This window comes from Stylophora pistillata, chromosome 1 (assembly GCF_964205215.1).
Source record: "Stylophora pistillata chromosome 1, jaStyPist1.2, whole genome shotgun sequence".
Lineage (NCBI taxonomy): Eukaryota > Metazoa > Cnidaria > Anthozoa > Scleractinia > Pocilloporidae > Stylophora > Stylophora pistillata.
Window position 1 is genome coordinate 37579541 of NC_142519.1, and position 71866 is coordinate 37651406.

Sequence of the window (71866 nt, forward strand, 5' to 3'; positions counted from 1 at the left end):
TTAGCCTTTAGGTGAAGCTGGTAGACTTGGTAGACTTTACTTTCTGCCCCGTGGATGCACCTTACTAAAAGAAACGAGTTAATATAGTTTAATTGTGTCTGCGCTGAACTTTTTGATAGCGTGTAATCAATCGTCACTCGGCTTTAAAAGATATAAATTACTGTTGCGTTTGCCTAAAAATGCCTGACATTTTTTTACTTCTGGAATAAAATGCTATCAGTCCGTGGCTTACGATTTGACAACATTCCTTTCTTTGACGACCTGAACTTAGCGCTCGCCCAGCAGCTATTTCTCTCAGCCTACGTTCCCTTGACGGAACGTTTGAAAAACGACATTCTGATTGGATGACAGCTATACAAAATACATCTCTCTGATTGCTCGACCAGCAGCTAAAAAGAAACATTTCTTCCACATGGATTAATTAGATTTGGTTCTTGTAACTGAGCATATCCCAGCCGCACGGGGGACTGCGAGAGCTTCTGGAGGAGTTGAAGATGAACGAAGTTTTACTTTTGAGTTGTCTTGTGCTATGTGCAGCCGGAACATTTGAACACTCTGACGAAGACACTCTTGTCCAAGGTAAAATTCCTAACAATTCATTTAGACTGCCATCTTTAAAAAAAAAAAGATGTAAACACGCACTAATGTAGTAATTTCAGAATTATAGTGCTATTTTTATGCCGTTTCAAAATGTGTGCTATTTGCTTCGTAATATTCGTAACTTTTTTCGTTTTGCATTGGCTTGTTTTTTTCCTAACTTGTTTCCCTGAAAATCTACGCCATTATACACTTTCGACCCGTGTCCATTTTTTTTTTTGCTGCAAATGAGCGAGTGCGAAGCAAAGATGACAAAGGCTGATAAAAAACGATGGAAGATTTTCTCTAGCACGTGTAAGACTTATATCTTATTAACCAAGCGCGAGGGCCGTACTGGGAGAATATCGGCCCGAGGTCTTGACAGTACGGACCGAGCGCAGCGAGGTCCGTACAATAAAGACCGAGGGTCGATATTCTTCCAGTACGGTCCCGAGCAAGCTTGGTGAATAAAAGATTTATTATACGACTGAAGTTCAAAGGGACACAAATGTGGTATCATTCGGGACCATTCGGGACAGTGCCCGGTCCAATACTTAGAGAATATTGGACCGGCAATAGAGCATTTTGATTGGTTGATTTTAGTTATTGGCCCTCTGACTGCCCGAGTCGTGTAATAATATTCTGTAAGGTGTTGTTTCTTGAGTGTAAAATACAAAGGGTTTTGAAATTGCGCCCTGCAAAGATTTTCACAGCTATTCATCTGAACAACAAAGGGTGTTTAAGCAAGACTAACAAATTTTCCCGCATCAAATCATTTATTTTACACTCGTGCTTTTTACTGTACTTAAAACAAAAGCTCGGCGTGAAAACCCAATCATTCGAATTATCACTGAAGATTCTTTACGGCTATATCTTATATATTTCAGCTTCTATTCGCAATCGCCTCGATATTTTTAAGACGTAAAATATGTATAAAAAGGTTAATACCTTTAGTTATAAATTTGCTTGGACGATACAGGGTTGAAATTTGTGTAAAACTCCGAAACTGTCTGCGATTTTCTTCAAAGGGGTCGAAGTTCTGCTTTTTGGGCTAATTCTAGAGTGCTACAGGATCAATTCTGCGTCAATTTACAAAAGAAAGGTTTTCAGAAAATGTAAACGATAAATGTGGAAGCACCCTACCCCTCGAAGAAAAAAGGCGCTACGCTTACTACCGTATACTGTTCTTGTGTTTTGATCATATTCCTTTGAGCTTCAACTTTACTGATCTTCACATAATATGACAATGAGGAAAACAAATTTTATAAGCTTTTTCAAACTTGAATATTACTGCATTTGCTTTTTGAGTCTATTGTTCGAATAAACGCTGCATTATGATGCGGCGTTTTCTTCGAGAGCGGCATTTATAAGTATTCTGCTCTAAAATCCGGCGTTTAATTGAGTCAATACTGTACGCACTTTGATGTCATGCAAGAAAAAATTCGAACATCCCTCGTTCGCTTGTCATTAATGACCTAAGATAACTTGGCAGGACAAGAATTTTAGTTTCTCGCCTGCTTCCTGAGATCAGTTGCTCGACTGGTACAGTTTCATTTGTTGCAAAACGTCGCGTCTTGCGTCTAACTGTTCCTTTGAATATAATTAGGTTTCATAGAAGATTCTGGGGGAGATACCAACAAATGGCTTAGAGGTTCAACGATTGCAGTCGATAACCAACCTGTTGGGAACGAAGGAAATCTTCTGGAACAGGACGAGAAGAGTAAAGAGGATAACCAGGAGACGAAACAGTCTGTGATACATGGAGAGGGGTTTGATCCAAAAGATTTGGCGATCGATTTCGATGAAGATACATCTAAAGTGGCCACTGATGGAGTAAAAGGTGCAGAAAATGAACCAGAGGGAGATCCAGCGTTGCAAGGTATGGAATACAATTACTTCTTAAGGAGGGTATTGAAGCCTTTGTGTGATCACGAAAGGTACGAAAAATTTCTATGAAAGTCCGAATAGATAACGCGGAAAGCCGAAAATACTTCGGGAAAATAATTTTCTCCTTTTACTCCCACGTTCAATTAGATTTGCAAACTCGGCTACATTAAGACTTAAAAACAAGAAAACAAAAACAAGAAAACAAACAAAAAAAAAACTGTTAACTCTTTACACCCTGTTTCACCAATGTTGATTGTTTCTTTTTTTGTTGTTGTTTTTTTTTTGTTTTTGTTATTTTGTTTTGTTTGGATCCATACCGTGATCGATTGAAAATGTCACATTTCTTGCCTGAATCTGGCCCTGATCCTGTGAAATGCCAAGAATTGTGATTACAACTTTAAATAAACAGAGGCTGATAGTTTCGAAAGAAACTGTTTGGAGCTGCGTCGGTGGGAGTAACGAAATAATTTAGATATATCAACAAAGTTGAAGTGGTAAATTGGCCATCGTAACGATTACAAAAGCTGACGTTTCGAGCGTTAGCCCTTCGTCGGAGCGAATGACGAAGGGCTAACGCGCTCGAAACGTCAGCTTTTGTAATCGCTACGGTGGCCAATTTACCACTTCAACTTTGTTGATATATCCAAATTATTTAAATGAACAGGTTGTAATGAACGCATCGGTAATTTAATAATGGCTACCCGGACAATAAATTTTATTCTTGACCAGTAGTTCCTGTAAGAAAATTAGATTACACTAAATCTAACTACTGACAATAAATGACAACAAACGAAATAAACCCGGCGAAATGAAAGCTTAAAACATACCTGACGGTTTGGATCTAAAGGGACACGAGACGAACATACAACGATAACTATGTAACAGTAAGGAAACTTTTCGCGCGAAAACTAAAATACATACTGACTCGAGGGGACTGAACCCTGTAACTGCAGTAATCGTAACCTTACAACACCACGATGATAATGACGATTTATTCGGTACGAATGATGTTGACGGTATGTGGGTTGAAACTTAAAACAATAAATGAATACGAAATTACAACAATTGACTAGTAAAAGGAACAGGAAAGAAATACACTGAACGAACTTCAAATGACAATGCTTACATTGTTACGATTTCTACGAAACTGCTGGACGAATATAAACTGCCCAAAGGCGAAATAAAGATAAACTGGAGTAACTGCTCAAAGCGAGCTACTGTATGACTAACGGAAGACTAAACTCTGAACTGAGAAAACTAATTTATATATGCGAAAACGACTAGCTAACTTAAAGTGCAATTAGCGCCTATATTACGAAAGAAACTAATGAACGAAGATACGTGACATAGAAACAACAGAAGCTAACAAACCAGCGAAAAAATACTAACGAACGACGAGAAACAGTGACAACGCAAAAAGACACCCTAATGATTGATTGAATGAGAAAAACAAAAAAAAACATTCCGCACGTTAAGACCCTACAAACCCTATTATGTGGATGGAACGCTGGCCCTCAAAGTTTGTTGTAACATAGGTGATAAAGAAAACAATGACTGGGCTTCAGAGAATTTTAACGAGAATTCCATTGTGGAAGTCGATGGCCAACCAGCTGGAGGCGAAGGAGAGCTTTTGGAACAAAAAAAGAAAAGCAAACAGGACCACCAGGCGGTTGGAAAGTCTGTGGTCAACGGTGAAGAGTTTGGTCCAGGCCATGTGGAGTTTGACTCTTCAGAAGATCCAACAATAGCAAGCACTGATGAAGTGAAAGATGGACTCGATGAACCAGAGGAAGATCCGACACATTTTGGTATGGACGTATATTTTATAACTGGATTGAAATTTTTATAAACTTTCAAACTGGTGAATCGTAATAGAACTGATTTTACTTTGAAACAACTCGACCTCAGCCAGTCAAACACCATTTACTGTCTGTCTGCTCTAAAAGGGGTTAATCTTTGAAGAAGTTGATCCTCTGATTGATCCATTTAAAAAATCTTCCCTTACCCCTGAAGTTTCCGTTGAAAAACATTTGGATTTTTAATAACCTACAATAGGTGATAAAGAAGACACTGAAGTATCTTGGCAGAGATTTTTCAAACATCCCATTGAAGGAAACAATAACCAGCCCGCTGAAAACAAAGATCTTCCGGAGAAAGACGAGAACGGTAAAAAGGATGACCAGCCGGGTGAAAATTCTATGATCAATGGCGAAGAGTTTAGTCTGGAAGATGCGGGGTGTGATCCTGTTGAAATTTCAACTGACACAACCATTCATGGAGATGAAGGAGGACTGGAACCTAAGGAGGATCCAGCAAACCTGGGTATGAATCAGGAGGGCTTCGTTTAGATAGGACTAACGAGAAACTAAAAACAGGAAAAAAAAACAACAAAAAACAGAAATACCCTTCATTTCAAATTCGAAATAACGTTACCAAAACGTAACAGTAAGATCTATTAAAAAAAACTTCGTCATGTTGGTGAAAAGAAATTTGCATCCTTTATACCAGTGTCTATTCATTTGAAGTTAAAAATATTTACACGATGATAGGCTCTCATTGTTTCCTTAATTAAAAATAAATTTCCCATTTTAAGACCGTAATAGTTGAAGAATACATCATAATACACGTTTCCAGACCAACATGATTGATAAACCATGTCCCCTAGGACAGCAAATACTTTTATTGGCCCACTTAGAAATGCTGGTCTTACTTATACGCTAGGGGGGTTCAACATTAGATGCAAGGATGCTTTTCCTTAAGTTCCTTTGATATTGGATTACAATTTGACATTGATTCCCAGAGTTAAACCCGTGTGAACCTGCCAATTACAAGCTCCTCCACACAAAATAGAGCATTTTGATTGGTTGATTTTAGTTATTGGCCCTCTGACTGCCCGAGTCGTGTAATAAAATTTGATATTGATTGATTCCCAGAGTTAAACCCGTGTGAACCTGCCAATTACAAGCTCCTCAACACAAAAGACCGTCTTGTAGAAAACAAGGATCAAAGCTCAGTGAAATGTGATCAGCGAGATCTCGCTCTTCCCGACTGGTTTCGCTTCACTGATGCGGAAGGTGACCACATTCCAGAAAGTTGCGTTCCCATGAGACGCTGCGGAGCTCATTCTCCAGGCTGGCTCAATGGCAAACATCCAAGTGTCCAGGAAGGCGTGGTAGTTCGTCAAGTATGTTATCATTGGACGGATGAGTGCTGCCAATGGAAAAACAATGTGAAAATTCGAAACTGGGGCAACTTCTACGTGTACGAGTTACAGAGACCACAAGTATGCGCGTTACGTTATTGTGGAGACAAAGTAGGTACGAATTTCTCGTTTTATCTTCTTTATAAACATTACAGAGGCTTGAATTAGCCAAGCTGATCGTTTATGTAGGTTGATTAATTTTCTTCCTAAATATGAAAAAAGACGCCCTATCGGATAAAGCGAAAAAAGAAAACAGTCTCGGTATGGTGTCTGTTCTGCCTCTGCGTAACAAATAGACTCGAGTAGTTGCCGTGCGTCTGCTCTGTAATGGTTCACGGATAATATTAACATGTTGGAAGAAAACTGAGGAACAACACGAATGCTTCACTAGTGTTCTTACCCCATTTCCGACTTCTGCGATCTATAATTACTAGACAGACCCATGCCAAGTGCGAACCTACTTGTTAAAAGTAATCAAAAAGCAAACCTCTGCAAATGGTGGAGTCATCGATGCGTTTATCCTCTGACAGATAATGGTGAGATACCAATTATAACTGAGGTTATTATACAATCTTTGCAAAATGATAGGCAACAACTAATCACAGCGAGCTTTGTGCACATTTCATTGTGCAACCTAACATGAGTAACGGCCTTACTAGTATGCCTACAAAAAACATTCTTCATAATAGCGAAGAAATTCCAAAATTATTGCTGATGTTAGCCGGTCAAATCATGCTTGCGCCTGTGTTTGTTTCATCGTCTCTTTCTTTCCATCACTTCTTTTTTGGGTCAAAGTCGCGGAACCAAAAAGAAGCTTCCAAGAAATGAAAATGAACGAAAATCTCAAAGATAGCAATACCGAAAATTTCAAGGTGACTAGATCATTTACTTTCGATTAGTCGTTACTTGATAATCACTGACCATTCTTTTATAACCTTAAGCATTCAATCCATGTTTTCCTGGCAAATACAAGCTCCTCAACACATACGACCGTCTTGTGGGAAACAAAGATCAAAGCTCAGTCAAACGTGATAAGCGAGATATCGCTCTCCCAGGCTGGTTTCGCTTCGTTGGTGCAGCTGGTGACAGAATGCCAACCAAATGTCCAGAAACAAATCGCTGCGGTACACGTGCGCCAGGTTGGCTGAATGGAAAGCATCCTTCTGCCGCAGACGGTATGGTAAGCCGTGAAATTTGTTATCACTGGTCAAAAAACTGCTGTCGATGGAAAAACAAGATAAATGTGAAGAATTGTGGAGTATTTTACGTGTATGAGCTGCAAATACCCCCCTGCGTGCTCACTTCGATACTGCGGTGAGGGTTGTCTCGCTTGGTTTAACATTTAATGAGAAATTGGGTAATATATTCCTAATTACCGTCACGAATATAGAACAAGGTTTTACACTATTAAAGCGGGAAAACCAACGCTTGTTCTATAATACAAGTTTAGTAGGTGTAGTACGGTGTAGTGAGGTGTAGTGAGGTGTAGTACGATGTAGTACGGTGTAGTGAGGTGTAGTTTGGTGTAGTACGGTGTAGTGCAGAGTAGTTCGGTGCAGTACGGTAGTAGGTGTAACTTGGTGTAGTTTTAATGTTACAGACTTCATTCAAATGATTTGCCTTGTTTCGAGGTTGAGCAGATTTTCATTGGATTTTACCTTTTTTTCTGTTAGTTATTATTTTGTGCGCTATTTCGCTCCTCGTTCGGCTGCATGATTCTTATTAGTCACAATTGTAACGCGCTGTTAAACTTGATTCATCAGCTGGTTTGAATTCTCAACACAATTTGGCTATCATTCTTCGTTTATTATTTTTCTTTTTTGGCCTTTATCTGATTTTTAAATCAAAATTTCTCCTAAGACTTGATCTAGTGTTTGTTGTTATTACACGTATGGTTTACTTTATGTGCTCCTTCTTACGCTTCTAAAGTTCATAATCTACCGGTCGTTATCTAACTAAATCATTAATACATACCACGAGGTAGCTCTAAGGAGCCTTTGATTACACCTGTTAGTTAGAACATAACTCTTCTTTGATTAAAAACAGAATAAGTTTCTAATTAAAACAGAGGCCATTTCCTTCTTATTACAGGAGAGACCACAGTATGTTCAGATCGCGGCTACCAAGTTCTTAACCAAACCGATCGTGCAATGGCTAACTCTGATCAAAGTAGGTTGAAATGCGATGGAAGAGCTCCAGATAACATTCTTGTACCAAAGTGGTATCGTATGACGGGAGATAGTGGTGACCAGATTCCAGAGAGTTGTGTTCCCATGAGACGCTGCGGAACTCACGCTCCAGGCTGGCTTAATGGTTCACATCCAAGTTTGCAAGAAGGTGTAGTAGCTCGTCAAGTCTGCTATCATGGGACGGGAGGATGTTGTCAATGGAAGAATGACATTCAAATCCGAAACTGCGGGGACTTCTATGTGTACGAGCTGCAAAAACCACCGACATGTTCATTACGTTACTGTGGAAACAAAGAAGGTAAGAGTTCGCTACCTTAACTTCTCTCCAAAGGCATTATTGAGGTTTGATTTCGCTTCGGGGGTAATTTTGAAGTTGACTTACAACTAAAACTAGTTTGCGATATTTTTTTGTCCGTTTTAAGGTCATGTGCACCTTTTTGCTAACACTCCTAATTAATTGTCTAAAATAGTGGTACATACATGCATTCATGCATACATACATACATGTGTTAAAATACTTCATGTTTTGGTGTGTACAGCGGCAATCGTAATTACCTCGGGTATGATTACTTTTGCCTTAAGAAACGCGGTAGAGTAAAACCTAGCCTGATGGACTAAAAGTTAAAAGACTTGAGGTGGAGGCCAAGCTTCGTTTTCATGTTGTGTTCTTTGGTAATATGATATTCTCTTACACTACCTCTCTCTACGTTTGATTGCAAATTGATGTTGGTTACTGAACAAACTTTAGAAGTGGAGGGAAATTACCTGCGAAGGAGTAGCATGTCATCCAAAAGAGGGGGGTAGGGATAGCAATACTCTTAATGTTTCTCTTTAGCTGGTTAGTTTTGTTTTCCCAGTGAAGGTTGTAAGAGAACTCCCAACTTTTCTTTTTGTTAATCATGCGTACATATGCATGTGAATAAGAGGAAAATTGAAAGAAACAGTTCTCCAGTGTATCATCACGTCACCAACACTGGAAAAACAAAACATTGCAAGCTGAATAGGAATATGGGTTTTCACTTTATTTGAAAAGCAATTTAGAGTCATGAGTCCGAGGGATTACTTATCTTTGAGTCTTTTACCTTAATAGCAATAGATAGCTTCAGCATAGTTTATGGAATTTTTTGCAGAGCTTATTACCCAGCCACCACCGATTACCGCGCCAAAGCCAAAGTCAGGTAACTCAAACAGACAATACTGAGCCATTTTGCTCACAACCTCAATTTCTTTGTTGCAATGATGATGGACATGGTTCTCACTTACTTGATCTAAAGTGCCTCCCTCAACTGAGCGTCGCTCTCCTAAACACAGCCCTAATCATTGAATACAAGTTAACCAGAAATAGGGGACGAATTGTTTGAAACAGCCTTGAAAACGCATTTTTCTCCTGCAAAAACGTTTTTCCGCTCACTAATTATTGTATTTAAAGTTTTGTCTAGTTTAAGTTGGTCTAAGACATTCAAACATTTCTAATTGTGCAAGTACATCTGTTAGAGGATAGCTTTGTTACGTATTGAGTGATTGTAGATTCAGAAATGCTACGAAAACGGTTTTAGCCTCCAAGCAGCTGACATTAATATCCAAGTTCTTGATTGTTTGTCTTAGTATCCGACCCATGTTCTCCTGGCAAATAAAAGCTCCTCAACACATACGACCGTCTTGTCGGAAACAAAGATCAAAGCTCAGTCAAATGTGATCACAGAGATATCGCTCTCCCAGGCTGGTTTCGCTTCACTGGTGCAGCTGGTGACAGGATGCCAACCAAATGTCCAGAAACAAATCGCTGTGGTACGCATGCGCCAGGTTGGCTGAATGGAAAGCTTCCTTCTGTCGCAGAAGGAATAGTAAGCCGCGAGGTCTGTTATCACTGGTCAAAAAACTGCTGTAAATGGAAAAACAAGATAAATGTGAAGTACTGTGGTCCATTTTACGTGTATGAGCTGCACAAACCACCTGCGTGCTCACTTCGATACTGCGGTGAGTAAAGGGCTTGCTTGCTTAAAGAGACACCTGCCACTTACATAACATTGCTTGATGGGTAGTATAAAAATGGGTATTTTTATCATTAGAAATTGATAAATTATCTTCGTTACAAAATAGGAGAGGCCACGGAATGTTCAAATGACGGCCACCAAGACCTTAACCAAGCTGACTGTGCAATGGCTAACTCTGACCAAAGTAGGATTAAGTGCGATGGAAAAGCTCCAGATAACATTCTTGTACCAAAGTGGTATCGTATGACGGGAGACAGTGGTGACCAGATTCCAGAGATTTGTGTTCCCATGAGACGCTGCGGTACTCACGCTCTAGGCTGGCTCAATGGTCCACATCCAAGTTTTCAAGGAGGTGTAGTAGCTCGTCAAGTCTGTTATCGCTGGACAGGAGGATGTTATCAATGGAAGAATAACATTCAAATTCGAAACTGCGGCGACTTCTATGTATACGAGCTTCAAAAGCCTCCGGCGTGTACATTACGTTATTGTGGGAATATGGAAGGTGAGATTTTTGTTCTTTTAACTTGCCTAAACACAACACCGAAGCTTTACTTTTTCTCGTGTGCGAATTCAAGTGTTTTTATTTATTTATTTATTTATTTTTGCAGCACCTACTACTCAACCACCAATCATAAAACCGACACCGTCACCAGGTAGCGTCTTATCTCGAGCAATTTTCTTTTGACCACAAGTGTTATAAGGTTACTCAGGATTCCTTTGGTTTAGCTTTAATTCGCTCTCTGATTGGTCTATAAACGCGTTCAACTCTCTCAGCCAATCAGATACAACAAAAACAAAAGGAAAAATGTTAATTCCTGATTGCCTTTTTTGAATATTTTGATTTTGGTTTTACGACTTTCATTCGCTTTAGAAAGTACACGTATTAGGTAACCTGCTGTCTTTATCTACACAAATTGAGAAGACGATAAAACTACCTTTAAGATTTCTAGCTGTCTTCCAGTGTAACCGATAAATCAAAAGTTAAATAAGCAACTCTAGTTTTATGATTAACCTTCTGCTTTTGCTGAACCGAACCGAAAACAAAGCTTTTTGGAAAAGCTGACGTCACTGCTGCTTGAGTTTTCTGTCGGGATTACAAAACCCTTCTTTTACGCCTGTTCAGAATTTTCAGAAAGTGTTTCTACCGCCGGTGATTGTCAGTATCTCAAATATATCCAGCATGCTATGGATTTGAGAACATTTGATGCTTTTCTGCGAGCAGAAAATTTTTATATGGAAACGCTGGTTCTAAATTTATCCTGCTTATTGTGAACAGGTCATTGAATAGCAGTAATTGTATCCATTGTTAAATTTAGGTAACGGCCGCCTCGTACCACGTAGTAATGCTTGTTGTTTCTCAAATTTTGAATACCTCTTCTTTCTTCAGGGGTAAATGTCACTTGTGGTAAAGACGGGATGTTCATCAGCATTCCAAAGAACTTTCTTCCGGGCATGAAAATGGATCATCTCCGTCTCAGTGATGTAAACTGTGGAGCCACAGAGACCCAAACTCACTTTATTCTTCCCACAAAACTGAAAGAATGCCACACAACGAGTAGGGACACCAAGAATTCTGTCTGTTTCATGAACAAGGTGTTGGAGATATCTGTCGAACACCAGCCGATTATCACGCGCGTGCGCGAAGTGGAAATACCCTTCAGCTGTTGTTACTCAAACACAGGAGTCGTTTCCTCTGTTGGTCTCCATATCAAAAGCAAAAAGGTCGTTCTGTCCAGGAATGGATTTGGAGAATTTATTTTAGAAATGAAGATCTTCCCCGATAACAGGTTCATTGACCATTACGAAAGCGAAGACTTTCCAGTGAATGTACCTTCGGGTAAAATTGCTGTACGTGGACGTCAGCTTGGATACAGAGGACTTGAAACTCGAGATTTTGGCAGAAACGTGTTTTGCCACACCTGATCCTAATCCTTTTAAACCTGGATTGAAATACTTGTTCATCGATGATGGGTATGAGAAACTCGTTTTAATTCTTGGTTTTTTTTGTTTTGTTGTTGTTGTTGTTTTTTTTTACATCAAATGGCAGTAGTAAGCTCCTTACAAGTGTAAGACACAACGACTCGTCTCAGTAAAACACTGCCACATAAACCTAAAGTTTTCATGTTTTTTTCGTTGTTATGTCTTTTTGTTCTCTATTGACTTATGTCAATTGCTTCTTCTGCAACAAATAAGGGCCGCATCTCTCGACTTGTCTTCGCTTCTTCATAATCGTCATTTAGGCTTGTTACGCAACGTTCAATTAATTCAAGGGAAACGTGTCTCTCGACGAACGTTAAGTCTGTTGCGATTGAAGTTTATCCTTGAATGTAGAGAGACAGTTTTTAAATTTTTGATTTAAAAGTTCCACTTTTCAACTTGGTGTGCCTTTCCTCCATTGTCTCTCTATCCAAAAATTTTATCTCCTTTGCACAAAGTTATTAGGAGTCCAGATGCCCAGGTAGTACCTACCAATTGTGCTATAATCTTTCCCACACTTGATCCTTTGAATGATGATGAACCATTACTCAAGACGATACTGCATTGCTCAAGCAATACTTTTGATAACACATTTCAAACTAGCTCGTATATTTTCATAATTAAACTAGGGTTTTTTGTTGAATGACTTTCCTCAATGAGCAAGTTGAATTTATTTTTGTTATTAACGGTTTCCATAGTCACGTCATTACCGCAAGTATTGTTTTGGTGTCTATTCAGTGCTGTTATGAAAAGTTACAATAACGCCTACGTTTAAAAAGAAAATTTCGAGAAAATTTGTATTTTTTGCCTCGTTACGATTCCTCGTATGTGAACTAGCGATGTGTGCTACGCAATCGCCAGCTGCCGTGACTTCTTTTGCAGGTGTGCTGTAGACGATACCGTGACCTTAGAGTTTATTCCATCCGATGACGAAAGAAGTCAGAGGTTCAGTCTAGCAGCGCTCAAATTCTTGGGTAATCATCACTATGTGTACTTGCATTGCAAGCTCAAAATATGTAACGCAACAGACCCGAAGTCACGCTGTGCACAGGGCTGTCTCCGTGAAGGAAAAAGGAAGAGGTCGCTGTACTCTCAGGAAACAAATGACGAAGAGTATATCTTGGCCCAGGGACCGTTCGTGCATTCAGAAAGTGATGACGATGAAACAGACAACCAGAAGCAAATGGAAATGAACGAAGTTGAAAGTAGGGCTAGGTTTTTTATCCTTCAAAAATAGTGAAACTGAGGCGTTGTGGTACTTAACTTAAATTGCAATCAGATTTTCACGAAAACAACTTATTCAGAACTGTTCTTAATACTCTAAGATATAGCATGCATATATTACATTTTGTACACTGTGTGATATCAAGAATAAGGAAGACGGCAAATTTTGAGCTCAGCGATGAAAATGTAAGAAAGATTAAAGAAAATACATCTTTCTTAGTTTCATTACCAGGACGGAACAACATTAATTATGCCCTTTCGAAGCTTAAAATTCACCATTCCTTTTGTTCTGTTTACTTGCTTGACGCTTTCGATATTGCCGACCCTGGCTGTATGCAGGACGTGTGTCACACTTAACAAATGGTAAACACCACAGCGTACACTATTGAGTTATGGATGCACGCGAGAGGTTGCTAAGCACGAAAGAAGCGTAAGGGTCGCTCGAGGCGATAGCCGAGAGCGACTCTAGCTTCTTGAGTGCTTAGCAAACCTCCCAAGTGCATCCCTAACTCAATAGTGTACGCTGTGGTGTTTACCATTTGTTTTATAACATTACATCGATACATTGTAGCTAAAGAGTTCCCTTTTATTTAACAAATCTTACGCGACCAGAAAAAACAAGCGCGCGCGGAAAAATAGTCTTTGCATTTGCTCCCGTCAGCAGCGTACACCCATGGGCAAATGGGGGACGCTAAATTGACCAATCAGAGCGCGCGCTTTACTTTGGTTATGTTATAATTAAAATTAGAGGTAACCCAACTCATCGTAGAGTCTGCAGTTTAAAAAGGTAGAGAGTCGGAGCGCGGAGTCCCAAAGTCTGGGGCTCGATTACTCATAGGATTCAGATTTACATTTTTGTACCGCGATTTTAAAAGTATTCTTTTACACGTGATATCGTACAAGAAGAAATAGTAAAATTCGTTTAAGTATTACGCAGAGAAAATTTCTAGTTAGCTCAACTCATTATGTCAAAGATATGACGGAGTGATAAATTTGTTATGGTAAATATCAACGAAATGATTGAAGTACTTTCTCCTTAACAGGTCCGTACACCGCTCTCGTTGCCGCCGTAATTGTTGTTTTTGTGGTTGTTGGCGTCACTTGTGGTTCGATCTATGCCTGGAAGAAGAAGCACTAGTGGTAGTCGCGGTTATCAACTCTTCACTCTTCCTTCTGCGGACAACAGCTCGCGTAGACAAGATTCTTCAAGATTCCTTTTACAGTTTTCACGATACGAATGGTATTTGTAGGATGCATGAACTTGAGAAACTTTGAATGAAGCAACAAAAATTATAATAATAATAATGATATAATAACAAACAAATATACAATACATAAGAAGCTAAATTGATACAAATTGATATCTGAATGATTTTATCGGTATCATGTCAGACAAGATACCTTAAAAGTTTGCCACTGTAAACTGCAATATCAAAGAAATAAATATTCTACTCAGAGTGCTCAATATCTTTATGGCCGTCAACCTCATCCCTTCGCCTGCACTCAGGTCATTGACATAACTGCTCCAATTCAAAGAACAGTTATTGCCCCTGAATTAATCGAAGAATGAAACAAGAGACAAAGAAATGACAAAAGGAAGAGGTAAAAAAATTAATATTTGAGTCTTCAATCACACATCTAAACTTCCTGAGAAGTTTCCTCAGACCTTTCCCTTATGTAAGCTATCTCCAAAGTGAACGATGTATAAGCATTTTTCTTTCTTTTTTTTCCCTTTCGATTATCTATACACCTTTCAGCTCGGGGTATTACGAAGCTTTGGGTGTGCTTTAAACTTGGCTTTGAGAAAGTGAATTCAACCATGGCTCAAATTTTTTTATAACATAACCAAAGTAAAGCGCGCGCTCTGATTGGTCAATTTAGCGTCCCCCATTTGCCCATGGGTGTACGCTGCTGACGGGAGCAAATGCAAAGACTATTTTTCCGCGCGCGCTTGTTTTTTCTGGTCACGTAAGATTTGTTAAATAAACGGGAACTCTTTAGCTACAATGTATCAATGTTATGTTATAAAACAAATGGTAAACACCACAGCGTACACTATTGAGTTATGGATGCACTTGGGAGGTTTGCTAAGCACTCAAGAAGCTAGAGTCGCTCGAGGCGATAGCCTCGAGCGACTCTTACGCTTCTTTCGAGCTTAGCAACCTCCCGCGTGCATCCATAACTCAATAGTGTACGCTGTGGTGTTTACCATTTGTTAAATTGATTTCACCCATAAGTAACATTTCTCGTCCGCAGTCCACTTGCGTTCCAAGGACATTCTTAACGCAGATACTCGAGAAAATATAAGAAGGAATAATTCGTGAGCTGATCAATTTCCGGCGAGACCAACTCTTCTTATTTGCTAAAGCCCCGGCAACTTCACGGGCGGGAAGCCTTTAATAATCGTAACTCAACTGAAAAGTACAGTCGGGAAACGATCAGTTAACTGAGGTAGAAACCTTGAACCCACCCAGTCCGTAAAAATTTCGATTATCTTCGATTTTGTTATTTATTAGGTTGGCCTTCTTTGCTTCCAAATGACTCGCAGCAAAATGGGGTACAATAAAATGTTGTCAATACTACTTTTATTAGTCAAATGATTATCAAAACACCGTCCTTAACATGTTTTACAAAAAGTTTCAAATCCAAAATCATCTGAACACTGCCGAATAAATCTGCTCGTAACTGAAGCTCCCATCCATACGTTCCAAACTTGGCCTGTGAAATTCAATTCAAAGCGGTTTGATCGGAACATTGCTGATGTTGGGTAAATTCGTTTCCCTTATGACTTAAAAAACAGATTCTCGCATCTATTATGAACACTTAGACTAAGAGAGCAAATAACTTTGCTGACACATTTTCATTCTGCACTTGACAAAAAGATATCAGAGCTAACAAAAAAATTATTCCCTTCCATTCCTTTTCTCAACACCCGAAGTTTTATTTCATGATGTCATCTAGTTTTTTGCCGAGCCAAATAAGAAAAGGCATAGCAGATACATGTTAACTTGGTGAAAATTGAAGTCTTCATATTAACATTACACTCTTTTATTTTAATCTCTCAAAAAAATCATAAGTTTTATTTTTATCTTCGAAAAAAAGAATTTCCTCTTTATCTAATAATCAGACATAGTTAAGTGCATTGTAAAAAATGTTTGCTCAAAATGGCACTTGTTTGGTGGAGGAAGTGTACACGGTTTACTTAAGTCACACAAAGCTGACAAATTGAAGCGCAGACGAGGGAGGAGTGGGGGAATAATCTAGTAAGTTATGTTCCAGAAACGGATGCAGCAGTCAAATCCAACACTGGCAAGCGTGTTATTATCCAACCACGTGACCCGTGAAATAACACCTTGAGGATGAGCACCTGAAACGGTAACAAAAGAAAAAGCATTTACTACGCATGCTCTATAAATTGCCGCGTCGCCTTTTTTTTATGTGTTATCGTGAGGTGTCGCACATCTTAAAAAGAAACATTCAAAACAGGCAACAAAAAAAAGGACATCAATATGGTTACCGCACAAGTTCATGCTTACGTTTAATTTCAATCTTCGCATTGGGCTTTTCTATGTCGTAAATGTACAAGTTGGTGTCCAGTCCACCACAGGCAAGATGCCGTGAGTCAGGGGCCCACGCCAAACATGTTATGCGAGCTTGGGGTCCAGTAAACTCAAACTTTAACTTCAAAATGATAAAACAAAGTAACGATGTATTAAGTCAGTAACTGTTTTAAGCTTTTGAGAAAACAACGGCTAAATTTAGTTTGCCTTGTAAGAGGTGGGGATGCGAAAATGGAGGGGGGGAGGAAGGGGGAGTTTGGGACTTTCCTGATTTTATAAAACAATGAGCTGTTTTCGTAACCGATGTCCCAGCCGATTTGAATCCCTTAGATTTGGAAACTCGGGTAAACATTTGCTGACCGATTTGTGTTTAACGTAGATTGTGCCCGTCGTGGTATAAATTTTCGTTCGGCATTAACTGTAATACTTTGGTTGATGAAATTTTTCTAGAGACACAAACAGTGAAACAGGAGTCAAGTCAAGGGCCATTAAACTCGGATCGGGTTTCGCAGATGGGAGTTTTTCAACAAAAACGTCGAAGCAGCGAAATCGATCAACAGAGCTCATTTGCTGCTTTTATTTACATCTACCGCGCATAAATTCTCCAGCTTCATAAGCTCAATTCGAAGTGAAACAGAGAACCATTTTTTAGACGTTTTAGGTCCATATCCGATCACAGTCTCACTAACAGGTCAACTTCGTACAACGCTTCCTTTTTGAAGCGGACGTTCATTCGAATTCTTACCGGCAGCAAACCTCAGTAAAATTCTACCAAAAAAAAAATTCGGTTTTCAATGAGAAAGTCTACCCTCGCCTATAGATCCCCCTAAATAAAGGCTGTCAGCCATATGCATTCCATACACTTGCGTCATACCTCATAACCAGTGGAGTCGTATACAGACACTTTGCGATTATCATCACCCGCAGCTAGGTAAGCACCATCTGGTGAGTACTGCACGTCACTCACTACATTAACAGATGCTGACCGTGAACAGCTTGTCTTGGCGACCAGAGTGTTGTTATCCAAAGTGTAACCATGAATTTCTTTCTGGTGAAACAAGTTGAAGAGATATTAATATCATTTTGACAAAGATTAAATAACCAATAGTTAAAAAGATGATAATTCATTTAATTTCGTAAAAAGGTAGTGCTCATTCAACGTGGTAAAGTACAACAATAATAAAGTGTTATCGTTTGTCTCATGAATATGGTCACTTATGATGTGGATCGCTTACTTTTGCCCTCTGGGTTTTAAGCCATTTGTCATTTCGCAGCGCAGTGTATTACACCGTGCGCCTAGACCATATATACGGTAAGGCCTGATTATGCTAGTACGGAAAAAGAGATGGTTTTTTTTTCTTTCAAAGCCCACTCTATGAAAGCAAAACAAATCAATTCCTGTACAGAGTGAGAGAAAATCGCCCCGTATGTGAATAAATAATGGTAAGATGGCGACATGCATTCGGTGGTCATAAAGCAAGCTGCAACGTTTACATTCCTAACTATCGTGTATTTGACCTAAACATTTTGTCTATACTCCGTCAATTTTTCTTTCATCTAAAAATTTTGCTTTTCTCCCTATTTTTGTACGACGTTTAATCCTAAGATATCGGGCGAACCATCGAAAACTATCGACATTGTATGACTTTAGGTCCCCAAAGAACAAGTTTGTAAACTATTGTGTTTGGAACCCGACGGGCGCCGGTTCAGAAAGGTATCGAGGCACGTAACTCCTCGCCTAACCCGTACCGTTTCTCCTCCTACTGCAACCTCTGCCTGCCCTGGGTGGATAGCTACGCAGCGAGCTTCGTAGTCCACAGGATGAGAATGCACAACATTTCCATCTCGTAACACTGCAATCTACGAGAAGAAAACTTGAGAAGGTGAGAGAGAGGACTATGTACTTAATACTTTTGCGAAGGAATGAGCATTGCAGACCTGTTAGCTTGGACCCCCTATAAAACAACCCAACCATCACACGGTTCGTAGACTACGAGCAGTCCCTCCTTCTCGGCGAAGTCCGTTGCGTGAGTAAAAAGCAAATAAACAAAGCAAATAAACAAAACAAATATTTATGTTAGCGCCTCACTCCCAGAGTTCAATACGGCGCGCTAACATCAGATGTTGCAATGACCAATCAGAACAGACGTAAACGTTGTTAGAAACCATTCCCAACTCATCAATTAAGATGACAGCGCACCGACACTAACGCAATCAAGTCACATCAAGTTTTAGTTTCAAATCTGAATGGTTTTAAAATTGAGATGGACAGTAAGAGCGAGGTAAGGTAATGCAACACAAGTACTGTGCAGTCCCGGACAGGCTCCAATGATTCTATTTCAAACTTACTTCTTTCAGACAAGCCACAACAGTGAGACCATCTTTCCCGCAGTCGAGGCCGTGCGGTTGACTTTGCATTCCAGTACTTTCAGACCTAGTGAGAAAAACTCAAATATCATTAAAGAAAATAATTTAAGAGGAAATTGATCGTGGCAAAATGTCTAACTGCAGTTACAATATAAACAATCTAAGCAAGGGAAAATGTCAAAATGAACCACGAGAATTCCAAATAGAAACATTGAAGCAATGTCCCTGTGTCCCTAGGTGCCACCAAGACACAACCGATTTTCATTTTACGTCCGGTTGGCTTAAAGAGTTGAGCTAAAAGCCTCATATAAGCCGCATTATCTTATAACCAACACTTCCTCCCTCCTTTCCCTAAACTAAAGCCCGCTAGCAAAATAGAGGGAAATATAAGAATGCTATGAAAACACCAAGAAAATACTTATAGCGTAGAATTGTTAATCCAACGGATAAATCGCTATCCAGCGTACTTCACTATCCACCGGATGGAGATTTACCCACTGGATAGCGTTATTTAGTGTATACCAAAACAGTGGATAGCGTTGAAGGCGCGCTCTGATTGGCTAGTCAAACTCCGAATATCCTTTGCTATTTACCTCCGAGTAACTCGGGAAAAAATGGCGTCCCGGTTTGCATTCGTGACAAGCGAAGAAATCACTCAAATCAATTTTTGGTGGTGCATATTATCTCACTGTTTTAGTATATACTAAAACAACTATTCACCTCAATGTCGGTGGTTAGTGGTGGATATTCAGCTCGCCGCTTCGCGGCTCGGTAAATATCCACCACTAACCACCTCCACTTCGGTGAATAGTTGTTAACTACACATTGGACAACCGAGGCCTGGACGAACGAGGCCTGGACGACAGGTCAAATGAAAAAACATCGACTCACATTTTGGCTCTCACTAAGGCCCACTCCCCCTTCTCTCTCTCTCTAATAATCTTCTGTTTAGAAGCCGTGGGAATTTTAAAAACTCAGAGGCTTATTAGAGCGTGAACAGTGGGCTTACATTGTAGGATGACGTGTTACTACACTAAGCCACATTCCAGAGTCTTTACGGACGTGAATCTGACAGTGTCGTCCATACTGCAAGTGGCTATCTTATCTCCACAGAACACCATGTCTGAAATTTGATTTGTGTGACCTTTGCCTTTGAATGTCTCAGCATTTCCAGATTTCACATCCCACTGACCTGAAGCGTGTTAAGTTCTGACAATAGAGCTACACCGTAACTTTTAATGAAATAAATGTTATTTGACCTACGGATGAGAATCGTGTGTAAGAGCAAGAAAGCATTCATTAAGGAGAAGGGTAACAAGTTCCACAAAACAGATTTTGTCGACAGCTACATGTACTCCTTAGTATCCTTGTATCTTGCTACACGGAAGCTCATATATGTAAGTGAAGCTTGGAGAATTCCAAGCATTTCAAATGTTTTTGTGAATGCATGGGACACTGCACTTAAAAGGATACAAATTCGTGAATCGAAACTTCCAGTGTAGAGAGTAGAACCATCTTCAGATGACGCAAGGGACAAAATGTTCTTGTTGTGTCCCTAAATGGAAAAACGAAAAACCACGAAGTATCAAGACAAAACTCAAAACATCAAAATGTAAATGATAACTCTGGATTTGACAACTATCGTCTCACACAATTCCACCCATGATCTGATTTGAAATTCTCCCCTCTAGCTGCAACACAATTTCTTGTAAATCAGGTACAAGAATTTAGCGTCAGAACAAGAGAACAACTTCTACCGGAAACATAAACAATAGCCTCTATTTGGCGTGAAAATATCTTTTCCAAAATGCGAACAGTCTTCCGAGGGCGAAGCCTGAGGGAAACTGTGAGCTTCGAGGAACAGATAATGTCCAAGGACAAATGACAAATATATTAGCATGTTTTGGGCCAAGTAGGGGTTACAGCCTATTATTATTATATCTTCAAATGCGCGCGAAAAAGTGCACGAAAACACAACAAAAATGTTTACGAACTTCTCATTGTTTGCTGCGTCGGATGTTTTCCTTTGAATGTTCTCAGGTGCGACTTTGTGAACAAACAAAATTAATATTTCCCTTCTTCTGTAACAACCACAAAACGCTCTTCTATTTTGAATTAAATTTCAAACGGAGACCTATCGTTGTGGACGTAAGGTTCGAAAACTGGGGATTATATCACTTATAAAGTAATACCCCAGTTTTAGCTGCTTTTCACCCTTTAGCTCCCAGAAGTTCTTCACTCGTAACTTCTCATTTTAATTCCAACACACTGCCTTACAAGCAGTTCATGAGAAGAGAAACGCTTATTAGCTAGAAGAGGCAATCTTGATTTTCACACGGAATTCTCCTGTCTAACTCACAGGGAGATGTATAGCAGTAGGCCACGAGAATGACTTATTGGACGTTGGAAGTGAAAAGGCTAAACCATTGCTACACTAATGTGTAACCTTTTTTGAACAAAACAGAACATACGTGTATGTAAAGTGATGGTCGTATGAGTGGTAGCGTATGTACACTGTATGTACACAGATGTATGTACACTGTATGTACACAGCACACTGTATGTACACAGAACACTGTACACTGTATGTACACAGAACATACGTGCATGTAATGTGATGGTCGTATGAGTGGTAGCGTATGTACACTGTGAGTCTACTCTCTACGGTTCGTATTGTACTTGTTAACCCCAGACCTTAATAATCCTGCTTGGAGAAGAAGGATTGTTCTTATCCAAATAGCTGATATTTCCGGAGAGAGCAACAGTAAGAAGGTATTCTCCCTGCCACAAGCAGCCAAGTTGTTGGTGTTCAAGATCTGTGCCAAATGTAAACTCCCTAACAGGAAAAAACCACAAACAAAAATGGTGATTCTATTCTAGACCATTTTTTTCTTGAATAAGAGCGCCACATTAAAGATTTGTAGTTGATAATGCGACAAGTCTAAAGCCAAAAAACAGAATTTGTATCAGTTCTACTGTAATTTAGTTTCCTGGCCGGTTTGTTCAAAGCTGGGTTAAGATAACCCAGGATTTCCGTAAAATTATTTTGATCTCAGATCTGTAAGCTTGAAAAGAAAATCCACAGTAATTTTTTTTTTCTCTCTAAAATGTTGTGATTGGATGCTTCAAAGATAAGAGAGAGAATTATCCCACAGAGGCTTTTAAACAAAGGAATTAAAAAACCTGGATTACAATTTAACCTTGGGTTAGCACTTATTGGCCATCAAACAACTGGGCCCATAGTACTCCTCCCTCTGACAAGGGAATTCCAGCCAAGTTACATTGTATCTGAAAACCAATATTCACCGAATCAAAATATGGCATCCAATTTGAATTACCAATGTTTTTGACTTACTAGCCTCGTCTTCATGTGGAAAACACAAAAGGATTATCACATGTGCATGACGCTAGTAAGTCCAGAACAATGGCAATTCCTATTGGACGCCATATTTCGATTCGGTGTATTGCACTCATCACTCAGTGCTTCGTACAATATCGATTTTCACGTACAAGTTGATGTGAAATTCCCTTGTCAGGTAATGAATTTTCCAATAGAATTTCTGTATACTTACGTGGAAGCACTGTTAGCAGCTATGTCCCATATTTTGGCAGTCTTGTCTGCTGAGGCATTGAGAACAAATTTACTGTCTGGACTCCATGATATCTATGAGAGTCGTGAAAATCTTTTAAGTACGCTATATGTGCACCACCATTTTACATTCTATAATAGACTATAAAAATTACATTAATGAAGAGTTCTTCACAAAACAATCCAAAATAGGTATTAATGAAATGGATGTAGTGGATAAGCCATTCGAGTCAAAAATAATTTTTTTTTTTTTTCGATCCATAAGAGAATAACATATTTCCTTAAGTAAATGTCTGGGGGCTTATTTTAAATTTCAGCTAATAGGGTGGGGGCTTATTGGAAGGGGAGGAGGGGAGGGAGGAGGCACTTATTAAGTTTGCATAGTGATGGAACAAAAATTGAAAGAACGGATAACACATATAAAAGAACTCTGCAGGCAGATGGAGATAAAAAATGTCTGGAAGGGAAAAGAAACTAAATTCTGTTGTACTGATTCCCCTCTAGTGGAAATTTAAAAAGTTATAAATAAAGAGGCAACAGGAACAGCATGCCTACTGAGTGATGGAGAAGGTGGAGGGAGGGGGGGGGGGCAGGGAGGGTAGCAGCAATTTGAAATTAAGGCCAAGGAGAGGGCACTTATTCAGCAGGGGAGGGCCATTATTAGAACATGAATGCTTATCATGAGGAAATACTGTATGCATCTAGTGATACCTCCAGTCAACTTTGAGCAATTACACTGTCAGGGAAAACTCTTATAATTGAAGCTTAACTAGGAAAAGTCTTACACTCTCAGTAAATAAAAATACTTACCCCATACACACCCCCTTTGTGAGCTTTACCTCCACCCAAGGCACAAATTTCCTCTCCGGTCTTACCATTGTAGAGGAAGATCTAAAAAAAAAAAAAAAAAAAAAAAAACAATAACAGCATATCAATTTTGATCAGAATAAAATGTTCAGCATAAACAGAGACCAAATTAATTTTTGTTTACAGATTTATTGCTGCAAAAATTGCCCGAGTCTGTTCATTCTTTCCTTACTCCAAACAAGTTTCAAAACAGTTTCATTCTAATTTTCTTTTGTTTTAGATTATGACAAAGAGATTTAAGACTAGGGGAAATAAATATAAAAAAAATTAATAAGGAGAAGATAGATATTGGATAGATTCCAGATTCTCTTAACGTCTTTCTTGTAAGATACATTACAACCACATGCTCTACATGTAGTTGCACAAGCTAAACAGAACTAATACATATTAGAAATTTGCTTATCATCTTTATTCTGCTGTTTACATCATTCTGTGATTTTCAAGTATTCCCTTAAACACATTCATCCTTCATGGGTGCATATCTCTATATATAATAACACAATCACCATGGACTAATAGCTCAGTTGGCTCAGGAGCACTTTGCTTTTTTCACATAACTAAGTCATGAGTTACAATTCCATTTCAACAATATTTTTTATGATTGTTATGCAGCATGTTTACATGGTCACATGTCTGTATTGAACATTTTCCTATTTCAGAAGCACAAAACAGTCATACCATGCCATCAGCACCCCCAGACACAAAATGTTCCCCATTTGGAGAGTACTTCACACAGTTCACAAAGTTGGTGTGGCTCTGTTTAAATGAGAAAAGGGAAGGAATCAATACGCTTTCCACTGTCCAAGGGAGTGTCATAAAACAAACCTGTTTGAAGTAATGCACCATACCTGAAAAAGCTGTTCCTCAACTGCTGTAAAAATGTTTAGAAAAATGTGTTCTTTTTTTTCAAAAAGAAAAGTTTCCCAAAATTGGGAAACCTAGCTACAAACTAAGGATCTTTGATAAGTCTCTGGGATCAAAATAGGCAATCATTAACAGGGAGGTTAGGTGCCATTAGTAAACCAGTGTAAATAATATGATTTAACTTGATCACTTACAGAGCTACTAGTAGCCAAAATAGTTAGTGCTTTCAATTGAAAAATGTATGTTTGAAGAAACTGTGCTTCTGTGATCCCCCTAAATCCATATACACTCAAAGTTAAAAAGGTAACTGCTGTAATAAGTCTAACAGAAAATTTCCATGGGTCAATCTGGCTCCTCTTGTTAGGGCTACGAATGTATTTCGATAACAGAATGTTGAAAACTAACTCTAGTCCATTAAATGCTCACTCTTTTCCACTGTTATCACTTAAATTTTGGGTTGAGAATAAATACAAATTATTCAAGAATTGGAGATTAAAAAGAAATCCATATTAGTCCACCATTAATTTTTAGATGTCAAGGATCTTTAGAATATCATTCAAATTTTTTAAACACCTTCCAAACCTTGTATTTCAAGCAATCAACTTATTGCTCATCAGATATAGATAGAATTTGGTAAACATATAAATTATATTGTCAGTGTTACCAACCTTGTTTGCATGATGATATTTAAAGGGTGGCCCCTCATAAAAGCCAACATCACTGTCTTCACTCGCAGTACACATGCGGAATGGACGAGTGGGTTTATAATCCACCGCTTTAATATCCTTAGAGTGTCCTGTGATTTGACCAACTGAAGACCCACTATCCCATAGGAACACATTACCAAATCTAAAAGCAAAATAATATTCCAGTAAAATTAATTACACGTACATTATTCAAGGCTCGACACTAACTTTTCAGCTTAATAGCCAAGTGACTAGTGACATCTTAGAATGTTACGACAATTTCAGTTTGTTTACTAGCTAAACTGGCCAGTGGAAATTGAAAAACCACTAGCCAAAACTGAATTTCTACTACTGACTCTACTAGTCTGTGGCTGGTGGGCTACCATTAGTGTCCAGCCCTGATTGTTATTGTTGTTTGGGCCATTTAAGCACAAAACTGACATATCAGTTAATAAGGAATTTATCTGTCATTGGGATAAGGCCAATTGTCTTTCATGATACAAAGCTAAAAGTAAAGATAAATAACAATGTGAATAACTTAGAGACCAACAGACAGACAGATAAACAGAAAGAAAATTATTTGGACAGGGTTTTCATAAAGAAATGAAGATGACAGCTTACTTTTCCCTGCCTGTTCCAACAACAACAATCCTACAACAACAAACATATGAAACATATGTATGAACTGCGGTTATGAGACGTATATGTGAACGATCCTTCGCAGTAAAGCACTATTTGAGCAATAGTGAAAATCAGACCTGAAAAAAATTTCAGGCCTGTACGGGATTCGAACCACTGACCTCTGCGATACTAGTGCAGCGCTCTACCAATTGAGCTAACAAGCCAACTGGGAGCAGGCCATCAAATTAATTCAACATAAACCCGTAGATGATAAATCAAACAACAACAAACATATGAAACATATGTATGAACTGCGGTTATGAGACGTATATGTGAACGATCCTTCGCAGTAAAGCACTATTTGAGCAATAGTGAAAATCAGACCTGAAAAAAATTTCAGGCCTGTTTTTTTTTTTTTTTTTTTTTTTTTTTCAGGTCTGATTTTCACTATTGCTCAAATAGTGCTTTACTGCGAAGGATCGTTCACATATACGTCTCATAACCGCAGTTCATACATATGTTTCATATGTTTGTTGTTGTTTGATTTATCATCTACGGGTTTATGTCGAATTAATTTGATGGCCTGCTCCCAGTTGGCTTGTTAGCTCAATTGGTAGAGCGCTGCACTAGTATCGCAGAGGTCAGTGGTTCGAATCCCGTACAGGCCTGAAATTTTTTTCAGGTCTGATTTTCACTATTGCTCAAATAGTGCTTTACTGCGAAGGATCGTTCACATATACGTACAACAACAATCCTCTTACTGTCCTCAGACCAAGCAATATCTTTAATGGCACCGCTTAAAGGTTGGTATTCATATTTCAATATATGCTCCGCCTGAGTGGTGTCCCAGATTCTAAGCTTTCCAGAAACATCTAAAAAATAATTAATATAAAATGATTTTTAAAGAGACAAGGTCATGACGTTAGTTAATATACACTTGTACACTGTAACTGAACAGATAATTATGTGCCACATATCTGTCGTTTGCCACTGAATTTGGCCAGAAGGAGAAAGTGTGTGGCTACAAAAGAAAACACTGACTGTGATATGCTTTAATGTATGGAACAATATTATGTTTAATCAAAACCATACTATAGCCGAGTCACATGGAATTCATTTAGGTGACTTTCCAGGGAAATTAATGGGTCATGAAAGTTGGCTTTTAAAGAAATTAATGGGTCATGGAATTTATTTAGGTGGATTTCAGGGGAAATTAATGGGTCGTGAAAGTAGACTTTAAAGAAATTCATGGGTCATGAAGTAAGCTTTAAAAGAAATTAATGGGTCATGAAATTCATTCTGGTGACTTTTAAGGGACTTTCATGGGTCATGAAAGTTAGGCTTAAAAGAAAATTCATGAGTCATGAAAAAAATTCCCCCCATTCATGGAAAACTCAGGGCTTAAAATAACCCCATGAATTTTCATTTTGCAGAATTCATGGGCCATGAAATGATCTTAATGGGTTTTTCGCTAGAAATTCATGGAATTGTCATAAAACTACTAGCAGTGATATCTGTGAGTATAGAGATTCCTCATTATTTCTTCTGTGATTTTTTCCACATGATCACCCCGTAAAAATCTCTTAATACCACTTAAAGTTTGAATTTTGATCAAAATGAACCTCACTAATATCTTGCAATAGTCCTTAAAACATACCTGTTCGCATGTCAGGCCATACTGCTGAAACATAGCTTCACAGAGTGATAACAATCCTCCCTGTCCCACAGCGGCACATGCTCTTGGTTCGTATATAAGGCCTTGTCACTGCAAGAACACAGTATTGCTAATGTTGAGTACAGTTCTTAAGTAGGTACTTGTAGGTAATAATGAGGCTCATGATAAAAAAAAAAAAAAACACTGTTCTCAGGGCTCAAAATTGCGACCAATACAGTCGCATTTGTGACTTAATTTTTATGTTTGCGACTAAAAAATTATTCCCGAGGAGTCGCAAAATTGCAAGTAGAATAAAAAAGCCAGCAGTCGCCACTTTGCCACTATTTTTGCCGAAATAAATACAGAAATGAAAAAATGTATTATCGTGTGCCTTGACTATCATAGACATTTGAAGATAGAGGGTAAAATTGTACCTAATTTATCCGAAATGTTGCGGACGCAACGCCATTACCTTGATCGGCCGCCATTGCAGCGATCTCTTATTCACACCTCGTAGTCGGGAAGAACGGCCGCCATCTTGGGCGTCACAGTGTTATGCGCAGAAAAGCTTGCCCGGTGCAAAACCCAGGGAATCACCCTAATAAAATCCGAAACCTGGATTTCGAACTACCAGATTTTGCAATGAAAAGCAAAGATTTCTCTGAACGCACTTTCTTATTTCTGATTGGCCGTGACTTCCTCTCGACTCAGTTTCCTAGCAACCACATTCAAAATGGCGCACGGCCTTGGATTGAGTACCAAAAGTAATTGATGTCGCACTGTATAGTCAGGACGGTTCGTTTCGACAGCTGTGTTACATTTGACAACCTTTTCTGTAAGAAGAGTATTCTCTTCTTCACTTTGTACATCGAATGTGAGAACTTCAAACCCTCCTGGATGAAAATTCGAATTTATACTTCGACAGGTGAGAGGTCTTAAGAAGACTTTTAACTTATTCGATGTCTATGAAATGTATATTATTAGGACCACTGCGTGCTTATCCTTTGACAAATGCTGAAATTCTTCAAAGCCTCCCGTCACATATGTAAATGATGTGGACGGGTATTCTGAAGTTGCTCCGATTATTTTAAACATTCAAAATTCTTCCATCGAAATATAGTGCAAAGTCATTTAACCTCCCTCAATATCGGTCATGAAGTGAGGTGAGAAATCGACAAAATGAGTTAACGTGGTTCCTCACGAGTACAGACATAACGCGATAGTTGTACTCCAGAAATATCCGCGAAATTCGCCCACACTAAAATCACAATTTGGCGTGTTGGATAATAATCTCTTATTAGACGTTTTTTTGCGTAGTATCACTGAGTATTTTTAGTCGTTGTTTGTATTTCGACTCGCCCTATGGGCTCATCAAAATATAGCACAACTCGTAAAAATACTCAGCAATACTACATAAAAAAAAGTCGGATGAGATATATTTATTATGCAATTGTGCTTTGTAGAGTACAAATAACGTGCAGAGATGAGTACAAATATCATGCGATATTTGTACTTCAGAAATATCTGCGAATTAAATTCGTTCGCACTGAAATAAGAATTTGGCGTGTTGGATAATAGCTCTCGTATTAGACGTTTTGTTGTGTAGTATTGTTGAGAATGAATTTTTACTCATTGTTTGTATTTTGACTTGCCCTACAGGCTTGCCAAAATACAGTGCAACTTATCAAAATACTCAGTGATATATACTACACAACAAAACAATATATGTATTGATGTACAGTGTGTACTGGAAACAAAATGTATCAAGAGATTCATTAACTCAAATCCTCATGAATGCAGTTTCTCAAAAAAATGTAAAACATATTTTGATGACTGCTGCTACAGCTTGTATCAAATTGTTTCTGTTCTGGTTATAAATTTAAGCCCCCTCAGATATATACACTGTGTTTGTAAGGCCCTTTGTTTATAAGCCCTCCTAAAACCCCTTACAAAGTTGTATGTGCCCAGACTATTAATTAAACCTGAGTGAGTAGTTTTATAATGTTAGTACGCTGAGTGTTAATGGCATTGTTTTCAGCATAGTTCTTGTAAACAGACATACTTGTTACATTTTGGGGTCCAAAGTCACTATAATGTGAATAAACTGATCTGCAATATAAGTATATCAGCATCAATGTTACCCAGGGAAAAAAAAAGTCACTAATAAAACAACATAGAAGAATGAATTAGGTATCAAAATGGTGACAGATATGCTGTACAGTTGTACATAGGCTCAGACAGACAGCTCTGTTGTCTCATCTTAATTTCTTTCTCCACAATTTTAGATTGCTTTAGCATAATTGGCACCATATCTAATAGTGCTTTGTCTCCTGTACCATTTACAATACATGTTAGTTTTATGGGTTGACTTTCTGATGGAAACTCTTATCACTGTTTAATGTTTCTCACTGTTACAATTCTCATGTGTTGGTGTCATGGCAACCACATATTTATTATAGAACACAAAGATTTTTAGCAATTTGAGTCATATTGGATTTAGCTTTCAGTAGTAATGCTGGGCATCTCTATGATAACCCTTATTGAAAATCTTTCCTTTTTAGCATTGGAGGGCAAATGAGTTCATTGTTCTTAGTTTTTTTTACTGAACCTGGCTTCTTAGCTCAGTTCTCTCTCTTGGTACTACAATGTCCAGTCCATTTGCAAGGGCCATTTCTTTGCTGAATTTTCATCTGCAGCTCAAATTGAATTATTTATTGAAAATTTTGATTTAGATTTGCCTCTAAATTTTGTCCATTAACATGTGGCTTTATAGCTGACAGCTGGTAGTAGACTGTCCAACTAGTATCTTGAAGGCAGGGGTTCAAATCCTTTCAATGCCTGAATTTTTTTTATTTTTTTATTTTTCTTCTAATCATCTGACTTTTATTTTTAGTTTTCCTTTTTTTATTTATTTTTTATTAATTTTTTTTAATAAAATTTTATAGTACTCAACAGTACACTGCAATACAATACATTACTTACAATGCTGCTTTAACTTGCACTAATAACAATATGATATATGAAGTTCATATATTTTGAACTGCGGTTATAGATACGTATGATGCACGATCCTTGCAGTAGAAAGCACTATTTAATATGCAATAGCGAAAATCAGACCGGAAAAAAAAAAAAATCAGGCCTGTACGGGATTTCAACCACTGAACTCTGCAATACTAGTGCAGCGCTCTACCAATTGAGCTAACAAGCCAACTGGGAGCAGGCCGTTAAGTTGATTCGTAATAAACCCGTGATGATAAATTGGATATGATGATTATATGAAGTTCATATATTTTGAACTGTGGTTATAGATACGTATGATGCACGATCCTCACAGTAGAAAGCGCTATATATGCAATAGCGAAAATCAGACCTGAAGAAAATCAGGCCTGTACGGCATTTGAACCACTGACCTCTGCGATACTAGTGCAGCGCTCTACCAATGGAGCTAACAAGCCAACTTAGGGAGCAGGCCATTAAGTTGATTCATAATAAACCCGTGATGATAAATCAGATATGATGAATATATGAAGTTCATATATTTTGAACTGCGGTTATAGATACGTATGATGCACGATCCTTGCAGTAGAAAGTGCTATTTATGCAATAGCGAAAATCAGACCTGAAAAAAATCAGGCCTGTACGGGATGTGAACCACTGACCTCTGCGATACTACTGCAGCGCTCTACCAATTGAGCTAACAAGGCAATTGTTAGAGCGCTGACTAATAACAGTATACTATATCACTTATGGTTAATTATATGTTTACGTTACTTAGTTAAATATGGTATTTACAGTACACCACTGGCAATTACAATTACTTTTCTTGCATTATGCACATCTCTTTTTTTTTTTCATTGTTATTATTATTTTGCAATAACACATGATATGAACAAAAAAGCAAAAAAAAAGGTTTGTTGACAATATTAATTTGTATTTTACTACCTTAGATAAAGTTCTCAATTTTCCTTGTGTAAATTGTAACTTACTAAGATTTTTTCATTATTTTGACCACAGTTTGTATATGTATCTTTTGTTAATAGGATAAGCAAATCCAGTTGGTGTCAGAGGTAATATCACTAATGGCAGGAGGCAGGTAAATCTGAAGTAAAATTTGGTTAACAGATAAATTTATGTGGGTGCTATTAAAGATATTGAACTACTATATGATTTCTGGATAGAATTGAATACTCACAGGGCACTGACCAAGAAGGTGTGTTCTAGTGAATCAGGATTTTTGCATTGAAAGCATTAGTCATCATTTCTGATTTTGAATTGCTTGAGTTCCTTTTTTAGTGACAATATATTCTGGGGAAAACCTTATATATAGCCAAATCCTCTTAGCTTTTTGTCACTTGTTGTTTTGTGAGTTTTAATTGTGTAAGATCTGTTTCCAACCAGAGTCAAAGTTCACCAAATGTCTTGACCATCTTTTAACGGCAGTAGGTTGTGTCCTAATCTTTTCTTGAAGTAATTTGTGGTAATCTTTACATCTACATTTAGTTAGAGATAACTTTGTTTTTAGACTGATAGAAAATATCCCATTCTTCTAATATATTTCTGTGTGTTACAGCAGTTAATGCCTGTGCTTTTTGGGATTGCAGCAATAAGTTGAAAATTTTTAATAGTTTGGTTCAACATTATATTTCCTTTGAAAATTGCCTAGAGTTAAGAACTTACCGTCTCTATTTGATATTAGCACTTTTCCAAACAAATATTTCCAGATTAAATAGATTTGCTCTCTATTGTAATTTCTTTATTGTTCCAAAGAATAAATTCACTATTGTAAACATCAGGATAACCCTTCGTAATTACTTGAAATAGTGTAACATCTCGCTATTAAAAAGAGGCATTTTCTTGTCAAAGTGCTTAGAGTTGTAATTACATTACAATAGGAAAGATAATCCTCCATATTTATTAAAATAACTATTAGGGATAGCTTGCCTGAGGTCTCATTTGTGAAATTTAGAAACCTGCCTAACCAGCTCAAGTGAAGTGATTTTACCACAGTGGACATTTGGGAAGTTCACACCACCATATTTTACTTTATCTTTTTTATTTTTCCACAAGAGTTTGAAAATTCTATCTTGCACTGTTTTAATAACTGTTTCAGGAACACTTAGCATTGAGGCCTGAATGTTTTCTGGTTTCTTTTCTGCAATTACTTATAAGAAATTACAGTCTACGTGTGAGTCTACTCATTTCTTTGCTTGATTCAATTTCATCTGCTGGTCTAATGAAATTTGTGTCATGAGAAATTAGTATTATAATATCTTCTGTAGTGACTGAACCACTAGTTCACCATTTGCTGATTATAGGATATGAAAAATTGAATTCATTTCCCTCGTGTTTTTATTTTATTTTTTTTTAGTTTATTTTAGTTTTGTTTTGTTTTTATAGAGATGACACAATGTCAGCTAATGAAAAATAGATGATTTGGCTGCACTTGTCTGGATTTCTACAAAGAACAACCTTTAGAACCATTTAAAAAGGTTTCAAGAGTCTAAGTTTAACATGATCTTAGGAAAGATCATTTCTTAATTCAATTCCTTTCAAAATTGTGAAAATCCTTAAAATGGTGATGAGCATCAAGCCTCCAATAACTCTTGCTGAAGAGGTGATGAAAGAGTAAACACATAGTCAGCTGTAGAAATGATTTTCAAGAGTAGCAGTGAGAAACAATTTAATAAAAACCATGACATGTGTTATCAACTAACTTACTGACTCACAATGCCTCAGCTGCAACTAAATTAATTGGCAAAATTAGGTCCTCCACTAATTTCTTTCCATTAGCTTACTAATGACAACATCATCTGACTTCTGACAGTATACGTGTTTAGTTTATTACTGTTGTTCATCAACCTGACTGAAAGAAAGATCATGCCTCCTCTAACTTTTTTATTTGACCTTACTAAATGCATCTTTCAAACAGCCTGAGTAAAAACATGTATAACTTCAACATACTTTCTCCCCCATTTTCTAAATGTGAAAATAAAGGTAGTTTCTAAAGAAGCTGTGGTGCTTGTGTCAGTGGGTGTAACATGGTAATTTGGTTTTATCAGCTTACTTGAAATTATAAATTGGCCACTGTAAAAGAGTTAAAAAGCAGGCGTTTGGAGCATTTAAGCCCTTGATGTCAGAGAGGATGGAGGAATTGTGGGTTGTGCGTGTGTTTATATGCAGAAAGTGGAGCTATGCTATTGGTGAGAACATGGTGACAAGAAAAACAAGAATGAATTAATGGAATGAATTAATAGCGGTCGTTGATAACTATCAACAAACAAATATAACTGCGCGGAAAATTAGGAAACAGATACATGAAAAGACACTGCTATTTCAACTGAGGCAATTCAGTACCTTTCCAGTATAGTTTTTCCTACTTAATCAGACCTGACCATGATTTACATTTGTGTGAGAGATTTCAAGTATACTTATACCCTACATCATCAACAAGGAAAATGATTTTCACTCGAACAGTATACTTAAAGTGTACTTCAAAAATGGTACCATTGAAGTATGATTGCAGTACAACTATTATTGATGCAGTATACTTGTACTATACTTAAAGTAAACTTCATGTTTACCTTTTTTGGTAAGAGATGCGGTCGGAATTTTCCTTTTGTGACGTTTGTAGTGCTGACTGTCGATCAATAAGTTGGGCGCGGTGATGACTCACTTGAACGACAAAAACAGGGTAACCACGTTTTTTCGAAAAACTGGCACAGTGACATCTCTACAGAAACGACGAACTCCTAGAAACTGAGAAAAGGGAATGGAATTCTTGACATGAGATGGGTGCGAATATGAATACAGAAAGTAGTGTGAGTCTGTAGGTTTGTGATACACACTAGTGCATATACCATTTTCTTTAATTGAAACTTTGATGTCTGAAAAGGATAAAGAACTGTCGGAAATTTCCTAGGTATATTTTAGGGCTGGACTTGAAAGGAATTGACTGCGGTTGTAAACTGAGTTAGCTCCCCTGTTGATCACGAAATACTTATTAGCAAACTAGAGTCATATGGACTTAAGGACGTTGAGTTAGACTGGTTCCGAAACTATCTGACAGACTGAAAACAACTCGTAAATTTTGGTAAAGAAAACTCTGATCCATGTCTTATTACCTCGGGTGTCCCCCAAGGGTCAATTCTTGGCCCTTTACTCTTTGTCCTGTTTGTCAACGGTCTGCCCAGATTCTGATGTACGCTAATGATACAGTTATTTATTTCACCGCTAGTTAAATGCCCAAGAAATAAGTAGTACACTTACCAGTGAACTTGCCAAGGTTAATGACTGGCTTTTAGACAACAGCCCTTTTATTCACCAAGGCAAAACTGAATGTGATTTATTTGGTACTGGCTCTACTGGTTAGCAAATGCTAATCTCTCAGTGAATATCGATGGCAAGGAGCTAACACGGGTTGCTGAGTATAAATACCTAGGTGTAATCTTGGATGAGTCGCTTTCATGGAACAAACACGTAAATTATGTAGTAAGCAAAGTTAGTAAGAGAATAGGAATTCTTGGCCGCACCAGGCGGAGCATTAGTATGCATACTACTAGTATAATTTATAGATCATTTATTCTTCCTGTTCTTGATTATTGTGATGCCGTTTGGAACTATTGCGGCCGTACGAATGCTGATAGTATAGAAAAATTGCAGAGACGTGCGGCAAGGATTATCATGCAAACTAACAGCAGTGATGAAGCGCTAGCTCACCTTAATTATCATACGCTGGGACTTAGACGGGAGATTCACACGTTAAACCTTGTGAAGAAATGTCTAGATAAGCGCTGGCTGCAATTTTTAATGGACCACTTTTATTTTAAGAGATATCGTACAGAGAAAGACGCGGCAAAGTAATCATCTCCGTCTTCCCTCCATCAAACTAGAATGTACGAAAAAACCTTTTTATCATCATGGATGTGAAGATTTTAATCGTAATTTGTAGTTTTTATGAATAGTTTTTGATAAATTTTTAACCTTTTCTAGGATTTTTCTTCTATTAGCTTAGTTAGGATTAGTTTTGAGTATTTTTATATTTTTTTTATCTGGGGCCTCTCAGGATATCAGTTTTTGTAACTGTAGGAGTTACCCTAGCTAAATAAAAGTATCTACTACTACTACTGACTACTCTCTGCTGGGTAGAGGAGGAAGCACCGATACAGTCGTCAATATAGCGACCGCAGAGTTCAGGTTTGGGGCCATTTATTGGCTGAAAAATTAGCAGTCGACAAAACCTACAAAGAGATTGGCATAGCTGGGTTCCATTTTAGTATCCATGGCTACGCCATTGGTTTGTTTAAAATAATTGTCCCCGAATGAAAAAAAGTTGAGTGTAAGCACTAGTTCGGCTTGGTGAAGTAGTGTTTCAGATCTAGGTTCCTTAACAATGCGTTGATGAAAAAAATGTTTGAGGGTCAGAAGACCTTCGTCATTGGGAATGATAGTATAAAGAGATGTAGTATCCACGGTGAAAAAAAGTTTGCCTTGGCCGAGGAAATTAAAGTCGCGAAAAATTTGAAGAGCGTGTTGGCTGTCTTTGATATATGATAGTAAAGTTTTGACGATGGGAGCCATAATGTTGTCTAAATAGTTGGAAATAAGTTCGGTGGGACAACTGCGAGCCAAGACAATGGGTCGACCTGGGTTGTTAGGTTTGTGAATTTTAGAGAAAAAGTAAATAGAAGAAGTTCTAGGAGTGGTAGTGATGAGATTTTTTGCTGTGGCCGGCAATTCTTGTTTATCTTGTTTAGTTGAGTTCGTTAATCGTATTTTTGACAGTGTTTTGATTAGTGAAAGTGAGATCTTTGTCAACCTTTTGATTAAAAGGTGTCAGAAAGTTGCCGCAAAGCTTCTTTTTGGTAAAGGTCGGTCCTCCAAAACAACTACTGCGCCGCCCTTGTGGGCTGCTTTGATAACAATGTCTCTGCGTTTTTTTAGGTTTGTTTTAGTGGCGACCACTCTTCAAAGGAGAGATTGGAAAATTTGGTGCTACGATTGAATTTAAGTTTGTTAATATCGTGGCGACAGTTTTTGATGAAAAAATCTAGTGATGCGAACCTGGCCCTCTGGAGAAGGCCATTTAGACTTCGCATCTGAAGTGTTTCGAAAGTGTATTTGCGCGAGGTGTTAGAATGAAAGTTTATTTACAATTTGTCACTATTAGCACTGAAAAGCCTCATTGGGGGAGTGGTCAATTATTATTAGGATTTTAACTATTATTATCATGATTAGCATGATTATTATCTTATTATCATTATCATCATTACTTGAACTTCGTGTAAACGGAAACGTGGTCGGAACGTTTTCACAACTTAACCATCTTTCAAAATCACTCGTCTTTAAAACACTTTACTGACGAGGTACTACTTTTCTTGTCTTCTCTATTTATGTGGTCTTGTTGCAGTGGAGTGAGAGAAGGAGATATCCGAAGATAATCGCCAACTTCGGAGAACAAAAAGGGACGTCACCTGGTGAGTCTCGCCTCCATTTCGCACTTTTTCTCGACAAAAAAGAAAATAGGCACTGCTTTGTAGAGGTTTCAACGCTTTGGGTAAACCCAGAACGAAAGATATTAAAACAGCCCGTTAGAAGTGACAAAAAGATATTAAGTTGTCGATGAGGATTCTGTCTACTGATAACCGACGGCATCAATGAGCTCTGTTGCTCTTTTTTTTCCCTTTGCATCTTGTTTGTTAAGAAGGTGTCACAAGTTCTACAGACAAATTATAGAGTGCAGTAAAGCAGTACCCTTGGTATCATTTATTACTCTGGAAAGTTGATCGATTGTGAACACTCTGAGCTTGGGCAACCGAAACAGACAGAACTGCCCCTATGACTGTTTATCGTAATATATTGATAATACTTTCACAGAGGATGAAAAACAGTTGTATTCCCTCTTGGACATGTGTAAATCAGCTCAAGATGTGTTGCTGAAACAGGCAAAGCAGGAAATAGCCATGGGGAAATGTAAGAACCAAGTGCACTGTATGACTGAAGAAATCAAAACGTTACAGAGAATTACTACAGAGGATGCTAGGCCTAAACAGGCGAGTAGCAGGTTGGTGTGAACTAATGAGCCAACTATTAAAGTCAATAACTTTTCTGATTAATTAGACACATATCACTGATCTATATATACAAAAAAAACCTAAACCTCGCTGGGCATTTTTCATGCTTAATTGGTTATATCAACCAAGTTGAAATAGTAAATTGGCCACCGTAACGAATAAAAAAGCTGACGTTTCTAGCGTTAGCCCTTCGTCAGAGCGAATGGAGGAATTCTGGGTTGTATGTGGTTTTATATGCAGAAAGCGCAGCTACGCCATTGGTGGGAACACGGCAACGAGAAAAACACGAATAAATTAGTGGAATGAAAAGCGTTCGTTGATACATGTGGGATTAAGAGTGCCGATTTGGAAAATTAACTTTGTTGAAGAGTTTTGCGGTTTTCCGTGTTGTCTAAATGTAAGGAAAGACCGCAGATAGCCATATGTTGCTTAGAATGATTGGGTAGATTAAAGTGTCTAGCGACTGGTTTAGATGCGTCCTTGTCATTCCTTTCCACGACACGAAGGTGTTCTCGGAATCGGTCACCTAGTCGTCTTCCTGTTTCACCGATGTATAACTTTTTGCAATAAGTGCTAGTTATGCAATAGACAACGTTGGCGGAGGTGCACTTGAAGTGCTCGGTGATCTTAATGGATCGCGTGGGTCCCGATATTTTCTCAGCGTTGTGAATGAAGGGACAAGTTTTGCATCGTGCGCGAGCGCATTTAAAAGTGCCGGGTTGGTCATTAGTTTGGAATGAACCTCTGACCAAAAACTTGCCTATGTTTTTGTCGCGTTTGAATGAAGTAAGTGGAGGTTGCGAAAAGATAGTGCCAGTCTCTGGATCGTTTTGAAGTAGTTTAATTTTTTTAAGAAAATCTATAACATTTGCCAGATCGACAGTAGCATTTGAACAGGCTCTTAAGTCGAAGACGGTACGAAAAGGAAAGCGGGAGGAAAAACAGCGATGACGGGGAATGGGTAGGGAAGAGGGTGCTCCCCCTTCCTTACCACTCCCTTACAAGCTGCTTCATTCGGAGTTAATTTCAACTGCCGTTAGGGGACTGTTGACAAGCTCTATCGACAGTCAGGCACGTGTGGTTAATCAGGTTTTTCATTAGCGTAGTAATCGGCCAAAAGATTTTGCATGGATTACATAAAGCACTACCCACGTTCATGCTACCTAGCTGGTCATTTTTTTATTTTTTTTTTATTTTCTATGATTACTAAACTTTGTTCCTATAGGAAAATTAACGTGAAATAAGAAATCTGGCTTTTACTAATAGAGAGGCTACAGTGTAAACTCCGCCAACAAAAATGAAATATATGTTTACGTTGCGTAAGTATTTGAATGAAAATAAAGCCTTGGAGAAGTCTTACATTTCAATCAAAACAATCAACAAAGTCATGGTGCGAAAAGGTCACAAAACTCAACTCAACTCCGAAAGAGAGTCGATTATTCAATTATTATATAGCTGGCAGCACCAGCGGGAAGATGACGCGAATCCTATGTTCTGATGGGCTACCCGAGTGGGCAGTGCAAGATGGGCCCATCTTATCCGCTCAGGACTGCCCGCTTTGATCCCGCGCAAGAGAAAAAGTGGGTGGGGCGGACTTTAAAGTTCGTAACTTTCGGACAGTGTTGGCGACGAAGTCGCTATAAGCGGCAGAAGAAACAATCAAAACAAAGTTAGAATTAAACGAGCCTCGTGGGCACACTGTGCTAGAAACACAGTTGGCTTTCTTTCCCGGCACTCGAAATAAACAGGTCATTATTGATTCTTAGTAATTTCAAAGCGAAATATTTTTCCATATACTGAATCCTTTATTGACTAAGCTTGTTCGGTCAAGATGGCTGGATATTATCCTCGTTCTTTTATTTCGTTTTTATGGACCTCAACCTCGTCTCAGTGCATAAAAACGCTAAAAAAGAACTGGGCCAACATCCAGTCATGTTAACCTCAAGCGTGGTCAATAACGTGTATCACAGGATCGTGAGATGCCCATAAAGAATCGATCGCGCGATAATTTAGAATTCATCGCGCCATAGTTTTTCACTTATCGCGATATGATTTCGATTTCTCGCACGATATTTTGCTTTTATCGAGCGATAAATGAGATTTATAGTTCGATAAAATTGAATTTAAAAAGTGGATAGCCTGTGGTCTATGGGCCACAGTATGTTTTTGCCTAGAGGAGAAGGAAGAAATAAAACGAGAATACTCGCCCCATCGACTTGCACGAGTACAGTAGAGTAGGAGATCAATATACATGTTACAGGGCTATTAAACTTGTTAAACCTGAATTTAATTTTTTTTTTTTTTTCAGGGCACAAAGATGGTGTCTGGGAAATTGGCGTCGTTATTTAGCAGTGGCTAAGAAGATGGTTGACAAACTGTGAATTCACATATTCATTTGAACAATAATTAAGAAACTCCTTCCTGGATTGCCCGAGCTATTCCTCTCAACTCAGGCCTTTGATTTATTGTCCGATTTTAAACCAAAAGGGTTTTGATTTATGAATAAATCAATATCATTACTTCACGATCTCTTGGTCGTCTTTTCATGTGTAACACCCTCATTCATTTGCGTATAACTTCTTTAACTTAATCTCTCTGGCTTTTATGGTTTGATGCTCAATCTAAGACTACGTCACAGCATTGTCCAAAGAATAATTGCTTTCATATTGTCTTTACGTGAATTGTGCGTGTTTGTGTTTGAGTTTGAAAATATGCGAAAAGGGGCCCTGTTCTGGAGGGAATTTTCTCTTCAGATTTCATTTACCAGCACGGAGATATCAGCTGCATTGAAATTCCATCGCCCGAGTGTCACTGGCACCTTCAGTTAAGGAAAAAAAAATATGTTTCAAAAACCATATAAGTTTTATCTCAACCAGTACAAGGTACATCATTATGAAATAACAACATTGACTACGCTTTGTAATTCCAAATATGATCTGCCTGAACATTTAGATGCTACAAATAAAATTTTATTTATTGACGCAAATAATAATCTTTTTTTTTCCTATGGTCAGAGTAGCAGCTGTTTGTGAACTACTCGATGTGGTTTTCGCGAATTAATGGTTTGCTGTCAGATTACTGAGTTGATTTGAGTTTGACTAATGGTCGTGGGTCATGGGTTCAAGTCGTGGGTCGTGGGTGTGGGTGTGGGTAAAAGTCATGGGTGTGGTTAATACTTAATAATAAAAATAACCATTTAAAATATTAAATATAATAATACATAAATTTTATACAACCCTGTCATTCATTAATTTAACCGTTCTTTCTTCTAGTTATTTTATTTTGTTTATTCAATTTACCCTACTTTACGTCTATTTTTATCTGTTATCTCACTGTCAATGAAATTAGTTTCAGTTTCGCGACGCATTCCGAGATCTCGTTTGATAACAAAGGGAAGAGAGATAAATCTTGTAATTACACACTGTTTTCACGTTTTTCGAGCTGTGCGGTCTGCGGTCTGCGTTCTGCGTTCTGCGTTTTCGAGGTCTGTGTTAACGAGACACCTGAGTTGCTTTGTACGATTGTACCAAAAATGATTTCATATAGTAGAAGTACCATAACGTTAAAATTGCGACAGCGCTCGTGAATTCTATATTTGCGGCTAAAGTCAGGGCCAAAGAACAGAAATTTCGAGATCTCGTCTGACAACATCAATGACAAAAGAATGATTGATAAATCTGGTAATTACACACTGTATACACAAAGGAAAACTGATTGTGCACAAGTCGACTGACTCAAAAGGCACACACATAACCTCTGCCAGACTGGTAACTCGACAGTGGAGGATCGTAAACGCGATATCAGCTGTTGTCACACTACAGGGTTTTGTCCTAGGGAAGCTCAAATTTGCAAGTGTGACCGATTTTTCCCTAAGTAAGTTACCTCGGGAAAGTTTTATCGTCTGGGGCTTGAAAACTGGAAGAGAACAAAAGAATGTCCTGTGGATTTCCCTTGACAACAACCCTAAAAAGCAGAAAAAGGGAAAAATCAAATCCCAGAGTAGCCGACCAATAGACGCTCGTCGGCGATCGCGCTGGTGACAGATCCGGAATTATCGTGTCGTGAAACTAATTTAATGTAATTACAAGATTTATCTCTCTTCCCGTCGCGAAACTGAAACTAATTTCATTGACAGTAAGATAACAGATAAAAGTAGACGTAAAGTAGGGTAAATTGAATAAACAAAATAAAATAACTGGAAGAAAGAACAGTTAAATTAATGAATGACAGGGTTGTATAAAATTTATGTATTATTATATTCAATATTTTAAATGGTTATTTTTATTATTAAGTATTAACCACACCCACGACTCTTACCCACACCCACACCCACACCCACACCCACGACCCTCGACTTGTACCCACGACCCACGACCCACGACCATTAGTCAAACTCAGTTGATTTTGAAAATGGCCGTTTCTTACCTCTTGATTGTGTTTTTTGTTCTTTGAGATCTGATAACACGATAATAGCGTTGTTCATTATTCGACGTATTTTTAAAAGTGAAGACAGATATGTCTCTGTTTTATTTTCTTTAAGGAGAACAGACAGCATTCTCGTCTTTTGACAGTTGTCATCAAACCGCCTCCCGGTTAGCTCAATAGCGCTTTATACTAATGACGTCATGAAATTTTAGACCCCCCGCATGACTCAGACAAATAAACTCCACTTCTTTGAGAGCTACAAGGGAAATGGCGAGTAGTTCGCTTATTCTCTTACAGTTCTGACCGAAGAGGACGGCGTTCCTGGCTCCAAATTTGAAAGAGAACCGGAAGAATACAATGTAGACCAGCTAAAACGGTGGTTAAAATGTAGGGGCTTAAAATTAAGCGGTAAACGAGAAGATCTTGTACAGACTGTGTGAGATGCGGGAATTATCACACCCTTGATCCGGCAATCGATCATGGAAAATGGTTTGCTGCCAAAGTTTTTCAAGAAAATTCTGATGTAAACAATGTAAAAAGGGGGTTGACGTGCCTACACGACTCCCCAGCGCGTGTTTAGAATAGCCTATTCAAAGTTTGGCCCTCACGAGTATGTCTTTGAGCGATCGCCCTCTTTTGTAAGATACGAGCGGCGGATTTTTGTACATTTGGCTCAATAGTGGTTGTGTTTCTATTAAAGGCCAGTTCATGTAGTTTATGTAGTTAATGTTCATGCAGTTGTCATTGAATAATTTCTGTTTCTTTGACGCTGAATTTTCTCTTTCTTTCGGTGCTTTCCTCTTAGGAGCATGTGCTCAACTTACTTGCGCTGGTCTTAGATTTGCCTTCAGTGGATCGGGAAATTCGGCGGTAAGACCTTTTTCGCCGGGCCAGTGAAGAGCACAAATATAACTTAAGTGTTTCTTGTCGTGTTTTTCTCCGTAAAAAACTCCGCGAGCAAGCCAACGCTTGCACTTTGCCATGTCTCGCGAAGGTTTTGGGAAAGGAATGAATACTTTCTTCCCTGATTCCTTTCACTCTTTGAGTGATTTTGGTCATTTATCTGCATATCTTGAGTCTGTCTTACACTCACCCCAACAACAGTGTTTGGTACCAACCATGCCGCTTCCTTTTAGAACGCCAAGTCATTTTTTGACGAAATTTTCCGTCGTTTTGTTTTAATTTTACAGCTCTCGCTCATACATTTCCTTAAGCTGGTCGCAATGTTTGTCTGAGTCTGTGCGGGGGGTCTCATAGGTTACACGTAACAAAATCTATTTTTAGTAATAGTATAAAGCGCTATTGGTTAGAGCGCTGGACGAATAAACCGTAGGTCCCGTCTCCTGCATTTATTAATTAGATAATTTGATTAAGCAGGGGACGTTAAAGAACCCACATCACGAGATTACTGTGATGTGGTCTGGCCGGTTTACTGGGAATTGGAAGGAGGGGGCAGCTGTAAGAAAAAAAATCGCCTTTATTGATTATAAACTGCCACTGGCAGTCTGACAAAGTACCCCGCACAGTGTTATAAAGCGCCTTGAACATAGGATGAGAGCGCTATAGAAATAAAAGCTATTATTATTATTATTATTATTATTATTATTATTTTTATTATTATAAACAATTTGTGAATATAGAGGTAAGTCTGTAGTAACTGGATCGGTTCTTTTTAATATAACTAGCCCATCTTATTTGCTCACATCACTTTTAGGTGTTCTGATTAAATTGAATCATGGGAATGATTAAAATAGTTCGAAAGCAAATAATCACAATTATTTTCTCTTGACTATTTCAAGTGTTATTGTCAGCGGGAAAGTGTCCCAGAGGGTGGAGACATGAGTGAACCGATTTTACAGAAACTTGCAGCCGAAGGTAATCTTGATAAGATATTCGAAGAGCCAGAGGCGTTTTGTTTTATGCCTTTCTTGTTAATGACTTTATTAAAATAATCCTAGTTCTATTCAAGAGTTAAAAATAACTGCGAATACTTGTGGAATATCGGGAAAACGGCTCTAAAGCCCTAAAGGCTCTAAAGGGGAAGTCGGCGAGTCCCACAGCCAGTACATGAAAGCTGATATCTTTGCTGTTTTACAGCTATCGGTGAACCCATAGAGACCCCACCTAGAACAGCCGTAGTCAGTTGCAAATCCCTCTTTAGATTTCCCAAAAGTTGTGAGACATAGAAATCCATGTTTTCTCAGCGTCGTATCTCGTTTTTGGATAACTTGTTTTACCGCAAAATCCAAATTCCAAATTTCAAAATCAAAATCCAGATTTTGCAATCAAGAGCCGAGATTTCTTTGAACGCGGTTTCTTAGTTTTGATTGGCCGTGACTACCTCTCGACCCAGTTTCCTAGGAACCGCACTCGTAATGGTGTATAGCCGTGAATTTAGTACTGAAAAAATTGATGTCGCATTGTAAAGTCAGGACGGTTCGTTCGACAGCTGTGTTACATTTGAAAACCTGTTCTAAAAAAGAGTATTCTCCTCTTCACTTTGTACATCGGATGTGTGAAGTAACTTCCACCCTCCGGGATGAAAATTCTCGTTTGTACTTCGACAGGTGAGAGGTCTTAACAGACTTTCAACCGATTCAATGTCTATGAAATGTATCTTATTGGAACCGTTACGTACTCATCCTCTAACAAATGTAGAAAGAACTGATCACCAAGCAATAGGTTGGTGGAAAAAGCCATGACCTCAAAGTCCAGGGACTGAACCTCAAACATGGACCAACCCTTTGATGTTTTGGTTTTGTTCTTCGTTAGTCACGACATGCACCACGAAACTTAGGCGATTATTTTAAACAATCAAAATCCTTCCTTCGAAATGTAGAAGCCATTTTTCCTTCCCTTGATATCGGCCACCAAGTGAGGCGAGAAATCGATAAAATTAATTTATTCCTCCTTCAGTATAATGGATTGACGTACTAGAAACCAAATGTGTCAAGTAACTCATAAATTGATAATGTTTGGATCAAAGAGCATTTTCCTTAATTTTGTAGTTCTCTTCTTGTTGTTGTTGGGAAAATGCATTTACATCTTCGTTACTCACCACACCACAACAAATCTTGCGGCCATTATTCCAAATAAGAAACAAAGCAAGTTCATTCAGCAAAGTTTAAGAAAGCAGGAATTGTGACATGGTTGCTCAATATCACAAGTCATGTTACAGTTATGTAGGGAAATCATTATTCATTGTAATGAATTCAATGTTTAAGTTGCTAGTACAGCACTCCCCTCCATGATTATAATAAACAACAGGGTACATGCATGTAGTGGCTTCTTCCAGTCATCTGAGTGACTTTTTATAGAGCATGAGATAATGAAATGCTGATATTTTTAATGGCAGATTGAAGTGATAATGAATACTGCTGACAGAGATGACCTGCAGAGAAAGTTTGGATGCAAAGGACAACATATTGGATTTGTTTTGTATGTAAAGAACTGCTTCCCGCAGATAAAAATAAAAATTCTATAGTGGAAGGAGGAGGGGATAATATAAACTGCCACTTGCAACTGTTTAACCCTGGCCCCCAGTTATTATAAGGCCTATCTACCTGTGAACAAGAAAATACATGCATAGATTTGGTTATTTAAGCTCCATGACCCCCTGGATATTAAAGCCCTCCTCAAGCCTTTGTTGTTTAAATAATAACAAAGCTGGAAACAGTACTGCTGTGAATTAGACCTTAAAATTTGTAATAATTAAGAGAAAGGATGGGCTTCAAGGAGAAAGTCTGAACTTCTTTTAAAGTGCACCTACACCCAAAAAATTTTTTTCGCTTAACGAAGTAAGCTTATTTTTTTGAGTATTTCTGCGCAAAAATTTTTTTATTTGCTCAAATCTTCAATTTTCTATGCCCAGTCAAAATACGGAAAATCGGCCGCCATCTTGCCCCACGACCGAGTTTAAAGAGGAATGGGTCTAGTGGGTAATGTGACGTCAAATCGAGAACACGAAAGTCTGCATTTCACACATTTTCACTTGTTTGGGAAGGTTGTAGTCGATAATTGTCCGAAAATATGCCGACTAAGTGTGTTGTAGAAGGATGTAGCAACGTGGGAAATTTGCAAGAGGGTATCGCGCTTCATACATTCTTCATACAACACACCTAGTCGGCATATTTCAGACAATATCGACGACAATCTTCCCAAACAAGTGAAAATGTGTGAGATGCAGACTTTCGTGTTCTCGATTTGACGTCACATTACCCGCTAGAGCCATTCTTCTTTAAACTCGGTCGTGGGGCAAGATGGCTGCCGATTTTCCGTATTTTGACTGGGCATAGAAAATTAAAGATTTGAGCAAATTAAAAAATTTTTGCACAGAAATACTCCAAAAAATAAGCTTATTTCGTTAAGCGAAAAAAAAAATTTTGGTTTTAGGTGCACTTTAAGTTAATATGTTCCAATTTTATTCAGGTTGTTAGTTTTTAATTTAATTCTGTTCCAAATGTATTGAAATGAATTCAATTTATCAATGCAAAACAATTTTGTTTCATGTTTTCTCATTATTTATTTTCCTTCTCTTCTTCCTCATTTAAGTATATCAGTGGAAATTATACAATTTATTCATTATAATTCATAAAGTAGCTTCACTCAAATGCTGTTGGTCTAAATGCATCGTATGACTGAGTGTGCCCCAACTAAAACTGGGGAGCACTGGTGATTTTTCTCAGTTTATGTTCATAAATTTTCAAAACTAACATTTGATTTGAGAAAAGCCTATGCTTGAAATGTAATTGAAGATAATAGGACATACTGACATTATTACAAGCTCACACTTTTTTCTTGAGCTTCACTCTTGGAAAACATTTTGTTCCTGACTAATCAGATGAATTCTACAGACAAACACCTGCACACATTTTTGCACCAAATGGAGGTTATTGATCATAGATAAAATGTCTGGAAAAACTAGTAAACATTGGCCAATGCCTATACCCTACAACATATCAAGTTCCCACCATAAGCAAAACACCAGTCGAGAATTGTTTATCAGTATGTCCAATCCCCCAAATGTCTTCTGGACATAAGTACAGAGTTTGTTGATACTGTCCTGGGATGTGATATTGAGGTGATGGTGCTGAATACTTGTTACATTTAATTCCTTACTAAGTTGGCCACATATTTGTAGCTGCTGTAATTAAAGTTTATTTTTTCATTCTGATTATTATTTACTTTACCCACAATGCTATCCCTATTACAGTTAATACTGTAACTTATAATATAATTATATACTAGAGAGGTAGACAGCACAACATATCACAGACACAGTGCAAATACTTCAATTAGATTTTGAAGCATGAGTTAGTTGATAATAAAAATAGACAATGGAGATTTTCAAGGAACCATCCACATGCATATTTCCTCCACACAGTATCACAACAAGAATTCTCATAATAATGGTTCCTATCATTTCCTAAAATCTTGAAGCTTCTTATATCTTAAGGTAATACATCTTTCACTCTCCTTCTTGAAACAAATTAAACTTTGGAAGTGACTTATTTCTTCTACGCTCCCATATACACAGTTTACCAGGCAAGCATTATCAGATAATTTAGTAGGTAATTTCTATTTAAAATGCCAATTATAATTTCTGTCAGAGAGAAGTTCAGATTTTGACTCAGAGAATTAGAGCACCAATTGTAAACCTGTTCTAAAAGGCTCATGCATACTGAGCAGTAATAAACAGACCATCTGATAGGGTACGGAAAAAAATAGAAAATCATGTGGAAATTTTTGGCAATATTATGCGGAAGAAAGTGATGATTATGCAGAAAAGATGCCAGAGAAGACTTATACCACAGACTTAGAAGACTTATACCATCTCTTTTATGATAAAAGAGATAGTATAAATCTTCTTTGAAAATTGCGCAGAAGGAACACACCTTTGACTCAATTAACCCAATTTTAAATAATTTGGTATTTGTGAATTAAAATGTTATTATAATTATTTATACTGAAAAGACCAGACATAAGTTTCACCTGCCACGTAGGAGATCAAGAATATCTCATGCAATGGGTCTGAAAGTTCCAAATCAGCTGACAGGGTTTTTAATCTATTCCCTGGATATTTAGCTTTATCAATAATCATCAGTGAATAGAGCTGTTTTGACTCAGCTGAGTACATGTAGAATTCGACATTATTGTATATGAATGTCATAGGATCAAATTCCACCAGTGGAAAAGAGGATAACTTGTCTTTAGGCACAGACAATTGTAAGGCAGACCATGTCAAAAAATTGGAATCAAGCCCTGTATTCTTTATGTTTTCAAGGGCATAATTATATCATCCAAACTAAACAATAGATCATTTAAATAAATAATTACACAGTCTGCACATTTTCATAGAAGATAGATTTGTTATCAATTCTTATCTCTTTATTATTCCAAATTACATAATGGGCATAATTAATATCAAAGAAACCCCTGATGGGGACTGGGTTCTAATTTCTCCTTACAGTATCACCCTGAAATCAAAAGTAAAGGTCCAATGAGAATCAAGGAAATTCTAATCACCAATCCAACAAACTCTTGATTGACAAACAAATTCTCCTTGTCAGTTTCATAGGAAATGTAGAGAGAACAGTGTGGAGAATATCATAAATATTAATGCTGGATTGTAAAGGTTTCATTGACAGTCAGGCTTCTTAAATAATCACTTCAGATTCACCCACAGCCCTGGGGTCTCTTGAAAAGTTTACAGTTTTGTGAGTGACATGTACTTTGTGTGGTTTCTTTCAATTTTACACCAAGGCCATGTTATTTTTACTTATCTGATTTTTAATTTTAATTTTAATTTCATTTATTAGCCACGGGAATGGAAAGAGAAAGGAACAAAGCTTTCGTCCCATTTGACACCTAACCCCAAATTCTCAGTAAACAGGCGAGACCACATCACAGTAATCTCGTGAGTGGTTTCTTTAACGTCCCCAGCCTAACCAAACTAACTAATTAATAAATGCAGGAGACGAGACCTACGCTTTATTCGTCCGTATCCGGGAAGACTAGAAAGTCTATCCATTTCCTGATATTATAGAAAGGTAGCTAGCACTTTCTCCTTAGTTATTTGAAGACGTTGAGTGTTGGTCCGGCTGGGGCGTTTGTGTAAAACGGATTTCATGACATCTTTTCTGTTCGTTTTCATGCTGGGAAGGTTACTTTATATATTTAACTTTTTTTGTTGTTATTGTTGTTTTGTTTTGTTTTATCTTGTAATGTATTTACGTCTTTCTTATCCCCTACAGCCGGACTCAATGCTCGTAAAATGGATGCAAGCTGTTTTGAAAACCTTAAGAGCAGCTGAGGCGGCCCGTGGAAGGGTAACATGCCATATTTCTCCATATGTCAATTGAAGAGAGAATCTTCTGAAAAATTTATTTAAAGTAGCTATTAAGACGTTCCAGCTTTTTGCTTTCTGTGGAAGACGCCTCATTCCATCACACGGAGGCTGATGACGTCGCCTTTCAGTAAATGAAGAAGCTAAAGGTGGAGCGTACTGCGTGATCAGCTAGGTCGTCATGGATGGAAGAAAAACAATTTAATGCCCTCTCTGGCAGACATTGTTCTTGTGCAGCTAAAAATACAATTTGAAATGTAAATTGGCGAATTGTGGTGGTTTTTGTTATAGAGGAGACACGTATAAATATATCGAGTGAGTGCCGTTGAGTCTGTGTTTTTGACGTTCTAAATCTCTGTCTTTCTGAATCAGTCAAACTACAATAGCAACAACAACAACAAATTTTATTTAAGCTTAATACGGAAAATTACAATGCTTGGGCCTGCAAGTAGCTAGGGCTATTCGAGGTGGGCACAAGAGAGGAAAACATTATTAAACTAAGTTTCAACCCTTAGTCAGTTTCTCGTCCTTTTTAAACGGAATTTCAACTAAGAAATCTGTCTCAGCCGTTTGAAGCTTGGTTACTGTAAAGAGATTTTTTCGATTGAAAATATTATTACTCTAAAAGATAAGAAGTTGTGGGCCAAGATCACCGACAGCGATTTACAACAGCTTTAGATGACCTTTTGCCACCAGGGCGACCAATAGTTACGCTACGTAAGAGGCGCCATAATTATATTCTCCCGCTTGTACTGAGAACTGAACGTTTCAAGAGGACTTTTGTTGATAGATGTTTGTTCTCTTGTTAGTTAGTTATCTAGTTAGTTAATTAGTTTTACATTTGCTTACTGGGCATAGTAACTAAACACGTTTTGTTGGTTAGAGTGCCTAATAAAGACCTTTGTTATTATTATTATTATTATTGGATTCAAATCAAATCCTTAAATCATCACTTGTATGTAATATTTCGTCCTGCAATAGCAATGCAGCCAATCAAGAACATCTATTCTTGGGAAGAAGACCTTGCATATTCCGCGGTTAGTTGGGCAGCAGCAGTTCATAGAAATGTTTACTTGGCAGTCCCTGCCGTCTCTAATTTTCCCGCCGAAAAAAATCAAGGGCGATCATTGCACGGCACGGAATATATTTTCCTCGAGCAAACACATTCAGTATCTGCAATACAATACAACAATACAATACATATATCTTAATAACCAAGCGCGAGGGCCGTACTGGGAGAATATCGGCCCGGGGTCTTGACAGTACGGACCGAGCGCAGCGAGGTCCGTACAAAAGACCGAGGGCCGATATTCTTCCAGTACGGTCCCGAGCAAGCTTGGTTATTAAGAGATTTATTATACGACTGAAGTTCAAAGGAACACAAGTGCGGTATCATTCGGGACCATTCGGGACAGTGCCCGGTCCAATACTTAGAGAATATTGGACCGGCAATAGAGCATTTTGATTGGTTGATTTTAGTTATTGGCCCTCTGACTGCCTGAGTCGTGTAATAAAATACAATACAACGAGATGCATTTCTATCAGCTTATTATTTCGAGTGCGTTTCTCTACAGAGCAGGTCACCAAACATAGAAAATAGGTTCAAAGTTGCATAATTCACGACGTAAAAACTCGGTTCCTGCAAGGAAACTGGCGTTGAGTTGCAGGAGCTTACATAGTGAAGTTCCACCTCAGCCAACCGCTCTTCGGAGATTATTTACCTTAAACGCTGGACAACCATCTGGTAAATCTTACCACACGTAGACTAGCGACATATAGCCTACGTAAAAAGTATAGAAGATGGTACAAGTTCACTGATTGATTTTGATAGAAATACTTGAACTTAAAATCAAATTAGGGGATTATAAATGTCTCGTGATAAGGATATTATTTGTTAAATGCCCACGTGATTAGAAGGGCTGCCTTGGTAGACCTTTGTTATGTGATACCACATTTTTCCTTAACATGCCAAACATTTGATATGCAAGAGTTTTCCAAGGTACACCGCGACCACACTCGTACCAATCTTTTTCGAGCGAATTCAGAGTAGAATCTGCAAGTATTTTCCTTATGTTTAGCGGGTGGTATATGTCTTCGCGGCAGTTTTACTATGATTTGTCATCCATATCCTACATCTCAGTCCTTGTTGAACCGTGGGACGATCTCACCGGTGGTCGTTCTCATATTGGCCCCAAGTGCGGCTTGCAAAAAAGGCCATCCCCCAATTTTTTGAGCGCTGTTATTGTTTGGTGATCGGAGGTGTGTCTGTGGGCGTAAGAGCTTGAATAATAGCGTGAGCACAGGCGAGAATTTTTTCGCGCTTCTCCCCTCACGCGTGACGACTCGCACTTCGTACCCGCCTCACGATTGTCTCCTTTCGCCTGAAAACGAAAAACAACATGCCGGTTTTTCTGGCTACGTATTATCTACTATATGAGAATTAAACAACAACAAACATATGAAACATATGTGTGAACTGCGGTTATGAGACGTATATGAGAACGATCCTTCGCAGTAAAGCACTATTTGAGCAATAGTGAAAATCAGACCTGAAAAAAATTTCAGGCCTGTACGGGACTCGAACCACTGACCTCTGCGATACTAGTGCAGCGCTCTACCAATTGAGCTAACAAGCCAACTGGGAGTAGGCCATCAAATTAATTCGATATAAACCCGTAGATGATAAATCAAACAAGAACAAACATATGAAACATATGTGTGAACTGCGGTTATGAGACGTATATGAGAACGATCCTTCGCAGTAAAGCACTATTTGAGCAATAGTGAAAATCAGACCTGAAAAAAATTTCAGGCCTGTACGGGACTCGAACCACTGACCTCTGCGATACTAGTGCAGCGCTCTACCAGTTGAGCTAACAAGCCAACTGGGAGCAGGCCATCAAATTAATTCGATATAAACCCGTAGATGATAAATCAAACAACAACAAACATATGAAACATATGTGTGAACTGCGGTTATGAGACGTATATGAGAACGATCCTTCGCAGTAAAGCACTATTTAAGCAATAGTGAAAATCAGACCTGAAAAAAATTTCAGGCCTGTACGGGACTCGAACCACTGACCTCTGCGATACTAGTGCAGCGGGTTTATATCGAATTAATTTGATGGCCTGCTCCCAGTTGGCTTGTTAGCTCAATTGGTAGAGCGCTGCACTAGTATCGCAGAGGTCAGTGGTTCGAGTCCCGTACAGGCCTGAAATTTTTTTCAGGTCTGATTTTCACTATTGCTCAAATAGTGCTTTACTGCGAAGGATCGTTCTCATATATGAGAATTAATTGCTTATTGTACAGGAAAAACGTCTTCAGCTGTTTTTTTTTTTCAGTCTGAGAAATTGAAAAGAATAAACCATTGAGCTGTGTTTGCAAATATTTTGTAAATGAATACTGAGAAAAATGAAATGCTCCATTGACATTTTTGACAAGTTCTTCCCAAATATTTAATTATGATCGCAAAATCCTCCGTTATTGGAATACTCACAAAACACGTGGAAGTAAAAGTATGATTGACTATTCAGTTTACTACAGTTTTGAATATTTAATTCCAGAGATAACGGCCTCCGGATAGCACTTATAAATTAGAAGTATTTGCATTGATAGCAAACTGAACTGCGAAATGTCTTACCGTGAAAAAAGTTAAAGCTTTCAATAACCAAAAATAATATATTTGAGAGCTAGATTATTTTTTAGGATTATGCTGGTGGATATAAGCATTCTTTTGGCTAGCAACTAAAACGGGTTGAACTTTAATTTAGTTTGTCTTCTTCGAAACCTTTACATATTTAACTTACCGGTTAAATTTTTTAAGGCTACTTGTGCCTGTTGATAAAAGAAAAAAGACGCTTTGCATGTAAAAGCTCCTTCAAATGAATTAAAAATAAAACAGACTATATGTTTATCAATTGCTTGCGCATAAATCAAATACAGCTTTAAACATCTGTGTGGGCTTTTTAAATATATTGATGTCTGTGAAACAATTTGGTTCTGCTCCAAGGGTTCTATTATAATTTACAAATCTAGGTTACTTATGCTTATGGTAGAGCTAGTCTCGCTTTCTTCAGTTGTGACTTTGTAGTATATCTGTTCTTTCATGACTGAGATGGTCTCCCATTCAGGTGCGAATCCAGGATAAAGTCAAGGGGGGTTCGGAGAATTGTTCGAGGGCATGCTCTCCCGGGAGATTTTGAAAATTAGGTCTTCGCAAACAGGATTTCCAGCATTTTGAGGGGAAATTTAGGGGGTTCGACTGAACAACCCGAACTACCCCTGTATCCGCTCCAGCCATTGGAGATGGCACTGTACTATTCTGGGCAAGATTCGCAGTTTACCAATATTTCTATTGTATAAGAGTTAAAGAACTACACCGAAAGTCTTGATCCCACTTAAACCAGAACAACCCCAGCTGAGACAACCATTTCCCCCTAAAATTCCTCGTTCAGTTCCCTTGCGTTCACTTAATTAAACACACACGTTCGTGCAGACGTAAGCTATGGGTCAATCATGAAAGCTGATCAATCATGAAAAAGTCAGGCGAACGATAATATGTTTTGCGTTAAGTTCTTCGATAGGAGAGGACGTAAAATAAGACATTTCAGTGATATCTTCAGTTTATGGTTTCCCACAATCTTCGGGCAAAAAGAAACATTGTGAACATCCCCAATGAGCTTCATCTTACTTGATTTCACGAGTACTTTTTTTTACAATTTCTCGGGTACTTAATTTCGCGATTTTGGCGAAGCAATACTTCGCCGGGTTTTATTATCGCTTTTTCAATAGGCAAATATAAAAAAGGCATTAAATTTCGCAACTCAAGTGGCTCCGAATCATTTCAAAATGTTTTAACATTTAACAAAGATGATTACTGAATTCTCTCTTCCATGAACCAAATCTTTGCAAATTAACCTCATTTGACAACAGAAGATAGAAAATAGGAGTTACCAGTAAGAGCAGTTAATAATTTGTGTATTTGTTGAAACATATCCTGTATATGCTATTTTTTTCAAATTCTGATCTTTTTTTCCTGCGATTTGAATTCTCCACAGAGGATTAAATTTCGCTTGTTTATATTCTGCGACGCCTTTTTCATGCGCGGGTCTTTACTTGAGTGAAAAAATGCGAAAATAAAGATCCTCGAAATTAAGTACCAACAAGGTAATCCAGCTAATAAATAACAAATGGCGCTTAGGTGCTTATTTTCTTTCATACAAATGGTGCTTAAATAAAAAAATGGTGTTTAGATGCTTATTTTCTTTAATACAGATTACGATATGTTACCCTTATAACAATTTCCAGCAAATGCACTTAATTTTAGACATTAAATCTTACAATTGATTTTCTGTTTACGAAGTCGAAGGTATGTCATTCTCCATGTACAGAGGAGGATGAAGTATTGGCGTGTGTTAAAACTTCCTTTCCAAAATAAAAGTAAGGCATTTAGAATGCTAATTATAAAAGCTGAAGACACTTCTGAACACTCGTAAAAGAAAGGCAATATAACTAGAAAGGCTAGAGGCTGACTTCAGTTTGTCGTAGATATTCCCCTCTGAAAAATTACTCACGCAACTGTTTCGCCACAACTAGTGCGAGCACTGTTTTTCTCTTCTTTTTTCCAGTTCATCTCTTTGATTAAACACGCTGAAAAACTTCTCTTCAGGATCAAGCTATGTGAGATAAATATATTTCGATCCCCTACGTTAGTAGCTTACGTATAACCCTACCAGCTTGAAACATCTGTTAAGGTTTTATTGATGTATACGCGAATAGAATATTTGTTGTGTTAGTAAAAGCGACTGTGGCGTAAAAACACTTCAGCGGAGAAAGCAACAATCCCCGTTCAGGTAATCTTGCAGTTTTTTTGTGTTATAACTCTGTTACTGAAAATGATTCAAGTAGAGATTTTGCTTCACCTCCGGAGAAAAATAAGAGGTAAAAAAAAAAATATGTCATAGAGGAGCGAAACGTTATGCGTCGTTGTTTGAGCAACTGACCTCTATGTAAAATTGTGACGACGACGAGTTTGCAATTTTCGTGTTTAAATTATTACTCAGCATTCAACGCAACTTAATTACAAAGAAAGCTACCTGGACTTCTAGAATTGAGATAGGCGTGACTGAACGTTTTCCTCTTTCATCGAGAGCGTCAAAACGATAGTAAAATAGCAGTCCACGAAAATGTGCCAGATGTTGCTAGAAGCCTTTAATTACAAGAAATGTTTAGAAACAGCAGTAAAAATTTTAAGTCAACAATTTTTATTGGAGGAGTATCAACTAACCTACACAGTGTCATTTTGAACTTATGATCTAAGCAGCTGAAATAGTGTAAGTTAGAAATTATTTTGCTGATCCATTCAAAAGTTTGGCGAAGGTTGTTTGGGTGCTCCGATGGGTAGAATAGCGCTAACATTCTCAGCATATTATAGCCATAGTGGCCAAAGGAACGCTTTGTCGTTAAGGCATAAATGTCCTGGTTCAATTACGAGACGAAGAAAGTAAGATTGAAGCGAAGGTGACACTGAACCGCGACATATACAACGTATAGATGTGTTAAGGTGCCGAGGAGAGTCCTACAGTTAAGGTAGCTTTGAATTTTAATACTCATTTGTTTTCTTTTTCCAGGAAAGATGTCTATCAACACCATGTGGACTTTCACTTTTGTTTTGGGTAAGTCGGTTGCGCTTGTTTGTAAAAGACACATATAGCTTTCACGAACGAGCATGAGACACATAATTGTAGTTTGGGTATTAGAACATTTCAAGGCAAACACAAACGTGATTTGCCGGGGGTAGGCTGGGATCAATTCTGTCGGCAAAATATCAACGAATAAGCGATGTTTGAGGCGAGTATTCTGTCTGTATGTTCACGTAAACTTATGAGTAGAACCAAGGAAAATCATTAACATTATCTAAAAGCAGAACAATTGAGGGAAAAATCTGTGAAATTCATTGGCTCTAATTGTATACGTTGATAATTTCTGTTTTTTTCTTTGTTTGTTTAATTTTGTTTCGTTTTGTTTTGTTTTGTTTTTATATTCTTGATGCCTTTTTAGCGGTTCCTCCTTTTTAATTAACATCGGTAAAGTAATAACACTGTAATATATAGTTTTGAGGAATTCATATTCTTCATAAATCAGTTGTAATTTGTGGAAAATACACATGATCCAAAGGGCCGAAGATGTTACGGCCACTAAGGGTAATCTCGAGCGAAATTTTAAAGTCTTGGTAAAATTTCAAGCAAATCACGTGATTTTACTGATGAGCATTGGAGGCTCGGCAGTATAAACTTTTTTGAGGGCGGAAGTCATCAAAGCCTTACCACGGCATGTAAGACAGTTCTTAACAAGAACATCGTATTTGTGTGAAGATCATGTGCGAAATCCATGCTTACCACATAGATAATCAGAATGACCCATAATGAATCGGTTGTTAACTACTGATGTAGGAGTTTGACTTGGTCACTGATTTATGAAAAATAGATTCCTCTCATATTACAGGTGCACTAGAAAAATACAGGAAAAGTCTATGAAGCTAATCTCAAAGTTTTTGAAGATTCTACATTATCGTTTACGAACACGATAAGAGAGGCTTGAAAACGAGATAGACAGTCATCATTTAACTCATTGTACAAAGTGTGTTTACTTATTATTCTATGAAATTATGTTCTTTATAATAGTTGCAATAATCACAGAAGTTTACCCCAGGAAAAAAATCGAAACCTTTGGTACAACTAAGCTCCTTCAAGTGGAGAAAGGGCAATATGTGGAAATAGGATTTCGCATCTATATTTCCTTTTGGGTTCCTGGAGCACCTTGTACTGATGAGGAGTATCTTGAGATCCGTGATGGTTATAATCAGTCTGCCAATCTACTGGGTGTATTTTGTGGAAGGGATAATCCTTATTTTACCCTGCGATCCAGTGGACATAACATGTGGTTAAGATTTTCACCTCAGCATAAATACCGGTTTGGGTGGGATTCAAGATATGAGGGAAAATCAATACATAAAACAGGTAGGAATGTTCAATGTTTAATTTCAAGAGATTTCTGCTGGTATCTTGAGTAAAATATTAAGTAATAGCATCGTCGGAATGCAGATCCAACCTGAGGAGGTTCGATTCCCCTTGGAACTCAGATATTTTTCCTTCGTCCCACGCTCGTGAAAAGACAAAAAAAATTACTTCAATATTTTCAATTTTTCTTTAGTTCCTGCAAACCTGAATACTGTAGCAAAGATCCAGTTCGTCCTGCTCAACCATTTTTCATCTCTGTGGTGCCCGGCGGGAGGGGGACCGGCTCCTCGTATTGTCTGGAGAAGGAATGATGCTGTTGTGCAAAACAGCACTAGTGTGCGACTCCGAGTTAACGTGACTGAACAAGAAAGAAATACAAAATACAGCTGCGAGGTGGACGACCATGGTCAATTGAAGAGGATTAACATCAGTCTTGTTGTCGAGAGTAAGTTTCAAGTTACATATTTACTTTAAGAGGAGCTCAGCTGTTGTTTGTGCTTATGGTAACCTAACGATTTGTCTTCCGAATTTTTGGGGTCTTTAATTATATTTTGTTTTAGAGTGAAATTTTCCACAATTTTATGTAAGGGTAATCGCACAAATAATATTCATGAAGTAAATCAAGATTAATTGCAGCGTAGTTTCATATCTCGAAAAAAAAATGACTTGCTACAATATTTTAAATGATTAATTTTGCGTTTAATTACTGCGCAGGTTACAGGTTGCTTAGAGCGGCGTTTATTGGTGTTTTTAACGAAAAGAGAACAACACGTGAAATAAAAATTTGTTCAAATTAGGCTCGTAAACTTGTTTCAGTGTAAAACATTTCTTTTCTATTCAATATGGTAATTAGCTTTTTTCATTTCTGTTCCACTCTTGTTTTTGATTAACGAATTCGGAAGTGAAAGTGAATTTATTGCAAACATGTTGCATGGGATTTTCTCAAAAAAAAGAGAAAGTAAATGAAATTTTAAATAAACTTCTGTTTTGTGGTTTGTTTTTTCGTGTTTTCGAATGAGCGCTACTCCTGAGAAAGAAAAAATTAAAAATAAGGATATTAAAATCTGCGCTTAACTTTGTAAATTCGTCACAAGCCACGTCAACTAAACGAGACTCCTTTTTAAGTAAATCTGTTCTTAAGCAAGCTTAATTAGGTATAATTAGGGTTTTTTCGACAATAAAACTGACAGGCAAATGAGAAACAGCGGTATGAATCCAGTTTTTAAATTTTCAAGGCTCTTAAATCTACGATCGCCAATTGTTCATGCTCCATAATAAGCGATGTCAGCCATAAAATTCTGTGCACTTAGAGCGAACTTCTCGAAAGTAATCTCCGCTTATCGAGAAAATCCGTCCGTTGGAAAGAAATGGAGATAGAAATTGTCAAAGTATTCATTTTTGACACTTGATTTCTTTTCCGATTAAAAAAAGCTTTCTCTCCCAGCCTTCACATCAGCGGCCTTGTGCGGTTGTCTCTTTATTTAATGGCATTTTATCTGTTACGCGCAGTGGTTTAATTGGTTCTTATCTCTAAGTTCATGACAATTTCAACCTCCTATCTGTTTTTCTGTGGTGTTGTATGGGTGACATCATTTGTTAAATATCGCGTTGATGGAATCGGCATTGATTGACTTTTACTTAATGTCTTTGATTTGAATGAATGAGTAATATATGAACTTACATAGATCTTCATCGGTTCGCCTTCTTCAAGGTCTCAAACCTCCTCACGGGCTAAAGAACGCTCTTGCCACAACGCTATTAACATGGGCCTGCTTGAAGGCCACGACACTCTCTGAGAGCAAGGCCTCAACGATTAGCAACCGTCTAGTATCTACTGCCGGTTCTCCTTTTTTATAAACGAACTGAGATTTGCTTGTCGAAGTTGCTAACTTTCTGGAAATTCATTCTTCTCCCCTGATTCTAAACGAATTATTTAAAGAGTGCATTCTGGTGCAGCGTTGTTCGAGTTCATGTAAACATTTGTGAAAGAAGTCTTAAGAAGACGAAGTTGTAGCAGCCGCTTGCATCAATCACAGCAGCCGTTGGAGTGGCCTAGACTTTGAAATTGTACTGGAAGCCAGATATGCTGTCTTGTTACCAGTTTCAAGGGGAATGATTCGAATTAATCATGCTTTGACCTTTCTCCTCATTGGAAAGAATTCGACCAGGTCTGAAATAATGTGATTACTCACAATTTTCTTATTCTTGGCTTTTCTCTGATTTCTGTCCATAATCAATTGATTTAAATGAATTACTGAAAACGAATTTAATAATAAATTAAAGTACATTAATTATCGATATTTAGCGATTGACTGCGCTGAGAAACTTATCCAACTATAGTTGGTAATGCATATGGTGAAGCTATTCTCTTTATCTCACGTGAAGGAGTATGTTGAAAATAACAGTGCCTGCAATTAATGATTTTCTCTGTACTCCCATCGAGAACTCTGCTGATCAAACTATTGAATATCTGAAGCCAGGTATTCGCAAAATTGTTCAGAACTGATAGATAAAAAAACTTTCCAAAGTCTCAAGGCAACGTGAATGCAGCTTTCTTTTGAGCTCAAATACAGTAGAACCCTGTTAATACTCGTAAGTCACTCGTAATACGCGCGCGGTGCTTAAGTCAGATCAAATAACCGCATAAGAAATTTATTGCCTGTTTCGTGCAGACAGTCTTACTCCCTCAGACGAAACAGGCGGTTTGAAATCCCATTGTGGAAGACCAAGCGTTTTAAGAACACATCTTAAATGAAATTGTGTATGGATACATTTTTTCAACAGAATTTGGATCTTAGAATACATTTTCATATTACATTATTAGGTTATAAAAGTTTTTAATTATATCATCATGTGATCATATTATTATCCTTAGGTTATAACTTTATAATACGTAGTTCAGCCCTTGGGCTGCCACGTGTTTCATTAACAAACTATCTAGCTATCTATCTAAAAAGAGGAGAGTTGCTTACTTTGTCATGTAAATCAGCAGCTTGATCAGCAAACGACGGAGATTAATAAAATTGGCTTGACCAAGCGTTTTGCTTTTCTAAATTTAGCCTAAGGCCGTATTAACTCAGTGAAGTTATCAACTGGATTTTACCGTTTGGGATTTTAAAATGTAGGCGGTGGCCGTTGGCCGTATTAACGGGTGACCACCGTTTACGAGGGTTTTAAATTCGAAAATGCAGGGTTATTTTTCCGAAACTTCCCGTAAAAATCTAATAACGAGGTGATCATATCACTGAGGTAGCGGTAAGGCGAGTTTACACTGAATAGTGGTCAAAAAGTGATGCAAACATTTGGTGTCAATTTTCACTGAGAAAGTGATTACTAAACGGTACCCACTAATCACCCAAACGCATGTCCATTACTTCAACTACGTTCGAGAAAAAATGCACCTAACATAATCAATGTCCATAGAGGCTGCGAAGCTAAGGGCCGTTTTTCGGTCAGGGTGGCCATGTTAGTTGCGCGACGTACATGTTACATGAGGAAATTGAGAATGGTTATATTCGGTCTATTAAACATTAAAAACAGAAAAATTTACTTCGTATTGCCCTTACTTTTCTTCTTATATTTGGACAAATCAAACGAGAAACAATAAAGAATACCTTCAATTCCCAACAAATCCCAATCTTTAATTATTTTAGATAATTTTTATTCATGGCGAATGATGACCATGCCAGTGATTAAAAAGGAACTTTTTGTTACAAAGGGTAGAACAAAATTTTAGAAATCTGATTGGAAATTTGCCTTTCATTTCAATGGGTGACGTTTTAGTTTTTGATGATGCGAAGGAATGCCGCTAAACGGATGGTTTACTTTGTAACGTACCATCATCGATTTCATTTAACAGTTGGGTTAATAAAATCTTAAAATAAAAGTGAACGATTAAAATAAATATGATTCAAATAACAACTTTAATTGAAGTCTGTTTTTATTTGTCAGTGTGCCCTCAACCGTGCCAATGCAAAGTCCTTAAAGGTAACATGAAGGGTTTAGTATCAGCCAATTGTGAAGGAAAACAGCTGAAGTCAATTCCAAAGAAAATTCCGCGAGCCTTAGCAAAGCTGTAAGTACTTTGTATGCATCATATAAAGCATTAAATTTGGTTCCTGTTTGAATTAAGAGGTGGCACAGTGACAGCCGAAAGTATGAGGAGAATATAACTAATAAAGTAGGTGAAAACAACAGCAAACATCAACAACTACAACCCAGCAAAAATATCTTGAATTTGCTAACAATAGCTAAGACCGGAAACGTAATTTTGGTGTTTTGGCATTGACTGTAGCGGTCCAAAACTAATCAGCCAAAGGTGAACCGGTCTCTTGAATATAAACGAGCTACAGGCAAAGATAGTCGTAAAGCGATATGAAATTTTTGAGTTTACTAAATGAACTTTCATAGGATATCTATTTCGGACTATCAGTATCAGAGCACTTAATTTTCCGGTTAAATTAGATTCCACGTATTATATAAACACTGGTTGGCGAAATGATCTTCGACATAGAGAGATATCATCAACCAAAAACACGGAAAATTTTCCTTCATCAGGGCTATGTTCAACTGGCCCGGCCTCTTGAGACGTTTTCAGACTTTAATTAAGGTAGAAAAAACTAAATTTTTTAAATAAAGCAAATTGGAAGGTTACACGCCTAGATAAGTAAAAGAAAACAATCTTAGGGTTAGCTGGAGATCTCGACTTCAGTAAAATTTTCAAACTCATCATTTCATATCGCAGTAAAGGAGCGTTAACCCGCGTCAGATCACTGCAGTGTAAAAATACCCAAGCTAAAAGGAAAATCGTCGATGTTAGATATCAGCGTAATACAAAGTTATCTGCATGAGGCGCTCATTAGTATATTGGTAAGAGCCGGCTGGTGAATCTCAAAATGAAGGCCACCACTGTGCCTGTGATAGAAAAAAATGGACTAGAGGATTATCAAGGCTTTGACAGCTGCCTCATTTGAATACAAGTTAAGAGCCTGGATTGTTCGTGGGCTGCCGCTGTGGTTAAACGTAACAGCCCTTCTTTACATGTTACCGCCAATGTTTATCAAATCCGTACAACCTACATGTAACCCTGAGACGCGATTCTACCGCTACCTCACTGCTGATGGACGATTAGATAAAACCGTCAAAGTATCACTGATGAAGGATTAAAGGCATTGATTTCACTGCAAGACCGCGGTTAAACGCTTCAACACAACCGCTACAGCAACGCTGTTAATGCTTGAGGGCATTCGTCAGAACACAGGTGATGATAGCTTAACCCGGGTTATCAAGAGATGGATATGGCACAGTCCACTACAGACGAACTATTAAAGACAACTACCACAACAGCAACAACACTGATCACCACTTGAAGATATCTGCTACTAAGCTGTTGATGACTGGTTGAACACAACTCTTAAAAAACCACCAAGAATGCTTGGATATAACCGGTACAGCGCCTCTGATAACTTCTTGGAGACAACGGCTAATAAATCTCTTATAAATGTTTTTAAGAAACTATTGAGAAGCGTTGGATGGTTATCCAACAACGCCAAGGAATGCGTGAAAAGAACTGCTGGAAAACCACACTTGAAGATAACCGCTAGAACACCGCTGACGAAAATCCTCTAAAAAACTGCGTAGGCTGGAAGATTGTCGCATGAGGAACACTAGAGGGCAACGGTGAAAATACCGCTCAGAAACGGTTGAATACAAGCGCATTAACGCAGACGGTTTGAGGACAACCGCCGCAAAAGCGCTGGTGAACGCTCATGAGGGTAACCGTTCAAAAACACGCTGGTTAACAGTTCACAACTTTTACGATCACAATCAGGACAACCGCCACAAAAAACGCCTAAGGAAGCCCGAAAACAACCGCAGAAATGTCCCTCAGTAACTGCTGCATCACCGCTGAAGGAGGACATCCATTGCAAACCTTCTCAGGAATACATGAAGACAACAAAATCAAAATTAAACCACTAAAAAGAGGTTGAATCCGCCGACAAGACAGGTAGGAACAAATAGCGTTATTCGCTATTAAAACATTAGGGAACGCCTGAAATCGACCGCTGCAGAAGCGCTAAGGACTGCAGAGAATGACTGCTGTCAAACTGTAAGAGAATCCTTACATGTCACTTGTTAGTAGGCTGCAACACTTCCCGTGAACCTGCATTTGCGAGAATGACCGCTGCCACCGACTAGAGCTTTTAGAAGAAATAGAGTATTCAAGGCCGTAATCTTGTCAAAATCAATATCAATAAAGTTTTCGGATGGTATTTATGATTAAATTATGTGTAAATGCTAAAGAGATAGACCAATTGAATAAACTTAATTAAGAATTAGAAATGTAATTGTGGCTCAATTATTTGCTTTGGTTCGATTCTGTATGTTAGGTTTTATTTTTAACTCTCTTTGCAACCGTCACTCATTATTAAGCGAATTGGTGGGTGTGGATGCCCCCACTGCACCCTCTGCAGGTCCTATCCCTACATGTCAGTACATTGACCCTGAAGATCAAGTGAGACGCTCCTTTATGTTTGACCCAGTTCAAGCCAATGAGCTTTGGAGCTGATCTCTATATCCGCGGGAAAGAATTCACTTAAAGCTGATGCACAAAGTGAGACAGAATTACCTCTGAGGGCTACATTGAAATCAGTCCATAAGAAGATAAACATTTGCTTCTGATAATGATTGTGTAGAGAAAATCAAATGCGTTTAAAATTTTCTAAGAGACTCAGAAAGTATTTCGGGTATTTCCCTTTGCATCATAATCATTACAGATTTAATGGGTTCTTTTTTGCTGGTTCTAATAAATAGACAAAGCATTGGTCAAAGCCCATAGCAAGTTCATTTGTACATCAAGCTCCGAGTCAAGTAAACATGCACCACTCCAGACTAGTCATTAATTTTTTTTTAAGCTGTGCAATTCAAGTTCACAGTCAAGTAAATTAGGTAATTGATTTGTTAATATTTTTCAAGGGACCTGTCCAATAACAAGTTGCAGAACTTGCCAGCAGGAGCCTTTAGTAACAACACAAAGCTGGAACATCTGTAAGGACGACGTTTCTTTAGCATATTTATAAGTAGATAAACACTTGCTTCTGATCCTGATTGTGTAGGGAAACGTAATATTACGTGTGTTTAAAATTTTCTAAGAGAGCCAAAAAATATTTCGGGTGTTTCCCTTTGCATCATGACCATTGCAGATTTCATTTTCTTTCTGCTGGTTATAGCAAACAGAAAAAGCATTAGTCAAAGCCCTCGTATTTTCGAAGAATAATCTCTACTTAGAAAGTTAATGATTTCAAGTGCACACGTTACCTTAGGGAGAAACTCACAGTAAGGTCAATTTTGCGTGAAACTTCGAGTCAAATCAACAAGCACCATACGGATAACTCCCTCATTTTTTTGTAAGCTGTGCAACTTAGGTCCACAGTTGAGTAACTGATCAAGGTGATTGATTTGTTAATTTGTCTCAAGGGACCTGTCTAAAAACAAGTTGCAGAACTTGTCAGCAGGAACCTTTAATAACAACAAACAGCTGGAAGATCTATAAGGACGACGTTTCTTTAGCATACGAACGTTTAGTGCTGATTTTTTGACCACATGCCGATGTATAGAGGCCTGATTTGAACTTTCACATCAGACTGAGTTTCTGGCCTCGGGATCATTGAATATTACTAAAGCAAGTTAGATTTTAGAGCGTCAAATTTCGAAAGTGTTATGAAACTAACAGTGCATAACTTAAATCGTATCAAGATGTTGTGAATTATATACTTTGTCACGCATTATGCTGATGTCATACCCGTGATTCCTTTCATCTGAATGGTATAAATGATATCAGTTACTACAGAAGGACTCAACATTATGCTTTAACAAGAAGTTGTTTTAATGAGGAGAAAAAGCCGATGTAATTTTCAAGCGATCGTTTCAAATACTTAAATAGTTTAAACAAAAATATGAAACGATCAGAGCGCTGCAGGCTAAGTCTTTTTGAAGCCGTTCATGAAACATCGTGAGAAAAACGATTATAAGTTTCATTTATCTACAAAACCTCGGTGAACAACATTTTGTGCAAAGTTCTCATCACTGAGCATCTATGCGTCAAAAGAAAAATGTCAGAATCTGGAACGGATCATGGGAAGTAGCATCCTCGGAGACCCAGTGGCTGTGAGTCGATTTCAAGTAAAGGGCAGAAGAGCCCCTGGGGACATTGTCTTACAAGACTAGTTCCAAACGGTCGCAATCGTTCTGGCATCTGATTGGTGCCAGAAAATCTTTGTGTTTTTCTGCCCAATCAGAGTGAAGTGACCTTTCGAGTCCTTTCGTGTGTTTTAAAACGCACATATACAACAAGCTCTGTTGCTTGCTATGTTTGTTTGGGCCTTGCGACGGGGCTTTGCCCGAGGTGAAAAGGTTCAGTCTCAGCACACAATTTAAGAGAAATCGATCAGATTGTCCGCGAAATCTTACCAGAAATTGTACTGAATACTTTCGCAGGTATCACTAGAGAACGTGTTTAAAAGTTTGCGAGGTTCGTATAAAACATAATGGTTGCAAGCATTGATATGTCGCTTTAAACGTTAGATGAGATGTAAGCCTAAATCTCTCAAGACTTTTAGTGGCATTTGCTGTAACTGAAACTTTTCCAATCCCGTGAAGCTATTTCGTTACACGGGCCACGCAGGTATGTCGAGCAACTGGCGCTTACGCAACTTTTTCGGCACGCCCGGCCAAAATCTAATGTAATCTTCTCTTGAAAAAAACATAAAAGCTAAACGTGGAAACTTTTGTTGATTATATGTGGGTAGATAACCCTGTACTAAGCTGACATTTACAATAAAGGAAGCCCGCCCTTTCCATCCAATATTTCTTGGTCTTTGGTTTGTTTTCCCCAATGAAAGCAGCATCGATTCCTAATGATCAAAGGTATTTAACTTGGTCTTCAACAATCGACAAAAGAGGTGAAATGACAATGACCAAGGGAGTAGAAGATAATCCGTGGCCTTTCGAGCTCAAGAAATTGAACACTCTACACAGCAGTTGAAAGATTAAACTTTTTCCAAACCCCCTCGGTAACTCTCCGAAAACATATCTCCTTTCCACGATGTTCTCGATGATTAGTTTTTGTTCAGATTTTAATTAGCTAATCGGAAACACAGCTAAGCTTTCTTTAAGCGCTTGCTGGAGGTCGTCCACGTACTTAACGTTTTCTGCAACGTTGGCCATATTGCGAAAGACTTTACTACAAAGCAACGATTAGAATTTGGAGCGCACAGAAAGCTATGTAAACGTAAGCGCCAGTTGCTGGACATACCTGAGTGGCCCGTGCGACGAAACAACTTCACGGGATTGGAAAAGCTTCAGTCACAACAAATTGTACAAAAAATCGTGAAAGATTTAGGCTTACATCTCAACTAACGTTTAATGCGACACCTTCAACCATTATGTTTTACACGAACCTCGCAAACTTTTAAACACGTTCTCTTGTCATACCTACGAAAGTGTTGGGGCAAATTTTTCTTCTTTTTATTTTCATTTTCTCACTTACTTGTTATCGTGTATTCTTTTCTGTTCCCTCCGGTATTTCGTTAGTTACGCTCCTTTGTTATTTGCTGTATGTAAATTTCGTTATAGTTTTATTACCTCGCCCTTATTTATTGCCAGTTTTTGTACCGAGCTATTAGTGTCACATCATTCCTCGAAGTAGGTTTCTTCTTCGGTGGCCCTGACCAACAACCCTATCTTTCTCAGCATTTGGTAAGCAGTTTTGTTTTCATCGTTTTTTTTTTTATTTCATTATGCAGTCGCCTTAAAGTAGTTTTTTCTGTATTGTAACTTATTTTTTCGCTCCTTTGTAGGAATTTACTTTCTTTGCTGATAGTAAACACATTTGCTGACATTATGAACGTGTTGTGTATGTAACTGGCCCTTGCCCGTTCAGAAAGTATTCAGTATAATTTCCGGTAAGATTTCGCAGACAATCTGATCGATTTCTCTTACATTGTGTGCTGAGACTGAAACTTTTCACCGCGGGCGAGGCCTCGTCGCACGGCCTAAACAAACATAGCGAGCAACAGAGCTTGTTGTATATGTGCGTGTTAAAACACACGAAAGGACTCCAAACGACACTTCACTCTGATTGGGCAGAAAAACACAAAGATTTTCTGGCACCAATCAGATGGCAGAACGACTGCGACTGTTTGGAACTAGTCTTGTAAGACAATGTCCCCAGGGGCTCGCAGTCCCTGGGTCTCCGAGGATTGGGAAGTGGGGGATTTTGGTACTTTGGAACACAGTGCTGTATTTTTATTAAACTCTCGTAAGTTGGGGAGAAATTGGTTTCTAATCGGATTACCATGGCAACGTAAAAACTCAAGCTAACAAACAAGTGCGTTTTAGACTCCTTTAGGGATTAAATGTAAAAGAGTATGCCAAGTTGCAAATTTAGAACGATTCTGGAATGTTTCTCTTTTATTCTTATTACATATCTGAATAACGAAAATGAACTGATAATTGGCTCAACTGCCGGAAATTTGGAGAGGTACAAATTTCCAAGACCTCAGTTTTTCATATCGTGATCAAGGAACAGTATTCTGTGCCGGCTTACTGCAGGTTTAAAAAGACTTAACTAAACGGAAAACCGTCGATCATAGATCAGAATAATACATAACGCTCCACATGAGGAGCTTAGCATCCCATTTAGTGTCAGAAAATTCTCACAGTGCTATTGATACCAGAACCCCCTGCCCACCAGATTTAAGAGCCACTGACCATAGATATCGAGAAACCACCGACAGTTGCAAAATTTTCTAGTTCATTTTATTTTTCCCAAAGAACATTTTTGATCAAGCTTTTTATAGAATAGTTGCGTTAGTCCAAGTTGATGTTTACTGCTCTAAACTAGTAGAAATAGTTATTCAAATTATTCCAACTTTAAGAGATCGTTCTCTAGAGTTTCAAAAAAATACCAGACAAGACACGATTAAAATCCATCGCATTCTGTCAGTGTGAGTGAGAGAGATTTGTTGGAAGTGCATTTTTCGAGCTAAACATAAGTTTTTACCCCAGGAATTTGATGTGTGGACTTGTTGTTTGTGTGTTTTTGTTTTAAACACCTTAAGCTTTTTGCGCCTATTTAATACCCATTTCTTACAATTTAACTTTATTTTTCTCTAAACTCGGCAAAATTTACCAGGCTTTAAGCGCAATATAAGAACTGTTACGAGACACGTATGGAGAAAAAATGATGACCTTACGGAGAGTTGTCATCGCTGAGCATCCAGGCCTCAAATGACAACATTTTAGACTTTGAAGGAACCATGGGAAGAAGAGGATCTCGGTACCTAAGAATACATCGCTGCATTTTTGTTAAAGCCTTGTAAATCAGTTGTATAACGATAGGAGTTTTAGTTATTTAAGTTTTTCTGTTACATGAAAAATGTCTACTATTTCTCCCTAAATGAATATTTGGTGAGGTCTTCTTATCATAAGTGTTCATATTTTACTGAATAGCCGACTCTACGATGTTTTATCTGTGAGTTGTCTATCACCCTTGCAATCTGGAGTGGACGAGACAAATTTTAGCTCCTGAATACTATGAAAGTTTGCTCATGTACGATAAAAGGATTCAGAAGAACATACTGTATTTTCAAAACAGAGTCTTTTCTCTTGTTTTATGCCGTTATTAATTCAAGAATAATTTTGTCAGTCACAAGCATTTTCTAAGCCGGCTCCTGTGGCCTCTTTGAGGTCTGGTTTATTCACGGGAGGATCAGTGAACAAAATAAAGCTGAATGAAAACTGTAGACTGGCTAGAAAATGCACGGAGAGAACACAGCTATCTCGTCCAAATCATTCTCAATTGATGTAACTTACGTGTTTTTACTTTCCGATGTCGTCTTCAGAGTGCATCCACGTGCTTTTCGGAAAATTAGCGGCTTTCTTTTACGAAGTGTTATGGATGAGCACTCTTTCAAATATTTTCTAAGACCTCACCTCGGCAGGAGCTTGAAACACTCACTGCAATGTACCATCAAAAAACTGAAGTGCTGAGCGTGTGCCTCAGGTTGAGAATGACTGTCATTCACCCACCATTCTCGTAAAAGTCCATCTTAGGATTCCACAGTGTTTACCCTTTCAGCTGATGGAATCGTTAGTTTGATAAAAACTACACTCAGCTACCGATAATCAGTTACTCAATGATTTGAATTTTAGGGACATGAAAAGGGTAAGCTGAATCTAAGGCGGTTACGAGCATTTTCAAGATATAGGAATATATACTCTTCTAAGAAAGTATCAGTTTCCTCAACATCTCTAAGAATACGCTTTGTTCTGTTGACTTGTTGAAAATAGAGACCTGTCCAACAACAATTTACAGAATCTACCAACAAATGCGTTTGCTGGCATCAATGCTTCCGAAGATGCAAGGATAACGCTGTGTTCTTTATTTCTTGTCTGAAAAAAAGTTATTTACCACATCAAAGCCACCAATTGTAAATCAGCAGTGGCGGTTGTTTACGGTTTTCAATGTGACCTGTGTGATGCGGTTATGTAGGTTACACACGTGGTCATTTACATAATCGTGTGAAAGGAGATAAGCAACAATCCTCCGCCATTGCCAAACACTGTAAGAAAATGCACGGGAAAATGCCCCAGGACCTGCAAAAGCGTTTCGAAGTGCTTAAGAAATGCAGAAACAAATTTGACTGCTTATTGTACGAAATGCTTTTTATGAGAGGGATAAAGCCAAATCTTAGCGTGCAATCAGACTCCATTCGTGCGAAAGTATTTTTATAATATTTTTATAGTCTTCGCACCCTCTTATGTTAATTCTTCGCGCCAAAAATGCTTCATAAGTTGCAATTTGCATGATCTTTCATATTTTCCTTGATAATGGAGTCATGGCTACACCAAAACGTCGGATTTTATCGTTCGCTTTTACAGTTTTATGTCTTAAGAAATCTCTTTTGATACGGATTTTAAAACGTGATAATCAACTACACGTTTAAAAGACTTGAACAGTGTAGTAAGAAACAGATCAACTGCGATGGTTTGATTGAATTTCTTCGACTCTGTCAGAGCTTTGATCTCACTCCAACATTTGTCAAGATTGACAAAGAAAGGAGCTCTAAATGGAAGTAGTCATCGGAAGCCTTCGGAAGGAATGTTATCTCAGAAGAGCTCAAAGAAAAGATCAAACAAAGTGCATCTCTCAAGCACGAGATCAACTCCATCTACGACGAGATTCGCCGAAGCGGCAGTTTGTTCCGTTATGCCTCCATTTTAAGCACAATGGTCAACCTTAGAAACAACCACTATCAGGAGGTCATGAGCACTCATACAAAGAAGATCGCAAGGCTACTCTACAAAGAAACGGATGTTGATGAGCATATACAAACATATCGTCCTACGATCTCCCTTTCTTCCAGAAACTGGTCTTGTGTCGGGGCTTGAAATTTGCCTTTCCCCAACGGGTCTCATCGATTGAAGTGAAAGCGAGCTTTGAGAAGGCTTACTGGAGCCTTGAAGCTCATCTCGGAAACGATGATTTGAAAGAGTTGGCGGCTGCAACCCTACGATCCGTAGCACTGAACTACATCCAGCGCAAAGTACAGAAACCTTCCAAGACACTTCTGCTTGCCATCGATCAATTAAAACAACGCGACGACATCGTCATCACAAAACCAGATAAAGGTTCAGGAGTGGTCGTAATAGACAAATCCGAATATCTACGACTGTTATCTGAAGCATCCATCAATGATGGAAACAAAGTTCCATCGGTTCCTCTCGAAAGGCCCTCGGGTAGAAGCAGACCAACAACATATTATCATCCTCTTCTACAGAAAGAGAAAGAATTAGAGTCTATCTTTCGTAGAATTCTACCCAAGCCTATTTCAGATACGGTCCACCATACAGGCTCCAGATTAGCGCATTTGTATGGTTTACCAAAGACACGCAAGGATCAGTTGGCAATGCGCCCCATATTATCAGCAACGCAAACATACAATTACACTTTGGCAAGATGGCTCGACATTAAACTCAATATTTCATATTGTAATTCAGGAATAATCTTCCCTGTGGGTTCACTGTCCTGATCAGAATTAATACAAAAGCTCTACACGAGGAGCTCGGCCGTCAGTGTCAGAGACTTCGCATTGTGCCATTAGTTTCAGCGGTATTATAGAGGTTGTATCCAATTGTTCATAAGTGGTCTTTTAGTGGATATGTTCCAGCTTTTATTGCATCCATTTTGAAATCACTTGTGGTCCCTTTAATATGATTGGCCCTAATTGGTGCGATTTATTCACAAATCGCACCATTTTTTGCTTTAAATCGCATCACTTTACGCTTGACTGAGTTTTCTGACACATTTCTGTTTTGCATACAAAATAAGATGTAAAAGCATTTCCAGTTCCGCTTTTAATTTGAAAACCGGCTCAGTACTGCATCAATAAAATATTTCAATTGAACAAGTCCTGTATTTGGGTGATTCCAAAATGGATGTAATAAAGTGGTAATTGAACCTCGTGTCGTACAATTTTGGTTTGAAATCATGCATATGATTTCAGCCCTAATAATATACATGAAGAAATTTCTCAGTTCTGATTGGTTAAGATGAATGCAGTTTTCAGTTAATTCAGTGCAGAAGAAAGTTAATTCAGTGCAGTAGAGGGCTAGTTCAGTGCAAAGAAAGAAACAAACCAGACATTCTGATTGGTCAGAGTGATTGGTCAACGTCAATGTCAAGG

General features: G+C 38.1%; 4 protein-coding genes, 2 long non-coding RNA genes and 1 pseudogene across 9 annotated transcripts; 6 read left to right on the top strand and 1 right to left on the bottom strand.

Moving 5' to 3' along the window:
• The first annotated feature begins 5877 nt into the window (after positions 1-5877).
• LOC148742344 (oncoprotein-induced transcript 3 protein-like) lies at positions 5878-12708 on the top strand (annotated as a pseudogene). Its single transcript, XR_015996118.1, has 8 exons — positions 5878-5926; positions 6607-6840; positions 7757-8152; positions 8945-9027; positions 9492-9831; positions 9955-10350; positions 10457-10501; positions 11236-12708. The product of XR_015996118.1 is annotated as an oncoprotein-induced transcript 3 protein-like (transcript).
• On the top strand, positions 12299-14509 carry LOC148742345 (oncoprotein-induced transcript 3 protein-like). The gene is made up of 3 exons (XM_088747268.1): positions 12299-12306; positions 12708-13030; positions 14093-14509. Exons 1-3 carry the CDS (start codon positions 12299-12301, stop codon positions 14185-14187), a joined length of 426 nt encoding a protein of 141 aa, XP_088603394.1. The 3' UTR covers positions 14188-14509.
• Positions 14510-15617: 1108 nt separating this feature from the next.
• On the bottom strand, positions 15618-27891 carry LOC148742346 (WD repeat-containing protein 1-B-like). The gene is made up of 16 exons (XM_088755733.1): positions 27730-27891; positions 27261-27368; positions 26346-26475; positions 25604-25621; positions 24965-25145; positions 24111-24188; positions 23376-23456; positions 22549-22640; positions 21671-21812; positions 20450-20531; positions 20009-20168; positions 18959-19043; positions 18359-18469; positions 17484-17657; positions 16586-16730; positions 15618-16416 (listed from the first exon to the last, which is right to left on the bottom strand). The coding sequence occupies exons 2-16, from the start codon at positions 27268-27270 to the stop codon at positions 16310-16312; spliced, it is 1596 nt and encodes a 531-aa protein (XP_088611859.1). The 5' UTR covers positions 27271-27368; positions 27730-27891; the 3' UTR covers positions 15618-16309.
• Positions 27892-27989: 98 nt separating this feature from the next.
• LOC148742347 (uncharacterized) lies at positions 27990-39854 on the top strand. 3 transcript variants are annotated; one of them, XR_015999537.1, is made up of 5 exons: positions 27990-28182; positions 31298-31350; positions 36664-36730; positions 37131-37306; positions 39636-39854. It is a non-coding gene; the product is annotated as an uncharacterized LOC148742347 (long non-coding RNA). The 3 variants fall into 3 exon arrangements; XR_015999522.1 differs by having other exon boundaries at positions 27995-28182; positions 37131-37317; XR_015999526.1 differs by lacking the exon at positions 31298-31350 and having other exon boundaries at positions 27995-28182; positions 37131-37317.
• A 4273-nt stretch (positions 39855-44127) lies between these two features.
• LOC148742348 (uncharacterized) lies at positions 44128-50013 on the top strand. The gene is made up of 4 exons (XR_015999540.1): positions 44128-44319; positions 45108-45511; positions 46157-48668; positions 49006-50013. It is a non-coding gene; the product is annotated as an uncharacterized LOC148742348 (long non-coding RNA).
• Positions 50014-54995: 4982 nt separating this feature from the next.
• LOC148742349 (uncharacterized) lies at positions 54996-64263 on the top strand. The gene is made up of 6 exons (XM_088747277.1): positions 54996-55041; positions 55731-55775; positions 56784-57119; positions 57313-57564; positions 61071-61194; positions 64095-64263. The coding sequence occupies exons 1-6, from the start codon at positions 54996-54998 to the stop codon at positions 64168-64170; spliced, it is 879 nt and encodes a 292-aa protein (XP_088603403.1). The 3' UTR covers positions 64171-64263.
• Positions 64264-69336: 5073 nt separating this feature from the next.
• LOC148742350 (uncharacterized) lies at positions 69337-71212 on the top strand. Its single transcript, XM_088747288.1, has 2 exons — positions 69337-69345; positions 70547-71212. The coding sequence occupies exons 1-2, from the start codon at positions 69337-69339 to the stop codon at positions 71210-71212; spliced, it is 675 nt and encodes a 224-aa protein (XP_088603414.1).
• Positions 71213-71866: the final 654 nt, after the last annotated feature.

Excerpts from the sequence above, each read along its gene's own strand:
- LOC148742345 (XM_088747268.1), top strand. Across the intron at positions 13,031-14,092 it reads GGAAATGAACGAAGTTGAAA|GTCCGTACACCGCTCTCGTT; the intron begins GTAGGGCTAGGT and ends TCTCCTTAACAG.
- LOC148742349 (XM_088747277.1), top strand. The coding sequence starts at position 54,996 with ATGATTCAAGTAGAGATTTTGCTTCACCTCCGGAGAAAAATAAGAG. Across the intron at positions 55,776-56,783 it reads GACTTTCACTTTTGTTTTGG|TTGCAATAATCACAGAAGTT; the intron begins GTAAGTCGGTTG and ends TCTTTATAATAG. Across the intron at positions 57,565-61,070 it reads CATCAGTCTTGTTGTCGAGA|TGTGCCCTCAACCGTGCCAA; the intron begins GTAAGTTTCAAG and ends TTTATTTGTCAG.
- LOC148742346 (XM_088755733.1), bottom strand. Across the intron at positions 20,169-20,449 it reads AAGTTTCGATTCACGAATTT|GTCAGTGGGATGTGAAATCT; the intron begins GTATCCTTTTAA and ends AACACGCTTCAG. Across the intron at positions 18,470-18,958 it reads TTGTGGCTTGTCTGAAAGAA|ATTGCAGTGTTACGAGATGG; the intron begins GTAAGTTTGAAA and ends TTCTTCTCGTAG.